Here is a 69,708-nt window from a genome sequence, read left to right on the forward strand (position 1 = left end):
ATAAGTGCAGTCCATAGACATTACATCAGAGAAAGGAAAGGTCATATCTTATTGTTTAACCCCGCCCCCTATCACCCAGGTTAACAGGAAGTACTCAATACTTGAAGTTTTGTAATCTAATAATAGAATAAATGAAGAGACTCTCTCTGCATCCTGACCTGAGATCATCAGGTAGACTTTAGTGTTTTAATAACCTTCACCTCTGATATTGTGATAGTGATACCTGTCAGCACTCTCACTGTCATAACACTCACGCAGCTCTGAACTCTCCTTAGAAACATTAAAGAGGAAGCTACGTTATAGCATGTCACAACCTGCCTTATCAAGAGAGAACAGGTTCTCTGAGCAGCTCCTTCAGCAGCAGACTGAGACACCCACCCTGCAAGAAGGAGCGCCACCACAGGTCAATCATCCTGTCTGCAGTCAGACTGTTGAACAGCAGCACTGAATCCTAACTCATTCAGAAGTAGCTGTGCAGAGACTCTAAACATCTCTTATCACTGTGTGTTTTTAGCAACATGGTGCAGTTTTCCCTGTGCAATAACTAGCAAGTAGAAAGTGTTAATATCTATTAGATTTCATTTTATATTGTTCTCATTGTTTCACCTTTAATTGTTCTATTTTAACTTGTAAGTAAATTGTCGTGCTCTCCTGTCTCTTGTTGAAAACTGCTGGAACAAAACAAATGTCCCCAATGAGGGATCAATAAAGTCTATCTTATCTAATCTTAAACCACTTGAATGAGGGATGGATACAAACTTTAACCAGTGCAGAATTATGTTCAACTCATAAATAAATCCAAACTTGTTTTTAAAAAGGGTTGGTGCTCTTAGAAACATTCCAGCAACAGATGACACACATACCTGTCTATTGTGTGTTTACCTGAAATGATCTCATGCAGCATCTTTTGGGTGAAACCATCTACAGGGAGAGGAGGGGTGGGTGCTTTTATGAGGTTTGGATATAAAGCTCAAATAAAGGACTTTGCTTTGACTTGAAAACTTTATTAGAGATTAGAGGATCAGAATAAAAGATTGTTTTAAATTAAAATAATGACATTTTAAAAAAGTCAAATTTAAACAAACGTGGAGTTGCATGGACTCACCTGCTTGAATGGGCATGATGCAGTTTCCTCATTGAAGTTGAGGAACTTATTTGATGTATCAACATGAAATAAGGAGATCACTGGGAGAAATTACAAATCAGGAGTCCAGTGGGAGACTGCAGCCCTGATCGGGAGTGTTGGCAGGTCTGTTTGAACTCTTTTCATCCTGGTAGGAAGTTAGTTAGAGTCAACAGGAACTACAGGAAGCAATGAGTGACTCCACTGAGACTACATCCATGATTTACAGGTGTTCAGGTGTTTCAGTCTAAAGTTCAGAGCTGCTCTGTTACCCTTAAAATGAGTCTTACCTTTGCTCTCATGTATTTACATTATGTACATGTGGAGTTGATTCATGATACATGTGACACTAATGTCACAGTTTATATCCAGCTGACTTCCTGGTGCAAACTATCCAAAAATTAACTCACCATGAGTCATGCAGCTTGTATGTGCTGGGGTGGAGCCAAGGTCAGCCCCAGACTGATGGAAGCAAATAGTTACCAACATTAAAATGATAAAGCAAATTTGAAAACTAAATTGCATTAACAGAAATGCTTATTATTTTTCCAAATAAGGGTGAATTATGTGACTCATAGCTACAATTAATATTCAATAATCCTATTTTAATTTTAATCTTCAACAATGCTAATTATTTAACACAATCAAAATGAAAAAGAAAATTACATTTAGATTTTAATTTTCAAGAAATCCTCTAAATTATCATAATTCACATTAAAAATTAAAAATTAAAAAGCATCTCCTTCACTTTAAATCCATGTCACAAATCATTTTCAGTGATTTCAAAGTGACAGCTGAATATTCGGCCAGAGTCTCCAATGCACCATGTTTGTAAAATGAATAAGCATTTCTGTTAATGCAGTTTAGTGTTCAAATTAGATTTTCATTTTCATTTTGGTAACTATTTGCTTCCACTGATTTAACCTCTGATTAGAATAATAGTAATTGTGTTCAAAGTAATTCTAACAGATTTAATGTTCACAAATGTTGTTTTTGGTCATCTTTCACTCTAACTGCACGGGGCTGTTAACATAAGGATGATAATAGTGAAGGTAATAACATAAAGAAGGATAGCAGTTATAACAATTGAGGAAAACAGTAAAATAGAAGTAAAAAGTAATATCGAGATTAATAATAACAAAGAAATCACAATACTTGCAAAAGCAATGTTAGTAATAATAATAATTAAAGCCGCAAAAGGCAATGAATGGGCCCTCGCACAACCACCGCCTGATGTGCACCACCGCCTGATGTCCAGCACCGCCTGATGTGCAGCAGGTGTTGCTGTGCTGCACTTTAGAGGCCTAGGCTGAAACTGTGAGCATACTTGTGCAGTTATCAGCATAGTGTACATTGCAGTACTGCATGTCACCAGTAGGTGGTGCTGTGACTTTAATTATGTTCTGAAGGATTGTTCATCACAGATCATTATAGAAAAAGTTTTAATGCACCTCACTAGAAACTGATATAGGTAAAGACATAGAGTGGGGGGTGTGGGTTGGGTGGAAGGGTTTTATACGGGGGGGGGGGGGGGGGGCAGATTGTGGTGCAGTAGTGTGCTACGGCTTTCCTCCCTCCTGCCCGGGTGCTTGGCTTTCTGCCCCTGGTGCTGGGCCCCCTCGGCCCTGGTGGCTCCTTTGGCTCTGTCTTGGGGGCCTGTGGGGGCGGTGTTGTGGAGGTGTTCCTTGGGGGGGCTGCGGGATCTCTCCCCCCTCGCCCCCCTTTCCTCCTGCTGGGTGACCTGGGGGTCGCCCTGGGTGCTCCGGCGGTACCTGTTTGCTTCCGGTCTGGGTCCTTGGCTTGTCCCCTGGCCTGGGTCCCCCGCAGCGGGTTGGGTCCTTCGGTCTGACTGCTCTCGCGGCCCGGGTGCCGGGCCGGACCGCTCAGCTGATCTGACCCAAGTGGTATCATCTGCACCAGTGGTGGTCTTGTTACACAAATAGAACACAGCACGGCGGCAACCCTCTGCGACCCAAGCTTCAGTAATGATTGTGGACACTAAGGGTTGCTTAATCATTAGTATCACCGCACAGAGTTTCTGGAGTCATGGTGAGATGGTCCCTCTCCATCTAAGTGTCTTACGTCTCTCTCCTTCTCTTTCCCTGTCCCTTTGTTTATCTTTGTGTAATCTTTCTTTAACTTTCTCTTATTTATTTATTTGGCCCACCTAGGTGTGCACGCCCTCTTTTACAGAACATGATATTAGCTGTCAATAAAAGATAGGCCAGAGTTCTAAGAGGGATGGTGATGGTCTCATGCACACAGTCACAAGCACAGAAGAAAAATGTTCTCTTTCTTTTCTTTTGCTGCAAGAATAAATTGCATTAATATTTGACAGTTTGTGACAAACATGACACAAACCAGAAATATATATGCAGACAAGAGAAAAAAAAAAAAATAGAAAAAGTTGTGATCACAAGCAGGTAAAAAAATATGTTCTGAGAGTAAATGCCGCTTGTGTCCAATAGGTGGTGCTAATGTTTCATGTTTTTTGGGAGATTGCCAAAAAAACCTCAAAATTTGACAGTGTGCCACGCCCACATTTTTTTGTGGCCTTGTTGGGACTGAATTGGGGGGAAAAAACTAGGACTATTTCACCCGTATTTGTGTGCCATTTTTCATATTCAAAGCTAGGTGGCGCTCTTCCTGTTGAGATTAGGATATGGGTGCAAGAGGCTTTTTTGTGTGTCCATATGCTCTGAATATGTGTATTCATTTTCATGCATGCAGCTAAAAAAAACTCTATGGGGAGGGTTATGTGACCCTTTTTTTTAACCCTTTAGGGGGTGCTGTGGAGCAGATTTTTGAATTTCTTCGATGAGAGTCCCAAAGTATGTTAATGGGATGTGTCAATGGTTGTGGCCAATTTGGTGATATTTTGTGTATTTTAAAGCCCCAAAATCCATTTCCTGTTTGTGGTGAGACATGTGCGTTTGATGCATCCCCTGAATATCTGCCACGCCAACTTTTTTTAGATTTCGCGAATTTCTACTGACAACTTTGACTCTTCAATGTGTAAAATGTGCGTGGTTTGGACTTGATCGGAGAAAACGCCTAAGGGCAAGATCTCTTCAATACGTACCCTTGACAATCAGGTGAAAAACTGAAGAAGAAAAAAGATGGCCGACTTCCTGTTGGGATTTCACCATGACATTAGGAATCTTTTTTCTAGGTCTTGGCCTGATAGATGTGTGAATAAAATAAAATGTCATCCATGTAAGTTGAACTGTGTTGAGGGGGTGCCCAGTTGGAAAGAAGGGGGCGCTATTGAGCGATTTTTGGGACTTTTTACACGGGACCAAAAGAATATTGAAAATGTCGCCAGGCCTGAAGAGTGTGTCAAGTTTGGTAATGAATGAGCATGTTGTTGTGTTTGTGTGTAGGTGGGCGCTCTGCAATGGATCAGTGTGAGGACAGAGAGGAGGGAGCTCCTCCCTCTAAAACCACTCTGTGTGGGGAACATGAAGCTCAGAGGTAAGATGAGGATCTCTACCTGTCCATGACTCTTCTCCATGTCAGAGCTCAGCACTGAATCACTGCAGAGTCATTATTCATACTCAGAGGTGTGTGTGTGTGTGTGTGTGTGTGTGTGTGTGTGTGTGTGTGTGTGTGTGTGTGTGTGTGTGTGTGTGTGTGTGTGTGTGTGTGTGTGTGTGCGTGTGTGTGTGTGTTGCAGCCCAGAGCAGCATGGAACAGACTCTCCTGGACCTGGATCCAGCTGTGTGTCTTTAAAGAGTGACGATTCTATGCAAAAACTGATTGACTTCAAAGATGGACGTCAGTCTGATCGTCTAAGGTAATAATCGATCACAGTGTTTTTATCAGAATCAAACAATAGAAAAGTTTGTAGTAATTTCATCAGCTCTCAAACCTGGAAGATTTTCAGAGTTCATGTTTGTTCATCAGTGTTTGTAATTCTGTCAGAGTCCAACATCAGAGACCAGACTCTCCTGGACCTGGACCCAGCTGTGTGTCCTTAAAGAGTGACGACTCTATGCAAAAACTGATTAATTTCAAAGCTGGAGAGATTTGTGATGATGAAAGGTAAGACTGTCCTGTGTTTGGAGGAGGATCCATAAGACAGACTCTATCAGATGTAACACTGTGTGTCATTACATAAAGTACATGATATTATATTTGTTCCACAGAGTTCAGAGATCAGAGGCTCCCATTGGTCAGTCTGCCCAGCAGCATCAAACACAGCTGGACTCCATATTGATGGTGAGTAAATGTACAAACACAGCTCCTCCTGAGAATCAGAGCACACACTCATTCTGTTTGGATGTTTCTGTTTCCTGATCACACTGCAAACATCATCTCTGCCTGAATTCTCTTCACACTCAGTGTTTGACTGATTGAATGAAGCCTTACATTTCTGAGCTGCACACAGTCAGAGGTCAGAGGTCATGCTGCTCTCACACAGACTCAGACTTTGGCAGCAGAGTTCCCAAAGTGAGTCCAGTTTGAGGTCTAAACAACAGAAACACTTTGCTTCATGTTAAGGACAGCTGCTGCTTTCAGCTTCATTCTAATAAACACATCAGGTCTAAAGTCACTGCAGACTTTTTCTGGATGAAAGCACACCAGGAGATTTCTCCAACAGGAAGTTCATTTCAGAGAAACTTGACTTGTAGAAGACAGGACCATCCACAGACTAAGTCCTGAAGCAGCACCGTGATCCAGTCTCCATGCTGGACTCTGCAGACCAGCAGGCTCTCTGTCTGTCACAGATGATCTGATGTTCTGTTTTGTTCTCCTCCAGCTGCTCCAGGAGAACATCATCAGTTTTGTAAAGACCGAGCTGAAGAAGATCCAGAGAGTTCTGAGTCCAGATTACCCAGAATGCTTAGAGAGTCAGAGGGAGGATGAGGATGAAGAGCAGAGGAGGAGCAGAGAGGCCTTTCTGGAGATCACTCTGCACTTCCTGAGGAGAATGAAGCAGGAGGAGCTGGCTGACTGTCTGCAGAGCAGTAAGAGGATTTGAACACATTGAACATGATGGAGAGAGGAAATGGAGACAACATGGGAGAGGTTTACATTTCAAACTCTGCTGTTAATATGATGCACACATTTGGATCACATCTATGAGCTGTGAGAAACTGTTCACAGCTGATGAAGAGATTTCAGAGAGGAGGAAAATCAAATCCATCCTGATGTCTGAAAGTGTAAATTCATCAGACTGATTGTAGCTTCAGATCATTCATCACATTTCTCTTTGGTTCTTTCAGGAACTGTTGTTCCAGAGTGCAGACGTAAACTGAAGTCCGACCTGAAGGAGAAGTTCCAGTGTGTGTTTGAGGGGATCGCTAAAGCAGGAAACCCAACCCTCCTGAACCAGATCTACACAGAGCTCTACATCACAGAGGGAGGGACTGGAGAGGTCAATGATGAACATGAGGTCAGACAGATTGAAGCAGCATCCAGGACCCCACACAGACCAGAGACCACCATCAGACAAGAAGACATCTTTAAAGGCTCACCTGGAAGAGATCAACCAATCAGAGCAGTGCTGACAAAGGGAGTGGCTGGCATCGGGAAAACAGTCTTAACACAGAAGTTCACTCTGGACTGGGCTGAAGACAAAGACCACCAGGACATCCAGTTCACATTCCCCTTCACTTTCAGAGAGCTGAATGTGCTGAGAGAGAGAAAGTTCAGCTTGGTGGAACTTGTTCATCACTTCTTTACTCAGACCAGAGAAGCAGGACTCTGCAGGTTTGAAGAGTTCCAGGTTGTGTTCATCTTTGACGGTCTGGATGAGTGTCGACTTCCTCTGGACTTCCACAACAATCAGGTCCTGACTGATGCTACAGAGTCCACCTCAGTGGATGTGCTGCTGACAAACCTCATCAAGGGGAACCTGCTCCCCTCTGCTCGCCTCTGGATCACCACAAGACCTGCAGCAGCCAATCAGATCCCTCCTGAGTGTGTTGACATGGTGACAGAGGTCAGAGGGTTCACTGACCCTCAGAAGGAGGAGTACTTCAGGAAGAGATTCAGAGACCAGGAGCAGGCCAGCAGAATCATCTCCCACATCAAGACCTCCCGAAGCCTCCACATCATGTGCCACATCCCGGTCTTCTGCTGGATCACTGCTACAGTTCTGGAGGATGTGCTGAAGACCAGAGAGGAAGGAGAGCTGCCCAGGACCCTGACTGAGATGTACATCCACTTCCTGGTGGTCCAGTCCAAACTGAAGAACATCAAGTACGATGGAGGAGCTGAGACTGATCGACTCTGGAGTCCAGAGAGCAGGAAGATGATCCAGTCTCTGGGAAAACTGGCTTTTGATCAGCTGCAGAAAGGAAACCTGATCTTCTATGAGTCCGACCTGACAGAGTGTGGCATCAAGATCAAGGAAGCCTCAGTGTACTCAGGAGTGTTCACACAGATCTTCAGAGAGGAGAGAGGACTGTACCAGGACCAGGTGTTCTGCTTCATCCACCTGAGTGTTCAGGAGTTTCTGGCTGCTCTTCATGTCCATCTGACCTTCACCAACTCTGGACTCAACCTGATGGAAGAAGAACAACCAACGTCCCTGACCTCTAAACTCTTTAGAGACAAACCTAAACTGACACGTCTCCATCAGAGTGCTGTGGACCAGACTTTACAGAGTCCAAACGGACACCTGGACTTGTTCCTGCGCTTCCTCCTGGGTCTTTCTCTGCAGACCAATCAGACTCTCCTGAGAGGTCTGCCAACTCAGACAGGAAGTAGATCACAGACCAATCAGAAAACAGTCCAGTACATCAAGAAGAAGATCAGTGAGGATCTGTCTGCAGAGAGAAGCATCAACCTGTTCCACTGTCTGAATGAACTGAATGATCGTTCTCTAGTGGAGGAGATCCAGGAGTCCCTGAGATCAGGACGTCTCTCCACAGAGAAACTGTCTCCTGGTCAGTGGTCAGCTCTGGTCTTCATCTTACTGTCATCAGAGAAAGATCTGGACGTGTTTGACCTGAAGAAATACTCTGCTTCAGAGGAGACTCTTCTGAGGCTGCTGCCAGTGATCAAAGCCTCCAACAAAGCTGTGTGAGTTCATGAGTGAGATATTTTATATATAATTAATTCTGCTCATGACAACTGTGAAAACATTTGTTTGGTCTTCTTACATGTTCATCTGCAGGCTGAGTGGATGTAACCTGTCAGAGGGAAGCTGTGAAGCTCTGTCCTCAGTCCTCAGCTCACAGTCCTCCACTCTGAGAGAGCTGGACCTGAGTAACAACAACCTGAAGGATTCAGGAGTAAAGATTTTGTCTGATGGATTGAGAAGTCCTCATTGCAAACTGGAAACTCTCAGGTCAGGTTTTCTGTTTATTCTACTGGACAGAAATCTTTGAGAGTATATTTAAATTGATAGGCTTTTGCTTAATTGTACTGTTTTCCAACTCCAGTCTGACAGGGTGTCTGATCACAGAGAAAGGCTGCGCTTCTCTGGCCTCTACTCTGAGCTCCAACCATTTCCACCTTAGAGAGCTGGACCTGAGTAACAACAACCTGAAGGATTCAGGAGTGAAGATTCTGTCTGATGGATTGGGAAGTCCACACTGTAAACTGGAAACTCTTAGGTCAGGTTTTCTGTTGACTCTGTTGGTCAGCAATATGCAAGAGTATAATTATAATCAGCAGACTTTCTTTAATTCTGCTGTTTTTTTCTTACTCCAGTCTGACAGGGTGTCTGATCACAGAGAAAGGCTGTGCTTCTCTGGCCTCTACTCTGAGCTCCAACCATTTCCACCTTAGAGAGCTGGACCTGAGTAACAACAACCTGAAGGATTCTGGAGTGAAGATTCTGTCTGATGGATTGGGAAGTCCACACTGTAAACTGGAAACTCTTAGGTCAGGTTTTCTGTTGACTCTGTTGGTCAGCAATATGCAAGAGTATAATTATAATCAGCAGACTTTCTTTAATTCTGCTGTTTTTTTCTTACTCCAGTCTGACAGGGTGTCTGATCACAGAGAAAGGCTGTGCTTCTCTGGCCTCTACTCTGAGCTCCAACCATTTCCACCTTAGAGAGCTGGACCTGAGTAACAACAACCTAAAGGATTCAGGAATGAATCTTCTGTCTGCTGGATTCAATAGTCAACACTGGAAACTGGAAACTCTCAGGTCAGGTTTTCTATTGATGCTGCTGGACAGTAATATTTATAAGTATAATTATAATCAGCAGACTTTTGCTTAGTTTAGATATTTTCTCTCTCTCTCCAGATTGTCAGGGTGTCTGATCACAGCGGAAGGCTGCGCTTCTCTGGCCTCAGCTCTTAGCTCCAGCCCCTCCCACCTTAGAGAGCTGGACCTGAGCAATAATGACCTACAGGATTCAGGAGTGAATCTGCTGTCTGCTGGATTCAAAAGTCAACACTGGAAACTGGAAACTCTCAGGTCAGATTTTCTGTTGACTTTGCTCAAAAATAATAGGCATGATTATAATTATAATCAGTCGACCTGAAGTTTTTTTTGTTCACTCCAGACTATCAGGGTGTCTGATCACAGAGGACGGCTGTGCTTCTCTGGCATTAGCTCTGAGCTCCAACCCTTTGCACCTTAGAGAGCTGGACCTGAGCTACAACCATCCAGGAGACTCAGGAGTCAAGCAGCTCTCTGCTCGACTGAAGGATCCGGACAGCAGACTGGATACACTGAGGTATAACATGACAAGAGCTCAAACACTGAATGTGTAAAAGAAAACATTTCACATTAAAAGCATCTTACTTTGATTATTCCTTTGAGAGGAGTGATTGGGACTGAATCAGGCACTCACTCACTAAATGTCAATAAACTGATAAGCTTTCATTATCAGCTGACTGATCAGGTGAACGACAGCTGTCCTGTCTTCTTAAAGTGAAATCTGACAGTTTCTACGTTTAGAGAGAATCATGACGCAGACTGAATCGTCTTTTCTTTCAGCATCATGAGTAAAGGTTGTAGATTTAGATACATGAGGACTCTCTTCATTGTTGACACCATATATCTCCTTAGATGTTCTCTGATATTTCATTTATTGTCTTTAAACATGTCATCATGTAACACACTATCCTTTGTGTTAACCAGTGTTCATTTCGTTAACAAAATGATGACGATAAATGTTCGTCAACGACTCATTTTTTCATGATGAAAACGAGACTATGACGAGTTAAAGATCATCACTGATAATAAAACTCTGATGAACGTATGTTTAGATTTTGTTGACGAGACGAAAACATTAGTGTTAGACCGTGGGACATGTTGAATCCATGTTTCCCCCTGTGCTGTGTGTCTTTAAAGATGGCGTGATGACTTCCTGTGACAGGCTGAGTTCTTATCTGAGGGGCTCAGTGTTAGCTTGGTCTCTACCTGCAGCAGGTGTGCTTTATGAACCAGCTCTCCTCACCTCCATGCATCTGTCTCATCTTCATTGAGGATTTTTACCCCCCGGTGTGCGTTAGTGACAAAGACACAACCGGGGGACGTCTGTTTAATATTTGATGTTTGACGTTGTTGCCGTGGTTACCGTAAAAAGCTCTGCGTCTACAGCTTGATTTAATCCAGTTTGGTGAAACATCAGACACATTTAGTAAGTTTGGATCAACTCCTCGTCATCAAAGATGAAGATGCATTTCAGAGTGAACTGACTGTCTGTCCAGAGCGCCTGTCACTGCAGGTGCATTCAGGGACCGTCGTTAATGTGCAATACAGTCCTTTCATGGCATTTTACTGTGAATCAAGAGAATCTAAATACAGTCACAGTGGTCACATCAAGAATGTGAGAGGCCACATCATCCTGTTGTTATCAAACAAGGTTGAGCTTACGGACATTAAATGGGGAAGCCAGTTTTGCTAAAGGGGCAGAGCTAACTTCCTACTACAACCCATAGCTGGATTCAAGGGACAAAGTTTTTCACAACTCAGCAGATAATCCTCCTCACTCTCTGTCCTCACTCTCTGTCCTTACTCTCTGTCCTTACTCTCTGTCCTTACTCTCTGTCCTCACTCTCTGTCCTCGCTCTCTGTCCTCGCTCTCTGTCCTCACTCTCTGTCCTCGCTCTCTGTCCTAGCTCTCTGTCCTCGCTCTCTGTCCTCACTCTCTGTCCTCACTCTCTGTCCTCACTCTCTGTCCTCACTCTCTGTCCTCACAGTGAGCTCTTGTTTGTTCCTGATCCCATAAAAACAGGTAGAGTCACAGAGATTGGGGAAGTCGTACAGAGATAGAATCAAAGTGTCCCATATATTCCAGATGAATGAATCTCTGCTGGTCCATACGTCACACCAAACGTCACTGGGTGATCTGCATGCTGATTGGCTATTGCACTGCGATGGAGTTGCTGGAGTTCAGATATTTAAACATTGCCGGACCACTACTCACGTCTTTACATTGACATTGAGAAACAAGTCTCTTTTAAAGGAGGAAAATAAAGTCTCCATGTTGGAGGACAGAGCAACAGCCAGCCTTTGCTTTTTGAATCTTTGACTTCTTCTTTTTCTCCGAGTATCTCAACACTGTCAGAAAAAGAGACAGAGTGATGGAGACAGCTGGCTCAGAGGAGTTTCAGCCTGTTTCTCTGTCACAGGGACAAACTGAGGAACACTGCTTCATGTTGAACAGCAGGTAGGACTCATGTTGGACTGAACATCATTCTGACTGTGTTTCTTCCTCCAGGGTGGACCATGGTGGAGAGCAGAGGTTAAAACCTGGACTGAAGAAGTGTAAGTGTGGAATCAGTTTGACTCATGAGGACCAAACAGCAGACTGTCAGCTAACAAAGAATAAAGCCTTCAGGTGTGTCTGATGATAAACTGCTGCTGTGTTGTGTCTTTGTCTCTCCATCAGATGTCTGTGAACTCACTCTGGACTCAAACACAGCAAACAGATACCTCAGACTGTCTGAAGACAACAGGGAGGTGACACGTGTGGGAGAGGATCAGTCATATCCTGATCATCCAGACAGATTTGACTACTGGGAACAGCTGCTGTGTAGAGATGGTCTGACTGGTCTCTGTTACTGGGAGGTCGAGTGGAGAGGAGGGGTTGATATATCAGTGAGTTACAGAGGAATCAGAAGGAAAGGAGACCGTGACTGTGGGTTTGGATGGAATGATCAGTCCTGGAATCTGATCTGCTCCGATGAAGGTTACTCTGTCCGTCACAATAAGAGAAGAACAGACCTCCCTCTCTCCTCGTCCTCTGTCTCTCACAGAGTAGCAGTGTATGTGGACTGTCCTGCTGGCACTCTGTCCTTCTACAGAGTCTCCTCTGACTCTCTGATCCACCTCCACACCTTCAGGACCACCTTCACTGAACCTCTGTATCCTGGGTTTAGGTTGTGGTCTCTTGGTTCCTCAGTGCGTCTGTGTTCTGTGTAGGACGGAGAGTCTCCTCCTCTCTACACAAACACAAACTGAGTATTTGACTGTTTCTGTCACATCAGCATGAACGTCTGTTATCAAAGAGCATGACTCCACGGAAAAGTGTCAGACTGAACTTTAGTTATTCACATCTCTATTGTGAAAAACATCAAGCCTCATTCATCCTTTTTTCTTCTTCAATGTAATCAAAGAAAGTTTGTGAGAACAGTCTGAATCAGATCCATTAAACTGTTCTTCACCTGCAGAGATTTTCCCCCCTGTGTTTAAACTGATAAAGCCATGTCCTCATGAGACTGCAGGGTGGTTTGCACACAAACATCCAAATCAGACAGAAGCTGAGAGGAGAGCAGCAGGGATCTGGTGATGTACTTTGACTAATGATTTTTGTTTGATGGAAATAAAAACACTTATTTGGACGACACTGTTGTGTGGTGTGCTGACAGCATATAACCAGATGTTTACAGCTGTACTTACCTCTAACCAAACAGCATCAGTCCATCAGAGATTAGACAGTATACCTACAGTATACCTACAGGATGAGAGCCCACAGCTCAGCTCTGTACAGCACAGAGTGGAGATGTGGCAGCTCATCTCAGTCAGAATCAGGTGCAAAACTGAATTGGACCTCTAGATGGAGCAGATAGTGGGGCAAATGATGTGTGATTCTTTGTGTTCACGTACTGCCACCTAGAGGCTGATTTGAAGAACTACCTGTGACTAGGAAGTTTAAGAGTGAACTCACCTTACTGTGTTGTTAAGAGGCTGTCTGTGTCCACTACTTTATTAGATAAGTGCAGTCCATAGACATTACATCAGAGAAAGGAAAGGTCATATCTTATTGTTTAACCCCGCCCCCTATCACCCAGGTTAACAGGAAGTACTCAATACTTGAAGTCAGTTGTAGATAAAGTACCTTCAACTTTGTCTGGAGTAGATTCACAGATCAGAACTTTTACTTCTACTCCAGTAACACGTCATCAGAGTCACTGTTCCTTTATTTTAGTGTTTCAGAACTCTGTTCATCCCTGGCAGGAACTTAGTTTGAGTCAACAGCAATTACAGAAAGCAATGGGTGACTACATCCATGATTGATAAGTATAAACTGTACCTTGACACCTTTATGATCCATCTGTTAATGTTTGAAGTGGTTCAGGTGTTTCAGTCTAAAGTTCAGAGCGGCTCTGTTATCCTTAAAGAACACTTCAGTGTGAAGGTGAACACAGAGAGTTTAGACTTCATGTGAAGAATGCTGAAAACCTCCTTCTGTCAGTTCCATGTTTGTTCTCTCTCTGCTTGGTTTCCTGTTTGAAGCTGCTGATTCATTTCACCATCAGAAGGTAACCTAACACACACTGTTCATCATGTTTGTGTGAGTCTGTTTAACTGACCTGAGAACAGTACAGATGGTGGTAGAGATGTGATGTGTTGTTTGTGGCTGCATTGGTAGATAAGTCTGATCTAAAAGTAAATTTAACAGATTTGATGTGAACAAATATTGTTTTAGGTCATCTAGAGGTGAAGTTGTCATGCTCTAACTTGTCTCTGAAAGTCTGAGTGTGAAAACACTGATACATATTACAGCAGAGTAACCACCTGAGGGGTATACTATGAGGCTGGATTTGCAGTTATCTTGGTAACTTCAGGGTTAACTCTGGATTTTCAGTACTATGAAAGTGGTTCCTGTCTTACCTGGGTGAATCACCATGGTTACTCATGCTGAACTCCTAACCTGCTCAGGGGCAGGTTCTATTCAGGATCAGAGATCAGTTTGTAGAAAACTCCGCCCACTGACCAATCAGGTCACTCGATCACAAAGCTCTGTGAGCTGATCGCGAGGGGAGGGGGGAGAGACGGGCGGGACACTTTGTCTACCTGTATGATTTTATATCTAAAATACTGATGACAGTTATTTTCTTTCCTGACATCAAACTTAAACAGAGTCTAAAGCAGGTGATCCAGGGGAATTTGTACATTTAATAGCCTACATTTAATGAAATAAAACTGTGCATGCTTATAACTTTGAATCATGGTTTCATTTTTATTAGTCCTAACCACAGCGCTCAGTTTGATACCGTCAGGACTGCAGCTGAAGTATTAAGTCTAAAACTGTCACACACAACACAAGATTACATCAGAGAGAGAGATCACTGTCAGGGAATTAACAGTTATCATTATCAGATCTAACGCTCACTGAATTAAGATATATAAGATGTCTTTAGTTCATTCACTCTGTCTCATCAGTTCTTCCTTCATGTTTGAAGCTGTGTTGAAGGTCGTCTGGATTATGTGTTTCACTTCATATTTTTCTAATGTCAGTGCAGTGTTTGAAAAATATGTCCATGTGCAGACAGCAGACTGTCCGTGTCTGTGATTGGCCACATGTCCTCCACCCTGTTGGAAGATAGACTCATCATGTTGATAACCAGCTTTGTGTGATAGCTTGGCGTAATCTCCTTTGTTAGGTTCAGTGAGCCGGATCAGGAGGAGATATCTGGGATATGTTGAACTTGCTTTGTAGTATACCCCTCAGCTCTCAGCAGATTGTAAACATTTAACCCCAGAGGAACATTTTACTGCTCAAGGCTTTCTCTTCTAAGTCTCTGGAGACAAAAGTGAGATTCTCACTTCAGCCTCATTCAAGTTTCAAATTGTTCTCATTGGTTTCTTCTAAAATTCACTAGGAGAAATAGTTGAGACCATGACATGAGTCTTATTTGAGACTTAAATGAGAGATCTCATTAATGGCTCATTTTCCTCTTTTTTTTTTAATATATATTTTTGGCCTTTTTGCCTTTATTTGACAGGACAGCTGAAGAGAGACAGGACATGTGGGGAGTAGTGAGCGGGGGAAGACATGCAGGAAATGGTCGACCGGCCGGGAACCGAACCGGCGACCCCTAGTGATGAGGACTGTAGCCTCTGTATGTGGGGCGCTTAGACCGCTAGGCCACCAGCGCCCAAAAGACTCCGACCCTTTAATTGTAATAATCTGGCTAAATCTGGTCGGCCCTTTAGAGGCCCATATTTTAAATAAATGGTCGGTCATACCTGAGATGAAATCTCTATCTTTTGCAGTTTCTCTCAAACACTTTAAATCTTTGTGAAGTGGTTTTGTTCCAAACAGACTTGTAAAGGAAGGACCATACTGTGAAGTCAAAGAAGAGATCATTTCACATCTAAATATCTGATCTTGCAAGTGATTCAAATGTTTTAATGAGAATTGTAAGTTTGTGGACAATTACACTGAAATGTTAATTTTGCAGGGCACTATAAATGTTCATGAAAAGATGAGCTCAGGCTCTTTCTTTGCTCCATCTGAGCTCAACTTGAGACACAAAAACTGAGTCTGACAAAAACAAATGGATGAGGTTAGATTGAGAGAGCTCCCTGATTTCTCCACCTGAGCTCAAAAGGAGTCACAACACTTGAGAAATACCTGAGAATCATTTCAGATTCTGACCAGATCTCCTTTTGAACTGAAAGGGAGACTAAGCTGAGACTTTTTACAACTTTTTTTTTTTGGAGGTAAGAATGAGAAACAGGAGACATAAGCTATAGTCTCATTTTGCTTTCAAACAGATCTCATTGTTGTCTAGGAGACAGAAATGAAACACTTTTGAGATCTCCTCTCTGAATTTCTTTTCCTATGGGTATGATGCAGGAAGGATGGCAGTACCTCACAGAAGTTGCTCTCTCTCTAGTTCTGTATTATTTTATCTTTGTGCTTTTAGGGACCGTAATCCATTCTTGGTGAATTCCCCCCTCAGAAGGGAAGATGCAATGTCAGAGTTTTGTAACTGAACAGTTTTCACATACTGCAACCCCCGCCCCCTTTCACCAAGGGTAAAAGGAAGAACGCACTACATGAAGTCAGTTGTAGATAAAGAGTCACTGTTCCTTTATTTGAGTATCTCAGAACTCTGTTCATCCCTGACAGGAACTTTGTTTGAGGCAACAGCAACTACAGACAGCAATGGGTGACTACACCCATGTTTTATAAGTATAAACTGTACCTTGACACCTCTATGATCCATCTTACAAGGTTTGATTCTGTTAATGTTTGACTGAAGTCATTAATTCTGTTAGTGTTGACTGAAGTGGTTCAGGTGTTTCAGTCTAAAGTTCAGAGCGGCTCTGTTATCCTTAAAGAACACTTCAGTGTGAAGGTGAACACAGAGAGTTTGGACTTGGTGGAGCTGCTTGGTTTCCTGTTTGAAGCTGCTGATTCATTTCACCATCAGAAGGTAACCTAACACACACTGTTCATCATGTTTGTGTGAGTCTGTTTAACTGACCTGAGAACAGTACAGATGGTGGTAGAGATGTGATGTGTTGTTTGTGGCTGCATTGGTAGATAAGTCTTACCTTAACTCTCATGTATTTACATGTGAACATGTGAAGTTGATTCATGATAGATGTGACACTAATGTCACAGTTTATATCCAGCTGACTTCCTGGTGCAAACTAACAAGGAATAAACTCTCTGTGCGTTATGATGCAGCTCGTATGTTCTAGGGTGGAGCCACAGTCAGCCCCAGACTGATTTAACCTCTGATTATTAGAATAGTAATTATGTTAAAAGTAATTTCAACAGATTGTATCTACACAAATATTGTTTTAGGTCATCCAGAGGTGGAGTTGTCATGCTCAAACTTGTCTCTGAAAAGTCTGAGTGTGACAACTCTGATAAATATTACAGCACAGTGACCTCCAGCTCTCAGCAGACAGTAAATATGTCACTAACTGTGTGGGGCTCTTAGAACCAGAGTTTGTGAATCAGATGTTATTTGTATTGAGAATAGAAAAGGGTCTGTTTTGCTCCAAATGAATTTATAACTTCTCATTTAAATGTATTCAAACAACATGGCTGCACAGAGACGCCATTTTCTCCACGGTGCAGTTTGTGCAGTGTTTAACTCCTTATGTATTTTTATGGAGCGCTGTTTGTAAAGTTGTTCACACTGAAATCAACAACATTTCTCCACATTTTGCTCTAACATGTTTTAAAATGTGGTGGGAATTTTAAGATTCACTTTTTATCACATGTAGAGCAATATTTGATGAAAAAGATGAAACATCTCCTTCATTCAGTTTACAGTCAGGATCAAACTGTTCAAACCTGCAGAAGTCATATTAATATTTGCTATCTCACAAGACTATGACAGCATAACAGTCAAATCAATATTATATCTAACAGGATCCAACACAACATTGACTGACCTTCACATAAATACCAACACTCTTTATTAACAGATTGTACAATGATTGATTCAAAACCTTTTGTTTTCATAAAAACTCAGAATTCAGAAATAATTATCTCATGAAGTCAGAAAAACAGGATCCTCTTCTCAACTGATTACACTATGCCTCTGTTTGCCTGGAAGTTTTATTACTTTATGAGTTTAATAACAGGATCAAAGGTCAATCATTTGGTCCCTTATAAACTGAACACATTCAACGACATGTGGGATTATTATCATTCAGTCCAAAGTAGCAACAAGAGTCAATGATTAACTGCTCATAAAGAAATAGAATAAGGTCCAGGAAGAGTTCACTCAAACATTAAAAATACTGCTGGAATATATTTGAAGTTAGAACATTTAGTTTTATAACCAAGGTGAGCACTATATTGAAAATTTGGGTACAAATATAATTTGGTGAATAGAGCTCAGAAATCTACTCACCAGACAGAAAATCTGCTCACATTTGGCTTGTTCTGTTTAACATTATTACAGCATCTTCCAGACAGGACTCAGTCTGATCTCATCTTAATCCACCATGAGCAGAGCACTTTGCAGCATTTAGCAAGTTACAGTGGCAAGGACAAACTTCCTTTAACAGTCAGAAACCTCCAGCAGGACCAGACTCATGTTAGACACACATCTGCTGAGACCGTGTTGGAGAGAGGGATAGAAGGAAAAGATAGAATGAATGTGACACCACCTGGTGGTAGAATATGGAATGACACCGTGTAAGAGAGCAGTGTGTGTCCTGTTGTGTAAATCCTGATGTATGTGTGTTTGTGTGTAGGTGGGCACTCTGCAATGGATCAGTGTGAGGACAGAGAGGAGGGAGCTCCTCCCTCTAAAACCACTCTGTGTGGGGAACATGAAGCTCAGAGGTAAGATGAGGATCTCTACCTGTCCATGACTCTTCTCCATGTCAGAGATCAGCACTGAATCTTTGCGGCATCAAAACTCATACTCACAGCTGTGTGTGTGTGTGTGTGTGTGTGTGTGTGTGTGTGTGTGTGTGTGTGTGTGTATGTGTTGTTTTTTTTGCAGCACAGAGCACCAGCATGGACCAGACTCTCCTGGACCTGGACCCAGCTGTGTGTCCTTAAACAGTGACGACTCTATGGAAAGACCTATTGATTTCAACGATGGACATCAGTCTGATCGTCTAAGGTAATAATCGATCTCAGTGTTTTTCAGAATTAAAACATTAGAAAAGTTTTTAGTAATTTCAGCAGCTCTCAAACCTGGAAGATTTTCAGAGTTCATGTTTGTTCATCAGTGTTTGTGATTCTGTCAGAGTCAAACATCAGAGACCAGACTCTCCTGGACCTGGACCCAGCTGTGTGTCCTTAAACAGTGACGACTCTATGGAAAGACCTATTGATTTCAAAGATGGAGAGATTTGTGATGATGAAAGGTAAGACTGTCCTGTGTTTGGAGGAGGATCCATAAGACAGACTCTATCAGATGTAACACTGTGTGTCATTACATAAAGTACATGATATTATATTTGTTCCACAGAGTTCAGAGATCAGAGGCTCCCATTGGTCAGTCTGCCCAGCAGCATCAAACACAGCTGGACTCCATATTGATGGTGAGTAAATGTACAAACACAGCTCCTCCTGAGAATCAGAGCACACACTCATTCTGTTTGGATGTTTCTGTTTCCTGATCACACTGCAAACATCATCTCTGCCTGAATTCTCTTCACACTCAGTGTTTGACTGATTGAATGAAGCCTTACATTTCTGAGCTGCACACAGTCAGAGGTCAGAGGTCATGCTGCTCTCACACAGACTCAGACTTTGGCAGCAGAGTTCCCAAAGTGAGTCCAGTTTGAGGTCTAAACAACAGAAACACTTTGCTTCATGTTAATGACAGCTGCTGCTTTCAGCTTCATTCTAATAAACACATCAGGTCTAAAGTCACTGCAGACTTTTTCTGGATGAAAGCACACCAGGAGATTTCTCCAACAGGAAGTTCATTTCAGAGAAACTTGACTTGTAGAAGACAGGACCATCCACAGACTAAGTCCTGAAGCAGCATTGTGATCCAGTCTCCATGCTGGACTCTGCAGACCAGCAGGCTCTCTGTCTGTCACAGATGATCTGATGTTCTGTTTTGTTCTCCTCCAGCTGCTCCAGGAGAACATCATCAGTTTTGTAAAGACCGAGCTGAAGGAGATCCACAGAGTTCTGAGTCCAGATTACCCAGAATGCTCAGAGAGTCAGAGGGAGGATGAGGATGAAGAACAGAGGAGGAGCAGAGAGGTCTTTCTGGAGATCACTCTGCACTTCCTGAGGAGAATGAAGCAGGAGGAGCTGGCTGACTGTCTGCAGAGCAGTAAGAGGATTTGAACACATTGAACATGATGGAGAGAGGAAATGGAGACAACATGGGAGAGGTTTACATTTCAAACTCTGCTGTTAATATGATGCACACATTTGGATCACATCTATGAGCTGTGAGAAACTGTTCACAGCTGATGAAGAGATTTCAGAGAGGAGGAGAATCAAATCCATCCTGATGTCTGAAAGTGTAAATTCATCAGACTGATTGTAGCTTCAGATCATTCATCACATTTCTCTTTGGTTCTTTCAGGAACTGTTGCTCCAGAGTGCAGACGTAAACTGAAGTCTGATCTGAAGGAGAAGTTCCAGTGTGTGTTTGAGGGGATCGCTAAAGCAGGAAACCCAACCCTCCTGAACCAGATCTACACAGAGCTCTACATCACAGAGGGAGGGACTGGAGGGGTCAATGATGAACATGAGGTCAGACAGATTGAAGCAGCATCCAGGACCCCACACAGACCAGAGACCACCATCAGACAAGAAGACCTCTTTAAAGGCTCACCTGGAAGAGATCAACCAATCAGAGCAGTGCTGACAAAGGGAGTGGCTGGCATCGGGAAAACAGTCTTAACACAGAAGTTCACTCTGGACTGGGCTGAAGACAAAGACCACCAGGACATCCAGTTCACATTCCCCTTCACTTTCAGAGAGCTGAATGTGCTGAGAGAGAGAAAGTTCAACTTGGTGGAACTTGTTCATCACTTCTTTACTCAGACCAGAGAAGCAGGACTCTGCAGGTTTGAAGAGTTCCAGGTTGTGTTCATCTTTGACGGTCTGGATGAGTGTCGACTTCCTCTGGACTTCAGCAACAATCAGATCCTGACTGATGCTACAGAGTCCACCTCAGTGGATGTGCTCCTGACAAACCTCATCAGAGGGAACCTGCTCCCCTCTGCTCGCCTCTGGATCACCACACGACCTGCAGCAGCCAATCAGATCCCTCCTGAGTGTGTTGACATGGTGACAGAGGTCAGAGGGTTCACTGACCCTCAGAAGGAGGAGTACTTCAGGAAGAGGTTCAGAGACCAGGAACAGGCCAGCAGAATCATCTCCCACATCAAGACCTCCCGAAGCCTCCACATCATGTGCCACATCCCGGTCTTCTGCTGGATCACTGCTACAGTTCTGGAGGATGTGCTGAAGACCAGAGAGGAAGAAGAGCTGCCCAGGACCCTGACTCAGATGTACATCCACTTCCTGGTGGTCCAGTCCAAACTGAAGAACATCAAGTATGATGGAGGATCTGAGACAGATCCACTCTGGAGTCCAGAGAGCAGGAAGATGATCCAGTCTCTGGGAAAACTGGCTTTTGATCAGCTGCAGAAAGGAAACCTGATCTTCTATGAGTCCGACCTGACAGAGTGTGGCATCAAGATCAAGGAAGCCTCAGTGTACTCAGGAGTGTTCACACAGATCTTCAGAGAGGAGAGAGGACTGTACCAGGACCAGGTGTTCTGCTTCATCCACCTGAGCGTTCAGGAGTTTCTGGCTGCTCTTCATGTCCATCTGACCTTCACCAACTCTGGACTCAACCTGATGGAAGAAAAACAACCAACGTCCCTGATCTCTAAACTCTTTAGAGACAAACCTAAACTAAAACCTCTCCATCAGAGTGCTGTGGACCAGGCCTTACAGAGTCCAAACGGACACCTGGACTTATTCTTGCGCTTCCTCCTGGGTCTTTCACTGCAGACCAATCAGACTCTCCTGAGAGGTCTGCTGACACAGACAGGAAGTAGCTCACAGACCAATCAGGAAACAGTCCAGTACATCAAGGAGAAGATCAGTGAGGATCTGTCTGCAGAGAGAAGCATCAACCTGTTCCACTGTCTGAATGAACTGAATGATCGTTCTCTAGTGAAGGAGATCCAGGAGTCCCTGAGATCAGGACGTCTCTCCACAGAGAAACTGTCTCCTGCTCAGTGGTCAGCTCTGGTCTTCGTCTTACTGTCCTCAGAGAAAGATCTGGACGTGTTTGACCTGAAGAAATACTCTGCTTCAGAGGAGGCTCTTCTGAGGCTGCTGCCAGTGATCAAAGCCTCCAACAAAGCTGTGTGAGTTCATGAGTGAGACATTTTATACATAATTAATTCTGCTCATGACAACTGTGAAAACATTTGTTTGGTCCTCTTACTTTTTATTTTACAGGCTGAGTGGATGTAACCTGTCAGAGAGAAGCTGTGAAGCTCTGTCCTCAGTCCTCAGCTCACAGTCCTCCAGTCTGAGAGAGCTGGACCTGAGTAACAACAACCTGAAGGATTCAGGAGTGAATCTGCTGTCTGTTGGATTGAGAAGTCTAAACTGCAAACTTGAAACTCTCAGGTCAGGTTTTTGTTTGATTCTGATGGGGATTCATATATGAGAATATAATTATGATCAGCTTAGATGTGCTGTATTTTTTTCTAACTCCAGACTGTCAGGGTGTCTGATCAGAGAGGAAGGATGTACTTCTCTGGGCTCAGCTCTGAGCTCCAACCCATCCCACCTTAGAGAGCTGGACCTGAGCAACAATGACCTGAAGGATTCAGGAGTGAATCTGCTGTCTGCTGGATTGAGAAGTCCACACTGCAAACTGGAAACTCTCAGGTCAGGTTTTCTGTTGATTCTGTTGGTCAGTAATATGTATGAGTACAATTATAAAATCAGTAGACCTTTGCTCAGTTTCATGGTGTTTTTTTCTAACTCCAGGCTGTCAGGGTGTCTGATCACAGAGGAAGGCTGTGCTTCTCTGGCCTCAGCTCTGAGCTCAAACCCCTACCACCTTAGAGAGCTGGACCTGAGCTACAACCATCCAGGAGACTCAAGAGTCAAGCTGTCTGCTGCATTGAAGGATCGCCACAGCAGACTGGATACACTGAGGTATAACATAAGAGCTCAAACACTGAGCATTCACATTAAAAGCATCTTACTCTGATTATTAATTTTAAGAGGAGTGATTGGGACTGAATCAGGCACTCACTCACTAAATGACAAACTATAAGCTTTCATTATCAGCTGATTGATCAGGTGAACTACAGCTGCCCTGTCTTCTTAAAATTACATCTGATTTCTGGCAGTTACTACGTTAAGAGAGAATTATGACGTAGACTGAAACTGTTTGTCTTTCAGCATCGTGAGTAAAGATTTTGAATTTAGATACATGAAGATTCTCTTCAGTTTTGAGGTTAAGCAGGAATTGTTTTTGCTGATTTCAAAGAGGACATGAGAAGCAGAATCTGGACTTTATGGATCCAAAGTCCTTCAGCCATTGAAACAGCTCAAAGTAACACTTGTTACAGACTCTGTGCAGAGCTCCAAACAAGCTGAGGGGCTGTTGGAGGAGATGAACTGACTTTGGTCCACTTTCTGTACATCAGAACATCACTCTGACTGTGTTTCTTCCTCCAGGGTGGACCATGGTGGAGAGCAGAGGTTAAAACCTGGACTGAAGAAGTGTAAGTGTGGAATCAGTTTGACTCATGAGGACCAAACAGCAGACTGTCAGCTAACAAAGAATAAAGCCTTCAGGTGTGTCTGATGATAAACTGCTGCTGTGTTGTGTCTTTGTCTCTCCACCAGATGTCTGTGAACTCACTCTGGACTCAAACACAGCAAACAGATACCTCAGACTGTCTGAAGACAACAGGGAGGTGACATGTGTGATAGAGGATCAGTCATATCCTGATCATCCAGACAGATTTGAATATTCTCCTCAGCTGCTGTGTAGAGATGGTCTGACTGGTCGCTGTTACTGGGAGGTCGAGTGGAGAGGATGGGTTCATATATCAGTGAGTTACAGAGGAATCAGAAGGAAAGGACGCTTCAATGACTGTGTGTTTGGATGGAATGATCAGTCCTGGAGTCTGATCTGCTCTGATGAAGGTTACTCTGTACTTCACAATCACAGAGAGATAGTCCTCCCTCTCTCCTCGTCCTCTGTCTCTGACAGAGTAGCAGTGTATGTGGACTGTCCTGCTGGCACTCTGTCCTTCTACAGAGTCTCCTCTGACTCTCTGATCCACCTCCACACCTTCAGGACCACCTTCACTGAACCTCTGTATCCTGGGTTTGGGTTGTCGTTTACTTTTTCCTCAGTGCGTCTGTGTTCTGTGTAGGACGGAGAGTCTCCTCCTCTCTACACAAACACAAACTGAGTATTTGACTGTTTCTGTCACATCAGCATGAACGTCTGTTATCAAAGAGCATGACTCCACGGAAAAGTGTCAGACTGAACTTTAGTTATTCACATCTCTATTGTGAAAAACATCAAGCCTCATTCATCCTTTTTTCTTCTTCAATGTAATCAAAGAAAGTTTGTGAGAACAGTCTGAATCAGATCCATTAAACTGTTCTTCACCTGCAGAGATTTTCCCCCCTGTGTTTAAACTGATGAAGCCATGTCCTCATGAGACTGCAGGGTGGTTTGCACACAAACATCCAAATCAGACAGAAGCTGAGAGGAGAGCAGCAGGGATCTGGTGATGTACTTTGACTAATGATTTTTGTTTGGACACAACAAGACAGTAAGGACACAACAAGACAGTAAGGACACAACAAGACAGTAAGGACACAACAAGACAGTAAGGACACAACAAGACAGTAAGGACACAACAAGACAGTTAGGACACAACAAGATAGTAAGGACACAACAAGACAGTAAGGACACAACAAGACAGTAAGGACACAACAAGACAGTAAGGACACAACAAGACAGTAAGGACACAACAAGACAGTAAGGACACATCAAGACAGTAAGGACACAACAAGACAGTTAGGACAATAAATATATAAGCCTAAACACAAATAAGGAAATCAAAGTATATGAACTCAAGATTTGCTCCTTTTATTTTAGCTTTCTGAAGTTATGCGCTTTATTTGAACAAACACGATTTAAAAAATGTATTTATTTGATCTTATTTTGAAATGCAGCCCTACTTTTATTTTGTTAATGAGAGAACATTATATCTGCAGTCACACATTTATGTTGAAATATTGTTTTTTCAAATGTTTTGACAAGAGTTGACAGTCAGGTATTGATTACATGCTGATATATCACACTAAATAGTTACACATTATGATCTTTCTGACCTTTGCTTCAAGAAATGTTCCCTAACTGGACCTCTTTAAATTGGAGTTTAATACCCCTGGTATATAAGAAGGTATATATTCACTTACAAAGGGCAGATAGGACTGGGGTGATGTGGTCTCTGGAGTGGGAGTGAGTGAGGAGGCGTGAGAGGCACCCTACTGCAGGCAAGATGGCGCCGCCACAACATCCACACCGGAAGTCCATACCGGAAGTGATTCTTTAACCCCCTCTCTACCCAATGCCGGATGCTTCGAACTGGAAGTTTCTTCTTCGTGTAGCGTATTGATTGCATTAGTCTGTCGCTGCTAAATCAATTAGCAGAAAGCTAATTGTGATAGAGAGAGTGAGTGAGAGAGATCCCGCTGTGTATGAAGAACAGAATAATGTAGAGTGTTAGTGTGTGTGGGGGGAGGGGATGAGAAGGAAAAGACTGTAAGTAAGAGGGAAAATACACTCAAGCTGTACACAGAGATCTATATTCACCAGAAAAACAACAGAGGCTCCCCAGAAATGTGTACTGTACATCTATCATCAGTGGCTGACAGTGGTGCCTCAAGTTGAAATATTTTAGTCCTAATATTTTATGTTGATTTGGAGTTTGTAATAGCAAAAGTGCATTGTTCATTTTCAAGTACAACATTATCAATACAAAAGGGTTAAGACATCATACATATAACATTAAAAAAACATAAAATAAAGTATAATTCTACATTTCAAGTAGGGGTTGGATGGTTGCAGTTTTTCTAGTCATTCTAATTGAAGGTTCCAACTTCAATGTTTTCATGGACGCCAAATAAAGTGATCTTGTTAAGACATTGGTGTACATGCATCAAGCATTCAATCTGAATAAAACTGTTTGACAAGCTCAGAGTGTTTACGCCCATCTAATGTCTCAAAATAGAAGGAGAAACCATTCCCTCCGTTTGTTCTTGTGGTTAATGAACACCCCTGTCACTGTGTCATTGTAACGTGTTACAAATTATGTTAAAAAAGAAACAGTCACCACACACCTCTACATTTTCCTCCTCCACTCGCCCCTGCACCATAGATAACATTCTGCTCTTCTCTCGTGACTGTGGATCTACTCTGGATCTGTATTTCATTCATTCATTAATCTATACATGTGATCACATAGGCAGACAGCATGCAAGGTAATTTGGAACAAACACTACAGCAAACTGTACTGAGGTACAGTCAGGCTAACACAACATAAAATAGCATATGACCCAGACAAAACAAGAGAGGCATATGCAGATGTCATCACGGCAGCATCATAATCAGCTTTAAGTATTTCAACACACACTCGGAACAAAAGGCTGTGCATGGCTGAGACGTTAACACTATAACTTAGTGATTCGTGCAGGCTTCTAAGTAACTTGAATTCTCAACAGCCTATACACTTTTGGAGTCAATCAACTAGTCAATAATACTGATACGATTAAAATGTAAGTGCAAAAAAGTTCATAGAATTACGCGTAAACCTACGTGTTTTTGAAGGCTTTTATTTTGCGTTCACGTTCCTGTTTTTCAAGGCTTTTATTTTTTTGAAGGCTTTTATTTTTGTAACTTCCGGTATGGCCTTCCGGTGCGGGTGTTATTGCAACGTTTTTAGCTTTGTAACTTCCGGTATGGACTTCCGGTATGGATTTCCGGTGTGGATGTTGTGGCGGCGCCATCTTGCCTGCAGTAGGGTACTCTTGGGAGGCGTGCAGCTGAGTTTTGAATGTATTGTAATTTGTTGAGGAGGGTGTTGGGTGAACCGTTGATCTGATTCCATCTGTCTCTAAAGAAGAAGTAACTTGCACCAAACATATCCAGTCAATAATTCATTTTCTGTTCATTTGTTTCAAGTAAATGATTTTTTATTGCGCACTGTAAATGTTTCTGCGCCTCTATTAGTGGTATTACGTCACCACCCTCAGCCTGTTTCTCGCTGCCTCAGTGCGCCCCCTGTCGGTCACTTGCAGGTACTTCTGTCCTTTACTTCACAGGACTGATGGATGCACTTGTTAATGCACTAATTAAAGCACCTGACACCCAGGGGCGACGCCAGGGATTCTGGGAAGATATCTCAGTGGGTCCCATGACCACAGCCAACCCTACAGAATATAACTGCTGCTATAATACTGCTTTATTTATATTAAACACAAATATATGCTTAAAACTCTCCTGGTTAACTGACTCAAATCTAAGATACATTTAATTTTTACAATTTCTCCAAGTGTAATTGCACAATATTGACCTTCAGACTGTCCACCTCTTTAAACAAGGTTTAATATTTTAGTGTTTTGTTGTCTTATTTATGTATTTTATTTTGGTGAGTTTAATTTCCTGTGTTGAGTTTTAACATCTTATTTTACCTCCAGTGTTTCCTCAGTTAGTTCAGCAACTTCTTTTTAATTTTTCACTAATTTTGTGCTTCTTTATTATTATTATTATATTTTCATATATCATGTTCTTAACCTTACATATGGATTGTGGGGTGGGTTTTGGGGTCAGGCTGGGGCTGGGATTGAGCTGGGGGGATGGGAGGGGGGGGGTTTGTTATTTTTTTGTACTTTTAATATTTTCTATTTTATTATTTTTATGTACAGCACTTTATGTTACGATATCAATGTATGAAAAGCACTTAACAAATAAAGTCTGATTGAGAAAGTCTGAAATAATATTAATATAATAATAAAATACTGAAGACCAGCATCTGAAACCAAAAATAAATATGTGGGCTGTGCTTTATTAAGACTTTCTAAAGTTGCATAATGTTTTTCAAATGTTCAGTAGTTTCAGGTTTATGTGTAGTACCAACATTTGGACACTAGATGGCAGTGTTTGTCCCATTCAGCTGAAGGCCTCACAGGGACAAATGAGACTTCCACAGTGTGGAAGTCTCATTTGTCCCTGTGAGGCCTTCAGCTGAATGCTTCAGTGTTTGTTTCACTGACCGGCCCTCAAAGAGACGCCTTCTTGCAGTGACATTATGGGAATGAATCCAAATCAAGCCGTGAACTCTCTTCATGTGTGCCTCCAGCTTTTATCAGTTTGGTGTGAGTGCATCTTCCTCCTGTTTGAAAGCATTCCCCTCAGTTTTGTGCTTTGTAGTTTAAAGCATGTGGTTGTCTTTATTTTACTCAAAGATATTTAGGAGACAAAACTGTTCTTCTCATTGGACGTCATGGAAGTGTTGCTGTGTAACATAAAACTAAAGGTTACTAGGATATTGCAGAAGAAGTAGAAGTGATTCTACTGGGGCAATATTTGAGGGACTGAGTTGAAGTGCTGTTACAAAATCTCTACTGTGACAGGGGCAGACGCTCTCTGCAACAGCCCGAACGACCTCCATGAGAAGAATTGAGCTGCAAATGCAGAAACGATGCATCCTTTTTCCTCAGCTCACTGCAACTGTCTCACAACATGAATTAGCTTCATTTACAATTTCTGTTTGATCTGTTAGATATATTTCAGAACAGCCAGTATGAACCCAATCAGAAAATATAAATACGGTCACACAACATCTTCAAAACATATTCATTCTGCAAAATTAATCTAAAGTGAAGAAAACTGGTAGAAACAAGTAAAGACAGAAACAGTGAACATTTCCCTGTGACTGAGAGAAGGCCTTGTTCCTCCCATATTTAACCACCCAACCACACTTACTCAGTCCATGGTGCATGTCCAAGCAGCGTGCTACTATAGCTGAGTGATTATTGCATTTTTAAATATTATTTTATTTTTAATGAACATTCTCAAAACTTTGATTTAACATTTTCTGCCATGTAGATAATGACACAGAGTGTTTTTGTGCACCTTTAACCCTGTATTGAATGTAAATATGTTTACATGGTTCCACTTACCTGTTGTAGCTGTAGACTGTAAATAGCTTAATGATTAACTAGCTAGCTAGCTAACAACTCAAAAACACCAGTCAACAGACAAAACACAGTTAACTTAAAGGTGTGCAATAATCCCTTAGATCCCACGGGTCAGTTAGAATGATCCACTGCAGAATGACTGTTTTCTAGTTCAGTGAAAATCATGAACAGATAAAAGACAGTTTAATATCCTCCCGGCTCTTCTACTCAACGTAGCGTTTCTATTCCTGAAACACCTAGGACTGCAGAAAAAATCATCGGTGTGGACCTGGCCCCCATCCAGGACTTGTACCGGTCCCGGGCCAGGAAACGGGCAGGCAGCATCACCGCTGACCCCTCACACCCTGGACACAGATTCTTCAAACTCCTCCCCTCCGGCAGGCGCTACAGATCACTGTGCGCCAAAACAACCCGCCATAAGAACAGTTTCTTCCCCAGGCTGTCACTCTGATGAACACTAAACCATAACAGTGTCAGACCTGTTGGATCAATACTCTCTGTAAATACACAATGCAACAATTCTCCAAGCAGAATTCTATATTTCTATTTGTTGTATTATTTAACTACTATTGTTTTAATGTAAAACTACCTCTGCTACTCACCACTGCACTTTATCATATTATTTTAGCCTGTACATATTAGTCATGCCTATTTGTTGTTCTTTTGTATTTATAGCTGATGTTATTGTTATTATTATATTTTTATTTGTATGTCTTATTCTTATGCCTTGTACAAAGAGAGCACAGTTTACCAAAGTCAAATTCCTTGTGTGTTCAAGCATACCTGGCCAATAAAGCTGATTCTGATTCTGACCTACGCAAGAACAGCAGCTGTCAATCAAAGTCAAACAGGAAGTATAACACAGTTTTTTTTTACCTCTAATAACTAAGGAAAAAGAACCTTTCAGAAAAAGAGGCCTTGAACAGAAAGCAGTCAAATAATAACTACATATCACCACAGCACAAAGAAATGAGACACATATGTAGGTCGTGTATTTATTCTTTAAAGTTTGACCAGGTGACAGAGTTTCTGACCTTTACTACAGCCAGTCACCAGGGGGCGCTGTGTTTGTGGCCGCACTCGGTCTCATTAACTACAATGGCAGAAAATAGAACCAGAGTTTTGAGGATGTTCATTTACAATAAAATGACATATTTAAAAATAAAATATTTACAGTGTAACTGGTTGTGTTTATCTGCTGGACTATGGAGAGGTGTCTCTGTGTCCTGGTGTTTATGATGGAGGAAGGATGGCACTACCTCAGAGAAGCTGCTCTCTCTCTGGTTCTATATTATTATATATTATATTATCTTTGTGCTTTTAGGGACCGTAACCCATCCTTGGTGAATTCCCCCCTCAGAAGGTAAGATGTAATGTCAGTGTTTTGTACTCACCTTACTGTGTTGTTAAGAGGCTGTCTGTGTCCACTACTTTATTAGATAAGTGCAGTCCATAGACATTACATCAGAGAAAGGAAAGGTCATATCTTATTGTTTAACCCCGCCCCCTATCACCCAGGTTAACAGGAAGTACTCAATACTTGAAGTTTTGTAATCTAATAATAGAATAAATGAAGAGACTCTCTCTGCATCCTGACCTGAGATCATCAGGTAGACTTTAGTGTTTTAATAACCTTCACCTCTGATATTGTGATAGTGATACCTGTCAGCACTCTCACTGTCATAACACTCACGCAGCTCTGAACTCTCCTTAGAAACATTAAAGAGGAAGCTACGTTATAGCATGTCACAACCTGCCTTATCAAGAGAGAACAGGTTCTCTGAGCAGCTCCTTCAGCAGCAGACTGAGACACCCACCCTGCAAGAAGGAGCGCCACCACAGGTCAATCATCCCGTCTGCAGTCAGACTGTTGAACAGCAGCACTGAATCCTAACTCATTCAGAAGTAGCTGTGCAGATACTCTAAACATCTCTTATCACTGTGTGTTTTTAGCAACATGGTGCAGTTTTCCCTGTGCAATAACTAGTAAGTAGAAAGTGTTAATATCTATTAGATTTCATTTTATATTGTTCTCATTGTTTCACCTTTAATTGTTCTATTTTAACTTGTAAGTAAATTGTCGTGCTCTCCTGTCTCTTGTTGAAAACTGCTGGAACAAAAAAAATGTCCCCAATGAGGGATCAATAAAGTCTATCTTATCTAATCTTAAACCACTTGAATGAGGGATGGATACAAACTTTAACCAGTGCAGAATTATGTTCAACTCATAAATAAATCCAAACTTGTTTTTAAAAAGGGTTGGTGCTCTTATAAACACTCCAGCAACAGATGACACACTCATGTGCCTCGAGTGTGTGTGTGTGTTTGTGTGTGTGTGTGTGAGTGTGTGTGTGTGTGTGTGTGTGTGGGAGCGTGTGTGTGTGTGAGCGTGTGTGTGTGTTTACCAGAAATGTTCTTAAGCAGGGTATTTTGGGTGAAACCATCTACAGGGAGAGGAGGGGTGGGTGCTTTTATGAGGTTTGGATATAAAGCTCAAATAAAGGACTTTGCTTTGACTTGAAGAGTTTATTAGAGATTAGAGGATCAGAATAAAAGATTGTATTCAATTAAAATAATGACATTTTTAAAAAGTCAAATTTAAACAAACGTGGAGTTGCATGGACTCACCTGCTTGAATGGGCATGCTGCAGTTTCCTCATTGAAGTTGAGGAACTTATTTGATGTATCAACATGAAATAAGGAGATCACTGGGAGAAACTACAAATCAGGAGTCCAGTGGGAGACTGCAGCCCTGATCGGGAGTGTTGGCAGGTCAGTTTGAACTCTTTTCATCCTGGTAGGAAGTTAGTTAGAGTCAACAGGAACTACAGGAAGCAATGAGTGACTCCACTGAGACTACACCCGCGTGTTTTACAGGTGTTCTGGTGTTTCAGTCTAAAGATCAGAGCTGCTCTGTTCTGTTGATTCATGATACATGTGACACTAATGTCACAGTTTATATCCAGCTGACTTCCTGGTGCAAACTATCAAAAATAAACTCTCTGTGCGTCATGACGCAGCTCGTAGGAGCTGGGGTCAAAGCTGTAAACTGCAGTCTCCTCGCTCCTCGGTCAAACCGAAAGTACTTACTGACGCGCCATTTTAACTTGCGTCCCAAAGCTCTAAACCATATGTGTCAAACTCAAGGCCCGCGGGCCAAATCCGGACCGCGGGGGCATTATCTTTGGCCCGCGAGATGATATCAAATTATTTATAGAGCTGGCCCGACGGCATTTTGCACGCACCACTAAAACTACAAGTCCCACAATGCACTGCATGTCAATCGAGGGCCCGCACGCGAGAGCCGTTACCCGACTCCGCTCATCATCAGCCTTATGAAGCTGACCTGCAGTCAACTTTCAGATATCCCTCTCCCCCTAAAAATGGCTAAACTAAAGGTGGACTTTGAAAACAGGGGGGTTCAAGACAGGTGGGAGGCAGAGTGTATGCATGTGCGTAACAGAGGAACTTTTGGGATTAAGATCAATGCATGGCACAACTACGGGGAAAGATCTCTTTGAAGAGGTATCCAGATGTGTAAATGAAATGAGGCTGCCTTTGGATAAACCTGTGGGACTGACGATGGATGGAGCGCCCGCAAAGTGCAGGCAAGAGAGTGGATTAGTGGGCAGGATCCGGGAGAAGATGTGGGAGGAAAACAGTGCAAGTGAGCTGACAGTTTATTACTGCATCATACATCAGGAATCACTGTGTGGCAAAGCCTTGAAAATAGACCATGTGATGAGCACCATAACACGAGCAGTTAACTTCATAAGAGCCATAGGTTTAAATCAGGGCCAGTTCAAGTCTTTATGGAGGAGTTGGGTTCAGAATATGGGGACTTGCTCCATCACACAGAGGTGCGATGGCTGAGTCAAGGAAAAGTGCTGTAAAGGTGTTTCGAGTGGTGTGAGGAGATCTGTCAGTTCATGGAGAGCAAAGGGAAAGACACTACAGAGCTCCACGATACAAAGTTTCTGTGTGACATCACGAGCCATCTCAACGCGCTCAACCTGCAGCTTCAGGGGCGGGGCCGTGTGATCACAGACATGTACGCAGCAGTGAGGGCTTTTAAAACCAAGCTGCGCCTGTGGGACACACAGATGCTGCAGTGAGGGCTTTGAAAACCAGATGCTGTAAGAAAACTTGAGCCATTTTCCGTGCTGCCAAACTACCTGTGTGAACAACTGTTCTCTTTGATGAAGTTAAACTAAACATCTCACAGGAGTCGTCTTACTGATGAACACCTTCACTCAATCCTGAGGATTTCCTCAGCTCAGAGCCTGACCCCAAACATTGATGAACTTGCATCCAAGATGAGATGCTGAGTATCTGGCTTAGACTAGTGTGCATCACAGAGCAGCAGACTGAGCTTTAATATGTTTCCTTTTTGCACTTTTTCTCACTACCACAGGGCATTTTTGGTTTTTCTTTGCAGATTTTTTTTGCTAATGTTGTTGGCCTGTAGAAAAATATTTTCATAAGAAATGAGTAAAGCTCATTCATTAGATAAGCTGCAGATTGAGCAATAAGAAATTAATGCAACATATTTTTCATTTTTTTAAATGTTCATAGCAATAACTTAAGCTTTGCTAATTCAATGTTCAATGATCAATAAAGTCTATCTTATCTAATCTTAAACCACTTGAATGAGGGATGGATACAAACTTTAACCAGTGCAGAATTATGTTCAACTCATAAATAAATCCAAACTTGTTTTTAAAAAGGGTTGGTGCTCTTATGAACATTCCAGCAACAGATGACACACTCATGTGCCTCACGTGAGTGTGTGTGTCTGTGTCTGTGTGTGTGTGTTTACCTGAAATGATCTCATGCAGCATCTTTTGGGTGAAACCATCTACAGGGAGAGGAGGGGTGGGTGCTTTTATGAGGTTTGGATATAAAGCTCAAATAAAGGACTTTGCTTTGACTTGAAAACTTTATTAGAGATTAGAGGATCAGAATAAAAGATTGTATTCAATTAAAATAATGATATTTTTAAAAAGTCAAATTTAAACAAACGTGGAGTTGCATGGACTCACCTGCTTGAATGGGCATGATGCAGTTTCCTCATTGAAGTTGAGGAACTTATTTGATGTATCAACATGAAATAAGGAGATCACTGGGAGAAATTACAAATCAGGAGTCCAGTGGGAGACTGCAGCCCTGATCAGGAGTGTTGGCAGGTCAGTTTGAACTCTTTTCATCCTGGTAGGAAGTTAGTTAGAGTCAACAGGAACTACAGGAAGCAATGAGTGACTCCACTGAGACTACATCCATGATTTACAGGTGTTCAGGTGTTTCAGTCTAAAGTTCAGAGCTGCTCTGTTCTGTTGATTCATGATACATGTGACACTAATGTCACAGTTTATATCCAGCTGACTTCCTGGTGCAAACTATCAAAAATAAACTCTCTGTGCGTCATGACGCAGCTCGTAGGAGCTGGGGTTGAGCCAAGGGGTTCATCTCAAAGCTGTAAACTGCAGTCTCCTCGCTCCTCGGCCAAACCGAAAGTACTTACTGACGCGCCATTTTAACTTGTGTCGCAAAGCTCTAAACGCTGCTGGAGGAGAGAGGAGAGAGGAGAGAGGAGAGAGGAGAGAGGAGCGAGGAGAGAGGAGAGAGGAGAGAGGAGCGAGGAGCGAGGAGAGAGGAGACTGATCGGAGGAGGGATAATCGAGGAAACACGAGAGCAGACTTTGGTGAAGTCTTTTCTCTGACAAACTCGCCCCCTTATCGAATATCACTCACTGATTGGACGCTGCAGAGGCTCGGACTGAACCGAAACTTACCATCAGCTGAGTTTAAAAACAGAGAAAAGACGGACCTTAAAACAGTCTCTAAGGGTGCCCTGAGACAGACCTTAAAACAGTCACTAAGGGTGCCCTGAAACAGACCTTAAAACAGTCACTTAGGGTGCCCTGAAACAGACCTTAAAACAGTCACTAAGGGTGCCCTGAAACGGACCTTAAAACAGTCACTAAGGGTGCCCTGAAACAGACCTTAAAACAGTCACTAAGGGTGCCCTGAAACAGACCTTAAAACAGTCACTAATGGTGTCCTGAAACAGACCTTAAAACAGTCACTAAGGGTGCCCTGAAACAGACCTTAAAACAGTCACAAAGGGTGCCCTGAAACAGACCTTAAAACAGTCTCTAAGGGTGCCCTGAAACAGACCTTAAAACAGTCACTAAGGGTGCCCTGAAACAGACCTTAAAACAGTCACTAAGGGTGCCCTGAAACAGACCTTAAAACAGTCTCTAAGGGTGCCCTGAAACAGACCTTAAAACAGTCTCTAAGGGTGCCCTGAGACAGACCTTAAAACAGTCACTAAGGGTGCCCTGAAACAGACCATAAAACAGTCACTAAGGGTGCCCTGAAACAGACCTTAAAACAGTCACTAAGGGTGCCCTGAAACAGACCTTAAAACAGTCTCTAAGGGTGCCCTGAAACAGACCTTAAAACAGTCTCTAAGGGTGCCCTGAAACAGACCTTAAAACAGTCTCTAAGGGTGCCCTGAAACAGACCTTAAAACAGTCACTAAGGGTGCCCTGAAACAGACCATAAAACAGTCACTAAGGGTGCCCTGAAACAGACCTTAAAACAGTCTCTAAGGGTGCCCTGAAACAGACCTTAAAACAGTCTCTAAGGGTGCCCTGAGACAGACCTTAAAACAGTCACTAAGGGTGCCCTGAAACAGACCTTAAAACAGTCACTAAGGGTGCCCTGAAACAGACCTTAAAACAGTCACTAAGGGTGCCCTGAAACAGACCTTAAAACAGTCTCTAAGGGTGCCCTGAAACAGACCTTAAAACAGTCTCTAAGGGTGCCCTGAAACAGACCTTAAAACAGTCTCTAAGGGTGTCCTGAAACAGACCATAAAACAGTCACTAAGGGTGCCCTGAAACAGACCTTAAAACAGTGACTAAGGGTGCCCTGAAACAGACCTTAAAACAGTCACTAAGGGTGCCCTGAAACAGACCTTAAAACAGTCTATAAGGGTGCCCTGAAACAGACCTTAAAACAGTCTCTAAGGGTGGCCTGAAACAGACCTTAAAACAGTCACTAAGGGTGCCCTGAAACAGACCTTAAAACAGTCTCTAAGGGTGCCCTGAAACAGACCTTAAAACAGTCTCTAAGGGTGCCCTGAAACAGACCTTAAAACAGTGACTAAGGGTGCCCTGAAACAGACCTTAAAACAGTCACTAAGGGTGCCCTGAAACAGACCTTAAAACAGTCTCTAAGGGTGCCCTGAAACAGACCTTAAAACCGTCACTAAGGGTGCCCTGAAACAGACCTTAAAACAGTCTCTAAGGGTGCCCTGAAACAGACCTTAAAACAGTCTCTAAGGGTGCCCTGAAACAGACCTTAAAACAGTCACTAAGGGTTCCCTGAAACAGACCTTAAAACAGTCTCTAAGGGTGCCCTGAAACAGACCTTAAAACAGTCACTAAGGGTGCCCTGAAACAGACCTTAAAACAGTCTCTAAGGGTGCCCTGAAACAGACCTTAAAACAGTCAGTAAGGGTGCCCTGAAACAGACCTTAAAACAGTCACTAAGGGTGCCCTGAAACAGACCTTAAAACAGTCACTAAGGGTGCCCTGAAACAGACCTTAAAACAGTCACTAAGGGTGCCCTGAAACAGACCTTAAAACAGTCTCTAAGGGTGCCCTGAAACAGACCTTAAAACAGTCTCTAAGGGTGCCCTGAAACAGACCTTAAAACAGTCACTAAGGGTTCCCTGAAACAGACCTTAAAACAGTCTCTAAGGGTGCCCTGAAACAGACCTTAAAACAGTCTCTAAGGGTGCCCTGAGACAGACCTTGAAACAGTCACTAAGGGTGCCCTGAAACAGACCTTAAAACAGTCTCTAAGGGTGCCCTGAAACAGACCTTAAAACAGTCAGTAAGGGTGCCCTGAAACAGACCTTAAAACAGTCACTAAGGGTGCCCTGAAACAGACCTTAAAACAGTCACTAAGGGTGCCCTGAAACAGACCTTAAAACAGTCACTAAGGGTGCCCTGAGACAGACCTTAAAACAGTCACTAAGGGTGCCCTGAGACAGACCATAAACACACGTTGGTTTCTAAACAGTCTGTTTTTGATGAGCTGAGATTAAAAAGTGTTTGATGTGAGTTTTAAACATAAAATCATAAATTCAATATAACAGAGGGTGGATTATGTTATATCTGATTGTTTTTGTCAGAGTCACTGTCTAATGAAATAGAGTAATAGAGTCTAATATCATAGATAGACAAACTTTACTGTCAGACTTCTCTTCATGAAGAAAACGAGAACAAACGGGGAAACTAACAGGAGGAGTAACTGATCATTAATATATATTCTGTTAGTAAAAACACTTGTTATATTTCCTGTCAGGTTAATAAAGTTTCATATGAGGCTGATCATTAATGAACACGGGGTTTGAAAAGAGTTGCATGGTTTCTTTTTTCCCTTAAAGTAATAAATAATTTAATAATGAGGCATTTTACCGGTGAGCAATATTAATAATAATAATAATAATAATAATAATATTAATAATAATAATAATAATAATAATAATAATAATACAAAGATACTATTCATCATAAAATAAAAGCTAAAATTGAAATTAAATACAAATTAAATAATAAAGTAAAAATAATGATAATAATAAATAAATAAATACATATAATAATAATAATAATAATAATAATAATAATAATAATAATAATAATAATTATGATGATAACTTATAATATACACACACATAGACATTAGTACACATATACCAACAAACATAATCTATTGTAATGATTGATTGGACCTATAATAGGTGGCATGGTGGAGACAGGTTCTATTCCTGATTGTTGAGAAGAAGTGGACAAGGACAAACTTCCTTTAACAGGCAGAAACCTCCAGCAGGACCAGACTCAGTCCTGTTGTAATGAATGAGCATGTTGTTGTGTTTGTGTGTAGGTGGGCGCTCTGCAATGGATCAGTGTGAGGACAGAGAGGAGGGAGCTCCTCCCTCTAAAACCACTCTGTGTGGGGAACATGAAGCTCAGAGGTAAGATGAGGATCTCTACCTGTCCATGACTCTTCTCCATGTCAGAGATCAGCATTGAACCACTGCAGAGTCATTATTCATTCTCACAGCTGTGTGTGTGTGTGTGTGTGTGTGTGTGTGTGTGTGTGTGTGTGTGTGTGTGTGTGTGTGTGTGTGTGTGTGTGTGTGTGTGTGTGTGTGTGTGTGTGTGTGTGTGTGTGTGTGTGTGTGTGTTGCAGCCCAAAGCAGAAGAATGGACCAGACTCACCTGGACCCAGCTGTGTGTCTTATAAGAGTGACGACTCTATGGACAGACTTATTCATTTCAAAGATGGACGTCAGTCTGATCATCTAAGGTAATAATTGATCTCAGAGTTCTTATCAGAATTAAAGCATTAAAAAAGTTTGTAGTAAATGTCAGCAGCACTCAAACCTGGAAGATTTTCAGAGTTCATGTTTGTTCATCAGTGTTTGTGATTCTGTTAGAGTTCTACATCAGAGACCAGACTCTCCTGGACCTGGACCCAGCTGTGTGTCCTTAAAGAGTGACGACTCTATGGACAGACTGATTCATTTCAAAGCTGGAGAGATTTGTGATGATGAAAGGTAAGACTGTCCTGTGTTTGGAGGAGGATCCATAAGACAGACTCTATCAGATGTAACACTGTGTGTCATTACATAAAGTACATGATATTATATTTGTTCCTCAGAGTTCAGAGATCAGAGGCTCCCATTGGTCAGTCTGCCCAGCAGCATCAAACACAGCTGGACTCCATATTGATGGTGAGTAAATGTACAAACACAGCTCCTCCTGAGAATCAGAGCACACACTCATTCTGTTTGGATGTTTCTGTTTCCTGATCACACTGCAAACATCATCTCTGCCTGAATTCTCTTCACACTCAGTGTTTGACTGATTGAATGAAGCCTTACATTTCTGAGCTGCACACAGTCAGAGGTCAGAGGTCATGCTGCTCTCACACAGACTCAGACTTTGGCAGCAGAGTTCCCAAAGTGAGTCCAGTTTGAGGTCTAAACAACAGAAACACTTTGCTTCATGTTAATGACAGCTGCTGCTTTCAGCTTCATTCTAATAAACACATCAGGTCTAAAGTCACTGCAGACTTTTTCTGGATGAAAGCACACCAGGAGATTTCTCCAACAGGAAGTTCATTTCAGAGAAACTTGACTTGTAGAAGACAGGACCATCCACAGACTAAGTCCTGAAGCAGCATTGTGATCCAGTCTCCATGCTGGACTCTGCAGACCAGCAGGCTCTCTGTCTGTCACAGATGATCTGATGTTCTGTTTTGTTCTCCTCCAGCTGCTCCAGGAGAACATCATCCGTTTTGTAAAGACAGAGCTGAAGAAGATCCACAGAGTTCTGAGTCCAGATTACCCAGAATGCTCAGAGAGTCAGAGGGAGGATGAGGATGAAGAGCAGAGGAGGAGCAGAGAGGTCTTTCTGGAGATCACTCTGCACTTCCTGAGGAGAATGAAGCAGGAGGAGCTGGCTGACTGTCTGCAGAGCAGTAAGAGGATTTGAACACATTGAACATGATGGAGAGAGGAAATGGAGACAACATGGGAGAGGTTTACATTTCAAACTCTGCTGTTAATATGATGCACACATTTGGATCACATCTATGAGCTGTGAGAAACTGTTCACAGCTGATGAAGAGATTTCAGAGAGGAGGAAAATCAAATCCATCCTGATGTCTGAAAGTGTAAATTCATCAGACTGATTGTAGCTTCAGATCATTCATCACATTTCTCTTTGGTTCTTTCAGGAACTGTTGCTGCAGAGTGCAGACGTAAACTGAAGTCTGACCTGAAGGAGAAGTTCCAGTGTGTGTTTGAGGGGATCGCTAAAGCAGGAAACCCAACCCTCCTGAACCAGATCTACACAGAGCTCTACATCACAGAGGGAGGGACTGGAGAGGTCAATGATGAACATGAGGTCAGACAGATTGAAGCAGCATCCAGGACCCCACACAGACCAGAGACCACCATCAGACAAGAAGACATCTTTAAAGGCTCACCTGGAAGAGATCAACCAATCAGAGCAGTGCTGACAAAGGGAGTGGCTGGCATCGGGAAAACAGTCTTAACACAGAAGTTCACTCTGGACTGGGCTGAAGACAAAGACCACCAGGACATCCAGTTCACATTCCCCTTCACTTTCAGAGAGCTGAATGTGCTGAGAGAGAGAAAGTTCAGCTTGGTGGAACTTGTTCATCACTTCTTTACTCAGACCAGAGAAGCAGGACTCTGCAGGTTTGAAGAGTTCCAGGTTGTGTTCATCTTTGACGGTCTGGATGAGTGTCGACTTCCTCTGGACTTCCACAAGAATCAGATCCTGACTGATGTTACAGAGTCCACCTCAGTGGATGTGCTCCTGACAAACCTCATCAGAGGGAACCTGCTCCCCTCTGCTCGCCTCTGGATCACCACACGACCTGCAGCAGCCAATCAGATCCCTCCTGAGTGTGTTGACATGGTGACAGAGGTCAGAGGGTTCACTGACCCTCAGAAGGAGGAGTACTTCAGGAAGAGATTCAGAGACCAGGAGCAGGCAAACAGAATCATCTCCCACATCAAGACCTCCCGAAGCCTCCACATCATGTGCCACATCCCGGTCTTCTGCTGGATCACTGCTACAGTTCTGGAGGATGTGCTGAAGACCAGAGAGGGAGGAGAGCTGCCCAGGACCCTTAGTCAGATGTACATCCACTTCCTGGTGGTCCAGTCCAAACTGAAGAGCATCAAGTACGATGGAGGATCTGAGACTGATCCACTCTGGAGTCCAGAGAGCAGGAAGATGATCAAGTCTCTGGGAAAACTGGCTTTTGATCAGCTGCAGAAAGGAAACCTGATCTTCTATGAGTCCGACCTGACAGAGTGTGGCATCAAGATCAAGGAAGCCTCAGTGTACTCAGGAGTGTTCACACAGATCTTCAGAGAGGAGAGAGGACTGTACCAGGACCAGGTGTTCTGCTTCATCCACCTGAGCGTTCAGGAGTTTCTGGCTGCTCTTCATGTCCATCTGACCTTCACCAAGTCTGGACTCAACCTGATGGAAGAAGAACAACCAACGTCCATGACCTCTAGAATCTTTGGAGACAAACCTGAACTGAAAGGTCTCCATCAGAGTGCTGTGGACCAGGCCTTACAGAGTCCAAACGGACACCTGGACTTGTTCCTGCGCTTCCTCCTGGGTCTTTCACTGCAGACCAATCAGACTCTCCTGAGAGGTCTGCTGACACAAACAGGAAGTAGCAAACAGACCAATCAGGGAACAGTCCAGTACATCAAGAAGAAGATCAGTGAGGATCTGTCTGCAGAGAGAAGCATCAACCTGTTCCACTGTCTGAATGAACTGAATGATCGTTCTCTAGTGGAGGAGATCCAGGAGTCCCTGAGATCAGGACGTCTCTCCACAGAGAAACTGTCTCCTGGTCAGTGGTCAGCTCTGGTCTTCGTCTTACTGTCCTCAGAGAAAGATTTGGACGTGTTTGACCTGAAGAAATACTCTGCTTCAGAGGAGGCTCTTCTGAGGCTGCTGCCAGTGATCAAAGCCTCCAACAAAGCTGTGTGAGTTCATGAGTGAGACATTTTATATATAATTAATTCTGCTCATGACAACTGTGAAAACATTTGTTTGGTTTTCTTGCATTTTCTTCTGCAGGCTGAGTGGATGTAACCTGTCAGAGAGAAGCTGTGAAGCTCTGTCCTCAGTCCTCAGCTCCCAGTCCTCCAGTCTGAGAGAGCTGGACCTGAGTAACAACAACCTGAAGGATTCAGGAGTGAAGATTCTGTCTGATGGATTGGGAAATCCTCACTGTAAACTGGAAACTCTCAGGTCAGATTTTCTGTTGACTCTGTTGGTCAGCAATATGTAAGAGTATAACTATAATCAGCAGACTTTCTTTATTTTTGCTGTTTTTTTCTTACTCCAGTCTGTCAGGGTGTCTGATCACAGAGAAAGGCTACGCTTCTTTGGCCTCTACTCTGAGCTCCAACCATTTCCACCTTAGAGAGCTGGACCTGAGTAACAACAACCTGAAGGATTCAGGAGTAAAGATTTTGTCTGATGGATTGGGAAGTCCTCACTGCAAACTGGAAACTCTCAGGTCAGGTTTTCGGTTTGTTCTACTGGACAGAAATATTTCAGTATATTTAGAATTGATAGACTTTTGCTCAATTTTACTGTTTTTCAACTCCAGTCTGACAGGGTGTCTGATCACAGAGAAAGGCTGCGCTTCTCTGGCATCTACTCTGAGCTCCAACCATTTCCACCTTAGAGAGCTGGACCTGAGTAACAACAACCTGAAGGATTCAGGAATGAATCTTCTTTCTGCTGGATTCAATAGTCAACACTGGAAACTGGAAACTCTTAGGTCAGGTTTTCTATTGATGCTACTGGACAGTAATATGTATGAATACAATCATAATCAGCAGACTGTTGCTTATTTATCTATTTGTATTCTCTCTCCAGACTGTCAGGGTGTCTGATCACAGAGGAAGGCTGCGCTTCTCTGGCCTCAGTTCTGAGCTCTAACCCCTCCCACCTTAGAGAGCTGGACCTGAGCAATAATGACCTAAAGGATTTAGGAGTGAATATGCTGTCTGCTGGATTCAAAAGTCAACACTGGAAACTGGAAACTCTCAGGTCAGGTTTTCTATTGATGCTGCTGGACAGTAATATTTACAAGTATAATTATAATCAGCAGACTTTTGCTTAGTTTAGATTTTCTCTCTCTCCAGACTGTCAGGGTGTCTGATCACCGAGGAAGGCTGCGCTTCTCTGGCTTCAGCTCTGAGCTCCAGCCCCTCCCACCTTAGAGAGCTGGACCTGAGCAATAATGACCTACAGGATTCAGGAGTGGATCTGCTGTCTGCTGGATTCAAAAGTCAACACTGGAAACTGGAAACCCTCAGGTCAGATTTTCTGTTGACTTTGCTCAAAAATAATACGCATGATTATAATTATAATCAGTAGACCTGAAGTTTTTTTTATTCTCTCCAGATTGTCAGGGTGTCTGATCACAGAGGACGGCTGTGCTTCTCTGGCATTCGCTCTGAGCTCCAGCCCCTCCCACCTTAGAGAGCTGGACCTGAGCTACAACCATCCAGGAGACTCAGGTGTCGAGCAGCTCTCTGCTGGACTGAAGGATCCAGACAGCAGACTGGATACACTGAGGTATAACATGACAAGAGCTCAAACACTGAATGTGTAAAAGAAAACATTTCACATTAAAAGCATCTTACTTTGATTATTCCTTTGAGAGGAGTGATTGGGACTGAATCAGGCACTCACTCACTAAATGTCAATAAACTGATAAGCTTTCATTATCAGCTGACTGATCAGGTGAACGACAGCTGTCCTGTCTTCTTAAAGTGAAATCTGACAGTTTCTACGTTTAGAGAGAATCATGACGCAGACTGAATCGTCTTTTCTTTCAGCATCATGAGTAAAGGTTGTAGATTTAGATACATGAGGACTCTCTTCATTGTTGACACCATATATCTCCTTAGATGTTCTCTGATATTTCATTTATTGTCTTTAAACATGTCATCATGTAACACACTATCCTATGTGTTAACCAGTGTTCATTTCGTTAACAAAATGATGACGATAAATGTTCGTCAACGACTCATTTTTTCATGATGAAAACGAGACTATGACGAGTTAAAGATCATCACTGATTTAATGTGTAGTTTAATTATGAAACCAAATCCAAATTCAAATCTCCAACCTTTGCCTTTGCTTTTTGAATCTCTGACTTCTTCTTTTTCTCTGAGTATCTCAACACTGTCAGAAAAAGAGACAGAGTGATGGAGACAGCTGGCTCAGAGGAGTTTCAGCCTGTTTCTCTGTCACAGGGACAAACTGAGGAACACTGCTTCATGTTGAACAGCAGGTAGGACTCATGTTGGACTGAACATCACTCTGACTGTGTTTCTTCCTCCAGGGTGGACCATGGTGGAGAGCAGTGGTTAAAACCTGGAGTGAAGAAGTGTAAGTGTGGAATCAGTTTGACTCATGAGGACCAAACAGCAGACTGTCAGCTAACAAAGAATAAAGCCTTCAGGTGTGTCTGATGATAAACTGCTGCTGTGTTGTGTCTTTGTCTCTCCATCAGATGTCTGTGAACTCACTCTGGACTCAAACACAGCAAACAGATACCTCAGACTGTCTGAAGACAACAGGGAGGTGACATATGTGATAGAGGATCAGCCATATCCTGATCATCCAGACAGATTTGACTACTGGACTCAGCTGCTGTGTAGAGATGGTCTGACTGGTCGCTGTTACTGGGAGGTCAAGTGGAGAGGACGGGTTCATATATCAGTGAGTTACAGAGGAATCAGCAGGAAAGGAAACAGTAAAGACTGTGTGTTTGGATTTAATGATCAGTCCTGGAGTCTTAAATGTTCTCACAAAGGTTACTCTGTCCGTCACAATAAGAGAGAAACAGCCCTCCCTCTCTCCTCGTCCTCTGACTCTCACAGAGTAGCAGTGTATGTGGACTGTCCTGCTGGCACTCTGTCCTTCTACAGAGTCTCCTCTGACTCTCTGATCCACCTCCACACCTTCAGGACCACCTTCACTGAACCTCTGTATCCTGGGTTTAGGTTGTGGCCTGGTTCCTCAGTGCGTCTGTGTTCTGTGTAGGACGGAGAGTCTCCTCCTCTCTACACAAACACAAACTGAGTATTTGACTGTTTCTGTCACATCAGCATGAACGTCTGTTATCAAAGAGCATGACTCCACGGAAAAGTGTCAGACTGAACTTTAGTTATTCACATCTCTATTGTGAAAAACATCAAGCCTCATTCATCCTTTTTTCTTCTTCAATGTAATCAAAGAAAGTTTGTGAGAACAGTCTGAATCAGATCCATTAAACTGTTCTTCACCTGCAGAGATTTTCCCCCCTGTGTTTAAACTGATGAAGCCATGTCCTCATGAGACTGCAGGGTGGTTTGCACACAAACATCCAAATCAGACAGAAGCTGAGAGGAGAGCAGCAGGGATCTGGTGATGTACTTTGACTAATGATTTTTGTTTGATGGAAATAAAAACACTTATTTGGACGACACTGTTGTGTGGTGTGCTGACAGCATATAACCAGATGTTTACAGCTGTACTTACCTCTAACCAAACAGCATCAGTCCATCAGAGATTAGACAGTATACCTACAGTATACCTACAGGATGAGAGCCCACAGCTCAGCTCTGTACAGCACAGAGTGGAGATGTGGCAGCTCATCTCAGTCATAATCAGGTGCAAAACTGAATTCGACCTCTAGATGGAGCAGATAGTGGGGCAAATGATGTGTGATTCTTTGTGTTCACGTACTGCCACCTAGAGGCTGATTTGAAGAACTACCTGTGACTAGGAAGTTTAAGAGTGAACTCACCTTACTGTGTTGTTAAGAGGCTGTCTGTGTCCACTACTTTATTAGATAAGTGCAGTCCATAGACATTACATCAGAGAAAGGAAAGATCATATCTTATTGTTTAACCCCGCCCCCTATCACCCAGGTTAACAGGAAGTACTCAATACTTGAAGTTTTGTAATATAATAATAGAATAAATGAAGAGACTCTCTCTGCATCCTGACCTGAGATCATCAGGTAGACTTTAGTGTTTTAATAACCTTCACCTCTGATATTGTGATAGTGATACCTGTCAGCACTCTCACTGTCATAACACTCACGCAGCTCTGAACTCTCCTTAGAAACATTAAAGAGGAAGCTACGTTATAGCATGTCACAACCTGCCTTATCAAGAGAGAACAGGTTCTCTGAGCAGCTCCTTCAGCAGCAGACTGAGACACCCACCCTGCAAGAAGGAGCGCCACCACAGGTCAATCATCCCGTCTGCAGTCAGACTGTTGAACAGCAGCACTGAATCCTAACTCATTCAGAAGTAGCTGTGCAGATACTCTAAACATCTCTTATCACTGTGTGTTTTTAGCAACATGGTGCAGTTTTCCCTGTGCAATAACTAGCAAGTAGAAAGTGTTAATATCTATTAGATTTCATTTTATATTGTTCTCATTGTTTCACCTTTAATTGTTCTATTTTAACTTGTAAGTAAATTGTCGTGCTCTCCTGTCTCTTGTTGAAAACTGCTGGAACAAAAAAAATGTCCCCAATGAGGGATCAATAAAGTCTATCTTATCTAATCTTAAACCACTTGAATGAGGGATGGATACAAACTTTAACCAGTGCAGAATTATGTTCAACTCATAAATAAATCCAAACTTGTTTTTAAAAAGGGTTGGTGCTCTTAGAAACATTCCAGCAACAGATGACACACCTACCTGTCTATTGTGTGTTTACCTGAAATGATCTCATGCAGCATCTTTTGGGTGAAACCATCTACAGGGAGAGGAGGGGTGGGTGCTTTTTTGAGGTTTGGATATAAAGCTCAAATAAAGGACTTTGCTTTGACTTGAAAACTTTATTAGAGATTAGAAGATCAGAATAAAAGATTGTTTTAAATTAAAATAATGATATTTTTAAAAAGTCAAATTTAAACAAACGTGGAGTTGCATGGACTCACCTGCTTGAATGGGCATGATGCAGTTTCCTCATTGAAGTTGAGGAACATATTTGATGGTATCAACATGAAATAAGGAGATCACTGGGAGAAACTACAAATCAGGAGTCCAGTGGGAGACTGCAGCCCTGATCAGGAGTGTTGGCAGGTCAGTTTGAACTCTTTTCATCCTGGTAGGAAGTTAGTTAGAGTCAACAGGAACTACAGGAAGCAATGAGTGACTCCACTGAGACTACATCCATGATTTACAGGTGTTCAGGTGTTTCAGTCTAAAGTTCAGAGCTGCTCTGTTACCCTTAAAATGAGTCTTACCTTTGCTCTCATGTATTTACATTATGTACATGTGGAGTTGATTCAGCTGACTTCCTGGTGCAAACTATCCAAACATAAACTCACCATGAGTCATGCAGCTTGTATGTGCTGGGGTGGAGCCAAGGTCAGCCCCAGACTGATGGAAGCAAATAGTTACCAACATTAAAATGATAAAGCTAACTTGAAAACTAAATTGCATTAACAGAAATGCTTATTATTTTTACAAATAAGGTTGAATCATGTGACTCATAACTACAATTAATATTCAATAATCCTATTTGCATTTTAATTTTAATCTTCAACAATGCTAATTATTTTACACAATCAAAATGAAAAAGAAAATGACATTTGCTTTTTAAGAAATCAAGAAATCCTCTAAATTATCATAATTCACATTAAAAATAAAAAGTTAAAAAGTATCTCCTTCACTTTAAATCCATGTCACAAATCATTTTCAGTGATTTCAAAGTGACAGCTGAATATTCGGCCAGAGTCTCCAATGCACCATGTTTGTAAAATGAATAAGCATTTCTGTTAATGCAGTTTAGTGTTCAAATTAGATTTTCATTTTCATTTTGGTAACTATTTGCTTCCACTGATTTAACCTCTGATTAGAATAATAGTAATTGTGTTCAAAGTAATTCTAACAGATTTAATGTTCACAAATGTTGTTTTTGGTCATCTTTCACTCTAACTGCACGGGGCTGTTAACATAAGGATGATAATAGTGAAGGTAATAACATAAAGAAGGATAGCAGTTATAACAATTGAGGAAAACAGTAAAATAGAAGTAAAAAGTAATATCGAGATTAATAATAACAAAGAAATCACAATACTTGCAAAAGCAATGTTAGTAATAATAATAATTAAAGCCGCAAAAGGCAATGAATGGGCCCTCGCACAACCACCGCCTGATGTGCAGCACCGCCTGATGTGCAGCAGGTGTTGCTGTGCTGCACTTTAGAGGCCTAGGCTGAAACTGTGAGCATACTTGTGCAGTTATCAGCATAGTGTACATTGCAGTACTGCATGTCACCAGTAGGTGGTGCTGTGACTTTAATTATGTTCTGAAGGATTGTTCATCACAGATCATTATAGAAAAAGTTTTAATGCACCTCACTAAAAACTGATATAGGTAAAGACATAGAGTGGGGGGTGTGGGTGGGGTGGAAGGGTTGTATACGGGGGGGGGGGGGGGGGGCAGATTGTGGTGCAGTAGTGTGCTACGGCTTTCCTCCCTCCTGCCCGGGTGCTTGGCTTTCTGCCCCTGGTGCTGGGCCCCCTCGGCCCTGGTGGCTCCTTTGGCTCTGTCTTGGGGGCCTGTGGGGGCGGTGTTGTGGAGGTGTTCCTTGGGGGGGCTGCGGGATCTCTCCCCCCTCGCCCCCCTTTCCTCCTGCTGGGTGACCTGGGGGTCGCCCTGGGTGCTCCGGCGGTACCTGTTTGCTTCCGGTCTGGGTCCTTGGCTTGTCCCCTGCCCTGGGTCTCCCGCAGCGGGTTGGGTCCTTCGGTCTGACTGCTCTCGCGGCCTGGGTGCCGGGCCGGACCGCTCAGCTGATCTGACCCAAGTGGTTTCATCTGCACCAGTGGTGGTCTTGTTACACAAATAGAACACAGCACGGCGGCAACCCTCTGCGACCCAAGCTTCAGTAATGATTGTGGACACTAAGGGTTGCTTAATCATTAGTATCACCGCACAGAGTTTCTGGAGTCATGGTGAGATGGTCCCTCTCCATCTAAGTGTCTTACGTCTCTCTCCTTCTCTTTCCCTGTCCCTTTGTATATCTTTGTGTAATCTTTCTTTTACTTTCTCTTATTTATTTATTTGGTCCACCTAGGTGTGCACGCCCTCTTTTACAGAACATGATATTAGCTATCAATAAAAGATAGGCCAGAGTTCTAAGAGGGATGGTGATGGTCTCATGCACACAGTCACAAGCACAGAAGAAAAAGGTTCTCTTTCTTTTCTTTTGCTGCAAGAATAAATTGCATTAATATTTGACAGTTTGTGACAAACATGACACAAACCAGAAATATATATGCAGACAAGAGAAAAAAAAAAAAAAAAAAAAAAATAGAAAAAGTTGTGATCACAAGCAGGTAAAACAATATGTTCTGAGAGTAAATACCGCTTGTGTCCAATAGGTGGTGCTAATGTTTCATGTTTTTTGGGAGATTGCCAAAAAACCCTCAAAATTTGACAGTGTGCCACGCCCACATTTTTTTGTGGCCTTGTTGGGACTGAATTGGGGGGAAAAAACTAGGACTATTTCACCCGTATTTGTGTGCCATTTTTCATATTCAAAGCTAGGTGGCGCTCTTCCTGTTGAGATTAGGATATGGGTGCAAGAGGCTTTTTTGTGTGTCCATATGCTCTGAATATGTGTATTCATTTTCATGCATGCAGCTAAAAAAAACTCTATGGGGAGGGTTTTTTGACCCTTTTTTTAACCCTTTAGGGGGCGCTGTGGAGCAGATTTTTGAATTTCTTCGATGAGAGTCCCAAAGTATGTTAATGGGATGTGTCAATGGTTGTGGCCAATTTGGTGATATTTTGTGTATTTTAAAGCCCCAAAATCCATTTCCTGTTTGTGGTGAGACATGTGCGTTTGATGCATCCCCTGAATATCTGCCACGCCAACATTTTTTAGATTTCGCGAATTTCTACTGATAACTTTGACTCTTCAATGTGTAAAATGTGCGTGGTTTGGACTTGATCGGAGAAAAGGCCTAAGGGCAAGATCTCTTCAATACGTACCCTTGACAATCAGGTGAAAAACTGAAGAAGAAAAAAGATGGCCGACTTCCTGTTGGGATTTCACCATGACATTAGGAATCTTTTTTCTAGGTCTTGTCCTGATAGATATGTGAATAAAATAAAATGTCATCCATGTAAGTTGAACTGTGTTGAAGGGGTGCCCAGTTGGAAAGAAGGGGGCGCTATTGAGCGATTTTTGGGACTTTTTACACGGGACCAAAAGAATATTGAAAATGTCGCCAGGCCTGAAGAGTGTGTCAAGTTTGGTGAGTTTTCAGGCCTGTTGAAGGCTCCAAAAAGGCAATTTACTTTACTAGGTAGAAAAAAAGAAAGAAAGAAAGAAAGAAAGAAAGAAATAGTATATTGGTAGTAATTATGATGATAACTTATAATATACACACACATAGACATTAGTAAACATATACCAACAAACATAATCTATTGTAATGATTGATTGGACCTATAATAGGTGGCATGGTGGAGACGGGTTCTATTCCTGATTGTTGAGAAGAAGTGGACAAGGACAAACTTCCTTTAACAGGCAGAAACCTCCAGCAGGACCAGACTCAGTCCTGTTGTAATGAATGAGCATGTTGTTGTGTTTGTGTGTAGGTGGGCGCTCTGCAATGGATCAGTGTGAGGACAGAGAGGAGGGAGCTCCTCCCTCTAAAACCACTCTGTGTGGGGAACATGAAGCTCAGAGGTAAGATGAGGATCTCTACCTGTCCATGACTCTTCTCCATGTCAGAGCTTACTCACAGCTGTGTGTGTGTGTGTGTGTGTGTGTGTGTGTGTGTGTGTGTGTGTGTGTGTGTGTGTGTGTGTGTGTGTGTGTGTGTGTGTGTGTGTGTGTGTGTGTGTGTTGCATCCCAGATTAGCAGCATGGGAGAGATACGAGTGGAAATGGACCAAGCTAATGAATGACCGATCTAGGGTCATACCTAATGATTTCAAATATGGACGTCGGTTTGATCATCTAAGGTAATAATCGATCACACCGATTTTATCAGAATCAAACATTAGAAAACTTTGTAGTAATTTCAGCAGCACTCAAACCTGGAAGATTTTCTGAGTTCATGTTTGTTCATCAGTGTTTGTGATTCTGTCAGAGACAACCTTCAGAGACCAGACTCCACTGGACCTGGACCCAGCTGTGTGTCTTACAAGAGTGACGACTCTATGTACAGACCTATTCATTTCAAAGATGGACGTCTGTCTGATCGTCGACGGTAATAATTGATCACACTGATTTTATCAGAATTGAAGCATTAGAAAAGTTTGTATTAAGTAAGTAAACTTTATTTTTATCAAGTTTTTCACAGACAAATGTCACAAAGTGCTTTCCAAAGACAAGACATGCAGAAAGAAAGATAAAACTGATAGGCAACATAAAAAGTACAGAGGGTACATGATCCTTAAAAGCATTTAAAGTTCTACGAGAATCAACTAAAAGCTTTCCTGAATAAATGGGTTTTTAATGTAGACTGAAAAACATCTACAGATTCTGCAGAGCGCAGGGATATCGGCAGGGTGTTCCAGAGCCTAGGGGCTACAGCCTGGAAGGCTCTGTCACCACGAGTGCTGAGGTGCGTTCATGGAACAGTTAAAAGGTGTAACATGTTGGACCTGCGTGGGCGAGGTGGCTGGTAGGGGTGAATGAGTTCTGACAAGTATTCTGGAGTCTGACCGTGTAAGGATCTGTAAGTAAGTGTGAGGATTTTGTACTGGATTCTATAAGGGACGGGGAGCCAGTGAGGGGATTTAACTACCGGGTCTATGTGAGACCGTTTGTTTGACCGTGTTAGTACTCTGGCTGCTGCATTCTGTATTGACTGGAGGCGACTGAGGGCAGACATGCTGAGAGATGAAAACAGAGAATTACAGTAGTCGATGCATGATGAAATGAATGCATGAATTAACATCTCCAGGTCCAGGGTTGAAACAAAGTGTCTTAATTTACTGATGTTCCTTAAATGAAAATAACATGACCGGGTGAGCTGTTTAACGTGGCTGTCAAAGGATGAAGATTGGTGAAATGTGACTCCTAAATTTCCTCCTATTAAATTTCAGCAGCACTCAAACCTGGAAGATTTTCAGAGTTCATGTTTGTTCATCAGTGTTTGTGATTCTGTCAGAGTCCAACACGGGAGACCAGACTCTCCTGGACCTGGACCCAGCTGTGTGTCCTTAAAGAGTGACCGATCTAAGGGTCTAGACATTAATTTCAAAGCTGGAGAGATTTGTGATGATGAAAGGTAAGACTGTCCTGTGTTTGGAGGAGGATCCATAAGACAGACTCTATCAGATGTAACACTGTGTGTCATTACATAAAGTACATGATATTATATTTGTTCCACAGAGTTCAGAGATCAGAGGCTCCCATTGGTCAGTCTGCCCAGCAGCATCAAACACAGCTGGACTCCATATTGATGGTGAGTAAATGTACAAACACAGCTCCTCCTGAGAATCAGAGCACACACTCATTCTGTTTGGATGTTTCTGTTTCCTGATCACACTGCAAACATCATCTCTGCCTGAATTCTCTTCACACTCAGTGTTTGACTGATTGAATGAAGCCTTACATTTCTGAGCTGCACACAGTCAGAGGTCAGAGGTCATGCTGCTCTCACACAGACTCAGACTTTGGTAGCAGAGTTCCCAAAGTGAGTCCAGTTTGAGGTCTAAACAACAGAAACACTTTGCTTCATGTTAATGACAGCTGCTGCTTTCAGCTTCATTCTAATAAACACATCAGGTCTAAAGTCACTGCAGACTTTTTCTGGATGAAAGCACACCAGGAGATTTCTCCAACAGGAAGTTCATTTCAGAGAAACTTGACTTGTAGAAGACAGGACCATCCACAGACTAAGTCCTGAAGCAGCACCGTGATCCAGTCTCCATGCTGGACTCTGCAGACCAGCAGGCTCTCTGTCTGTCACAGATGATCTGATGTTCTGTTTTGTTCTCCTCCAGCTGCTCCAGGAGAACATCATCCGTTTTGTAAAGACCGAGCTGAAGGAGATCCAGAGAGTTCTGAGTCCAGATTACCAAGGATGCTATAAGAGTCAGAGGGATGATGAGGATGAAGAGCAGAGGAGGAGCAGAGAGGCCTTTCTGGAGATCACTCTGCACTTCCTGAGGAGAATGAAGCAGGAGGAGCTGGCTGACTGTCTGCAGAGCAGTAAGAGGATTTGAACACATTGAACATGATGGAGAGAGGAAATGGAGACAACATGGGAGAGGTTTACATTTCAAACTCTGCTGTTAATATGATGCACACATTTGGATCACATCTATGAGCTGTGAGAAACTGTTCACAGCTGATGAAGAGATTTCAGAGAGGAAGAGAATCAAATCCATCCTGATGTCTGAAAGTGTAAATTCATCAGACTGATTGTAGCTTCAGATCATTCATCACATTTCTCTTTGGTTCTTTCAGGATCTGTTCCAGAGTGCAGACGTAAACTGAAGTCTGACCTGAAGGAGAAGTTCCAGTGTGTGTTTGAGGGGATCGCTAAAGCAGGAAACCCAACCCTCCTGAACCAGATCTACACAGAGCTCTACATCACAGAGGGAGGGACTGGAGAGGTCAATGATGAACATGAGGTCAGACAGATTGAAGCAGCATCCAGGACCCCACACAGACCAGAGACCACCATCAGACAAGAAGACATCTTTAAAGGCTCACCTGGAAGAGATCAACCAATCAGAGCAGTGCTGACAAAGGGAGTGGCTGGCATCGGGAAAACAGTCTTAACACAGAAGTTCACTCTGGACTGGGCTGAAGACAAAGACCACCAGGACATCCAGTTCACATTCCCCTTCACTTTCAGAGAGCTGAATGTGCTGAGAGAGAGAAAGTTCAGCTTGGTGGACTTGTTCATCACTTCTTTACTCAGACCAGAGAAGCAGGACTCTGCAGGTTTGAAGAGTTCCAGGTTGTGTTCATCTTTGACGGTCTGGATGAGTGTCGACTTCCTCTGGACTTCCGTAACAATCAGATCCTGACTGATGTTAGAAAGTCAACCTCAGTGGATGTGCTGCTGACAAACCTCATCAGGGGGAACCTGCTCCCCTCTGCTCGCCTCTGGATCACCACAAGACCTGCAGCAGCCAATCAGATCCCTCCTGAGTGTGTTGACATGGTGACAGAGGTCAGAGGGTTCACTGACACTCAGAAGGAGGAGTACTTCAGAAAGAGGTTCAGAGACCAGGAGCAGGCCAGCAGAATCATCTCCCACATCAAGACCTCCCAAAGCCTCCACATCATGTGCCACATCCCGGTCTTCTGCTGGATCACTGCTACAGTTCTGGAGGATGTGCTGAAGACCAGAAAGAGAGGAGAGCTGCCCAGGACCCTGACTGAGATGTACATCCACTTCCTGGTGGTCCAGTCCAAACTGAAGAACATCAAGTATGATGGAGGATTTGAGACTGATCCACTCTGGAGTCCAGAGAGCAGGAAGATGATCCAGTCTCTGGGAAAACTGGCTTTTGATGAGCTGCAGAAAGGAAACCTGATCTTCTATGAGTCCGACCTGACAGAGTGTGGCATCAAGATCAAGGAAGCCTCATTGTACTCAGGAGTGTTCACACAGATCTTTAGAGAGGAGAGAGGACTGTACCAGGAGCAGGTGTTCTGCTTCATCCACCTGAGCGTTCAGGAGTTTCTGGCTGCTCTTCATGTCCATCTGACCTTCACCAAGTCTGGACTCAACCTGATGGAAGAAGAACAACCAACGTCCCTGATCTCGAAAATCTTTAGAGACAAACCTGAACTGAAATGTCTCCATCAGAGTGCTGTGGACCAGGCCTTACAGAGTCCAAACGGACACCTGGACTTGTTTCTGCGCTTCCTCCTGGGTCTTTCACTGCAGACCAATCAGACTCTCCTAAGAGGTCTGCTGACACAGACAGGAAGTAGATCACAGACCAATCAGAAAACAGTCCAGTACATCAAGAAGAAGATCAGTGAGGATCTGTCTGCAGAGAGAAGCATCAACCTGTTCCACTGTCTGAATGAACTGAATGACCGTTCTCTAGTGGAGGAGATCCAGGAGTCCCTGAGATCAGGACGTCTCTCCACAGAGAAACTGTCTCCTGGTCAGTGGTCAGCTCTGGTCTTCATCTTACTGTCATCAGAGAAAGATCTGGACGTGTTTGACCTGAAGAAATACTCTGCTTCAGAGGAGGCTCTTCTGAGGCTGCTGCCAGTGATCAAAGCCTCCAACAAAGCTGTGTGAGTTCATGAGTGAGACATTTTATATATAATCAATTCTGCTCATGATAACTGTGAAAGCATTTGTTTGGTCTTCTTGCATTTTCCTCTGCAGGCTGAGTGGATGTAACCTGTCAGAGGGAAGCTGTAAAGCTCTGTCCTCAGTCCTCAGCTCACAGTCCTCCAGTCTGAGAGAGCTGGACCTGAGTAACAACGACCTGCAGGATTCAGGAGTGACACAGCTGACTGTTGGATTGAGAAGTCTAAACTGCAAACTGGAGACTTTAAGGTCAGGTTTTCTCTTGATTCTGCTAGAAGGTAATATAAATACAATTTTAATCAGTAAACTTATGCAAAGTTATGCCTTTTTTATTCGGACTCCAGTCTATCAGGATGTCTGATCAGAGAAGAAGGCTGTGTTTCTCTGGCCTCTACTCTGAGCTCCAACCATTTCCACCTTAGAGAGCTGGACCTGAGCAATAATGACCTACAGGATTCAGGAGTGAATCTGCTGTCTGCTGGATTCAAAAGTCAACACTGTAAACTGGAAACTCTTAGGTCAGGTTTTCTATTGATGCTGCTGGACAGTAATATTTATAAGTATAATTAGAATCAGCAGACTTTTGCTTATTTTTTTTTGTTTAATTCTCTCTCCAGACTGTCAGGGTGTCTGATCACAGAGAAAGGCTGTGCTTCTCTGGCCTCTACTCTGAGCTCTAACCCCTCCCACCTTAAAGAGCTGGACCTGAGTAACAACAACCTGAAGGATTCTGGAGTGAAGATTCTATCTGCTGGATTCAAAAGTCAACACTGGAAACTGGAAACTCTTAGGTCAGGTTTTCTATTGATGCTTCTGGACAGTAATATTTATAAGTATGATTATAATCAGCAGACTTTTGCTTATTTTGTTTTTTTTTTAATTCTCTCTCCAGACTGTCAGGGTGTCTGATCACAGAGAAAGGCTGTGCTTCTCTGGGCTCAGCTTTGAGCTCCAACCCCTCCCACCTTAGAGAGCTGGACCTGAGGAACAACAACCTGAAGGATTCAGGAGTGAAGATTCTATCTGCTGGATTCAAAAGTCAACACTGTAAACTGGAAACTCTTAGGTCAGGTTTCTATTGATGCTGCTGGACAGTAATATTTATAAGTATAATTATAATAATCAGACTTTTGCTTAGTTTAGATTTTTTTCTCTCTCTCCAGACTGTCAGGGTGTCTGATCACCGAGGAAGGCTGTGCTTCTCTGGGCTCAGCTTTAAGCTCCAACCCCTCCCACCTTAGAGAGCTGGACCTGAGCTACAACCATCCAGGAGACTCAGGCGTCGAGCTGCTCTCTGCTGGACAGAAGGATCCGGACAGCAGACTGGATACACTGAGGTATAACATGACAAGAGCTCAAACACTGAATGTGTAAAGAAAACATTTCACATTAAAAGCATCTTACTTTGATTATTCCTTTGAGAGGAGTGATTGGGACTGAATCAGGCACTCACTCACTAAATGTTAATCAACTGATAAGCTTCATTATCAGCTGACTGATCAGATGAACGACAGCTGTCCTGTCTTCTTAAAGTGAAATCTGACAGTTTCTACGTTTAGAGAGAATCATGACGCAGACTGAATCGTCTTTCTTTCAGCATCATGAGTAAAGGTTGTAGATTTAGATACATGAGGACTCTCTTCATTGTTGACACCATATATCTCCTTAGATGTTCTCTGATATTTCATTTATTGTCTTTAAACATGTCATCATGTAACACACTATCCTTGTGTTAACCAGTGTTCATTTCGTTAACAAAATGATGACGATAAATGTTCGTCAACGACTCATTTTTTCATGATGAAAACGAGACTATGACGAGTTAAAGATCATCACTGATAATAAAACTCTGATGAATGTATGTTTAGATTTTGTTGACGAAATGAAAACATTAGTGGTCGACCGTGCGGACATGTTGAATCCATGTTTCCCCCTGTGCTGTGCGTCTTTAAAGATGGCGTGATGACTTCCTGTGACAGGCTGAGTTCTTATCTGAGGGGCTCAGTGTTAGCTTGGTCTCTACCTGCAGCAGGTGTGCTTTATGAACCAGCTCTCCTCACCTCCATGCATCTGTCTCATCTTCATTGAGGATTTTTACCCCCCGGTGTGCGTTAGTGACAAGGCACAACCGGGGGACGTCTGTTTAATATTTGATGTTTGACGTTGTTGCCTTGGTTACCGTAAAAAGCTTGGCGTCTACAGCTTGATTTAATCAGTTTGGTGAAACATCAGACACATTTAGTAAGTTTGGATCAACTCCTCGTCATCAAAGATGAAGATGCATTTCAGAGTGCCGTGAACTGACTGTCTGTCCAGTGCGCCTGTCACTGCAGGTGCATTCAGGGACCGTCGTAAATGTGCAATACAGTCCTTTCATGGCATTTTACTGTGAGTCAAGAGAATCTAAATACAGTCACAGTGGTCACATCAAGAATGCGAGAGGCCACATCATCCTGTTGTTATCAAACAAGGTTGAGCTTACGGACATTAAATGGGGAAGCCGGTTTTGCTAAAGGGGCAGAGCTAACTTCCTACTACAACCCATAGCTGGATTCAAGGGACAAAGTTTTTCACAACTCAGCAGATAATCCTCCTCACTCTCTGTCCTCACTCTCTGTCCTCACTCTCTGTCCTCACTCTCTGTCCTCACTCTCTGTCCTCCTCTGTCCTCACTTCTGTCCTCACTCTCTGTCTCTCTCTGTCCTCATGTGTCTCTCTCTGTCCTCATGTGTCACTCTCTGTCCTCATGTGTCTCACTCTCTGTCCTCCCTCTGTCCTCCCTCTCTGTCCTCACTCTCGTCCTCACTCTCTGATTCCTCACTCTCTGTCCCACTCTGTCCTCGCTCTCTGTCCTCGCTCTCTGTCCTCGCTCTCTGTCCTCGCTCTCTGTCCTCCCTCTCTGACCTCCTCTCTGACCTCCTCTCTGACCTCCTCTCTGTCCTCCTCTCTGACCTCCTCTCTGTCCTCCTCTCTGTCCTCACTCTCTGTCTCACTCTCTGTCTCACTCTCTGTCCTCACTCTCTGTCCTCGCTCTCTGTCCTCGCTCTCTGTCCTCACTCTCTGTCCTCGCTCTCTGTCCTCGCTCTCTGTCCTCACTCTCTGTCCTCGCTCTCTGTCCTCGCTCTCTGTCCTCGCTCTCTGTCCTCACTCTCTGTCCTCCCTCTGTCCTCACTCTCTGTCCTCACTCTCTGTCTCTGTCCTCACTCTCTGTCCTCACTCTCTGTTCTCCCTCTCTGTCCTCGCTCTCTGTCCTCACTCTCTGTCCTCACTCTCTGTCCTCACTCTCTGTCCTCCCTCTCTGTCCTCACTCTCTGTCCTCGCTCTCTGTCCTCCCTCTCTGTCCTCACTCTCTGTCCTCCCTCTCTGTCCTCGCTCTCTGTCCTCGCTCTCTGTCCTCACTCTCTGTCCTCATGTGTCTCACTCTCTGTCCTCACTCTCTGTCCTCATGTGTCTCACTCTCTGTCTTCATGTGTCTCACTCTCTGTCCTCATGTGTCTCACTCTCTGTCCTCACTCTCTGTCCTCGCTCTCTGTCCTCGCTCTCTGTCCTCGCTCTCTGTCCTCCTCTCTGTCCTCGCTCTCTGTCCTCACTCTCTGTCTTCGCTCTCTGTCCTCGCTCTCTGTCTTCGCTCTCTGTCTTCGCTCTCTGTCCTCGCTCTCTGTCCTCGCTCTCTGTCCTCGCTCTCTGTCCTCGCTCTCTGTCCTCGCTCTCTGTCCTCCCTCTCTGTCTTCACTCTCTGTCCTCACTCTCTGTCTTTGCTCTCTGTCTTCGCTCTCTGTCCTCGCTCTCTGTCCTCACTCTCTGTTCTCCCTCTCTGTCCTCGCTCTCTGTCCTCGCTCTCTGTCCTCGCTCTCTGTCCTCGCTCTCTGTCCTCGCTCTCTGTCCTCGCTCTCTGTCCTCACTCTCTGTCCTCACTCTCTGTCCTCGCTCTCTGTCTTCGCTCTCTGTCTTCGCTCTCTGTCCTCGCTCTCTGTCCTCGCTCTCTGTCCTCGCTCTCTCCTCGCTCTCTGTCCTCGCTCTCTGTCCTCGCTCTCTGTCCTCACTCTCTGTCTTCACTCTCTGTCCTCGCTCTCTGTCCTCGCTCTCTGTCCTCTCTCTCTGTCCTATAGATACAGATATTTAAACATTTACCAGCAATACAACACTGAAAACACTGACACGGTAACACAGAAAATCACGTTTAAAATTAGAAATCAATCAATTAATAAATAATATGATCAACGGGAGTCAGCGCATCAATGCCAACCTGCTGCATGGAGAAAGAGGGGGAGGGAGAGAGACTTTATGTGTAGTGCTGCCGTAATGCATCAGACCAACACGCCTGGACTTTCTTTTTCTCAAAGTGCAGTTTTTAATAATCTGGTTTACATTCACATGGACATTATAGAGCACTTCATGATCTAATAAGAGCTAAAGTTTATGTCATGCAAGAAAGACGATTTGAATGAAGAAACAAGTCTCTTTTTAAAGGAGGAAAATAAAGTCTCCATGTTGGAGGACAGAGCAACAGCCAGCCTTTGCTTTTTGAATCTTTGACTTCTTCTTTTTCTCCGAGTATCTCAACACTGTCAGAAAAAGAGACAGAGTGATGGAGACAGCTGGCTCAGAGGAGTTTCAGCCTGTTTCTCTGTCACAGGGACAAACTGAGGAACACTGCTTCATGTTGAACAGCAGGTAGGACTCATGTTGGACTGAACATCACTCTGACTGTGTTTCTTCCTCCAGGGTGGACCATGGTGGAGAGCAGAGGTTAAAACCTGGACTGAAGAAGTGTAAGTGTGGAATCAGTTTGACTCATGAGGACCAAACAGCAGACTGTCAGCTAACAAAGAATAAAGCCTTCAGGTGTGTCTGATGATAAACTGCTGCTGTGTTGTGTCTTTGTCCTCTCCATCAGATGTCTGTGAACTCACTCTGGACTCAAACACAGCAAACAGATACCTCAGACTGTCTGAAGACAACAGGGAGGTGACACGTGTGAGAGAGGATCAGTCATATCCTGATCATCCAGACAGATTTGACCGCTGGTCTCAGCTGCTGTGTAGAGATGGTCTGACTGGTCGCTGTTACTGGAGTCGTGTGTAGAGGATGGTTAATATATCAGTGAGTTACAGAGGAATCAGAAGGAAAGGAGAAAGTAAAGACTGTCTGTTTGGATCTAATGTCATTCCTGGAGTCTGTGCTGCTCTGATAAGGTTACTCTGTCCGTCACAATAAGAGAAGAACAGCCCTCCCTCTCTCCTCGTTCTCTGTCTCTCACAGAGTAGCAGTGTATGTTGGACTGTCCTGCTGGCACTCTGTCCTGCTGACAGAGTCTCCTCTGACTCTCTGATCCACCTCCACACCTTCAGGACCACCTTCACTGAACCTCTGTATCCTGGGTTTGGGTTGTCGAATCCTGGTTCCTCAGTGTGTCTGTGTTCTGTGTAGGACGGAGAGTCTCCTCCTCTCTACACAAACACAAACTGAGTAGTTGACTGTTCTGTCACATCAGCATGAACGTCTGTTATCAAAGAAGCATGACTCCACGGAAAAGTGTCGGACTGAACTTTAGTTATTCACATCTCTATTGTGAAAAACATCCAAGCCTCATTCATCCTTTTTTCTTCTTCAATGTAATCAAAGAAAGTTTGTGAGAACAGTCTGAATCAGATCCATTAACTGTTCTTCACCTGCAGAGATTTTCCCCCCTGTGTTTAAACTGATGAAGCCATGTCCTCATGAGACTGCAGGGTGGTTTGCCACAACATCCAAATCAGACAGAAGCTGAGAGGAGAGCAGCAGGGATCTGGTGATGTACTTTGACTAATGATTTTTGTTTGATGGAAATAAAAACACTTATTTGGACGACACTGTTGTGTGGTGTGCTGACAGCATATAACCAGATGTTTCCAGCTGTACTTACCTCTAACCAAACAGCATCAGTCCATCAGAGATTAGACAGTATACCTACAGTATACCTACAGGATGAGAGCCCACAGCTCAGCTCTGTACAGCACAGAGTGGAGATGTGGCAGCTCATCTCAGTCATAATCAGGTGCAAAACTGAATTCGACCTCTAGATGGAGCAGATAGTGGGGCAAATGATGTGTGATTCTTTGTGTTCACGTACTGCCACCTAGAGGCTGATTTGAAGAACTACCTGTGACTAGGAAGTTTAAGAGTGAACTCACCTTACTGTGTTGTTAAGAGGCTGTCTGTGTCCACTACTTTATTAGATAAGTGCAGTCCATAGACATTACATCAGAGAAAGGAAGGTCATATCTTATTGTTTAACCCCGCCCCCTACCACCCAGGTTAACAGGAAGTACTCAATACTTGAAGTTTTGTAATCTAATAATAGAATAAATGAAGAGACTCTCTCTGCATCCTGACCTGAGATCATCAGGTAGACTTTAGTGTTTTAATAACCTTCACAGAGTTCCCACACGTCCTGGAAAACCTGGAAAACCTGGAAAACAGTTGACCAGTCCTAGTCCTGGAAAATGATTCCAACATGGCTGCGTGCGACCTGACCCTATTAACAAACCACATCCCCATTCATTGAAAGTTGAGCGCACGCTGTGCTGGAAAAGACAGCGACACTGCGCAACGTTTTTCACATCTTTCTCCCTCACTTGGCCATAATCATGCGTCACAAGAAAACGGGGTATATTGTTTCTGTTTTATGGTACATGAACCTGTAGAGTGCTCTTTTAATTCAAAGAGTCTTATATTTAAGTTATAGTGTGACCAGTGGAGTCGGGCAGAGAGCTTGGGGGTCTGTGCCTCACAACTTTCTCTGCAGGCTGAGAGCTCAGTTACCGTACTCTAGCTCAGTTGTTCTCAAAGTGGGGTCCTGGGACCCCTGGGGGTCCGTACCATAGCGTGGGGGTCCGTGAAATAATTTGAATACATTTCTAATAAATTATAAAATTGTGCTGTGTCATTAAAAACAGCATATACACCATTGTTCTGATACATTTGGTGGCTGAAGGGATATGTGAGTCTTGCTACTGTTATTTTCTGAAAGTGTTTCAGATCAATTACTTGAAAAGTCTAAATGCTGTCCATGTTGAGTCCACAAGGAATGAAAATGACCCTCTGTTTTAAAGAATACAAGTGGGATTTACTTGATCAAATTGAAGTGTTATCTGTTTATCACTATGGTACAGGTCTGAAGGATTTACATTGATACGTTTTACAATACAAATAGTTCCAAGGGGAACTAAGAGTGCAAATGGTAGTAAGCATGTTCTTTAGTGATGGGAAGTTCGGCTCTTTTCAGAGAGCCGGCTCTTTAACTCGGCTCCCAAAGAAGAGCCGACTCTTTCGACTCCCGAACGGCTCTTAATTTAGGATCTTTTGTAGCCGAATGTTTTACCTTAACTTTACAAAAACTAATGGTTTGTGTTGAAAACCCTTTAACAGTGTTTTTATGAGAAGACTTACAACTGACCAATTTGTGCATTTATTCTGTTAAAACCATTCTAACCCTGATCCTAGGATTAGGGTTGAGATTAGGGTTAGGATTAGGATTAGGGTTAGGATTAGGTTAGGATTAGGGTTAGGGTTGGGATTAGGGTTAGGGTTAGGTTAGGGTTAGGGTTAGGGTTGTGATTAGGGTTAGGGTTAGGGTTGTGATTAGGGTTAGGGTTAGGGTTAGGATTAGGGTTAGGGTTAGGGTTGTGATTAGGGTTAGGGTTAGGGTTAGGGTTGTGATTAGGGTTAGGGTTAGGGTTTGATTAGGGTTAGGGTTGTGATTAGGGTTAGGGTTAGGGTTAGGGTTAGGGTTGTGATTAGGGTTAGGGTTAGGATTAGGGTTAGGGTTGTGATTAGGGTTAGGGTTAGGATTAGGGTTAGGGTTAGGGTTTGATTAGGGTTAGGGTTAGGGTTGTGATTAGGTTAGGGTTAGGGTTAGATTAGGGTTGTGATTAGGTTTAGGGTTAGGGTTGTGATTAGGGTTAGGGTTAGGGTTAGGGTTGTGATTAGGGTTAGGGTTAGGGTGAGATTAGGGTTAGGTTTAGATTAGGGTTAGGGTTAGATTAGGGTTAGGGTTAGGGTTAGGGTTGTGATTAGGGTTAGGGTTAGGGTTGTGATTAGGGTTAGGGTTAGGGTTAGGGTTAGGGATGTGATTAGGTTAGGGTTAGGGTTAGGGTTAGGATTAGGGTTAGGGTTGTGATTAGGGTTAGGGTTAGGGTTAGGGTTAGGGTTAGGGTTAGGGTTTGATTAGGGTTAGGGTTAGGGTTAGGATTAGGGTTAGGGTTAGGGTTAGGGTTAGGGTTGTGATTAGGGTTAGGGTTAGGGTTAGGGTTAGGGTTGTGATTAGGGTTAGGGTTAGGGTTAGGGTTAGGATTAGGGTTAGGGTTGTGTTAGGGTTAGGGTTGTGATTAGGGATTGGGTTAGGGTTAGGGTTAGGGTTAGGATTAGGGTTAGGGTTAGGGTTAGGGTGTGATTAGGGTTAGGGTTAGGGTTAGGTTTTGGGTTAGGGTTTGGGTTGGGTTAGGGTTAGGGTTAGGGTTGATTAGGGTTAGGGTTAGGGTTAGGGTTAGGGTTAGGGTTAGGGTTAGGGTTGTGATTAGGGTTAGGATTAGGGTTAGGGTTGTGATTAGGGTTAGGGTTGGTTAGGGTTGTGATTAGGGTTAGGGTTAGGGTTAGGGTTGTGATTAGGGTTAGGGTTAGGGTTGAGATTAGGGTTAGGGTTAGGGTTAGGGTTAGGATTAGGGTTAGGGTTGTGATTAGGGTTAGGGTTAGGGTTAGGGTTAGGATTAGGGTTGGGTTAGGGTTAGGGTTAGGATTAGGGTTAGGGTTAGGGTTAGGGTTGTGATTAGGTAGGGTTAGGTTAGGGTTAGGTTGTGATTAGGGTTAGGGTTAGGGTTGGGATTAGGGTTAGGGTTAGGGTTAGGATTAGGGTTAGGGTTAGGGTTAGGATTAGGGTTAGGGTTAGGGTTAGGTTGTGATTAGGGTTAGGGTTGTGATTAGGGTTAGGGTTAGGGTTAGGGTTGTGATTAGGGTGTGGGTTAGGGTTAGGGTAGGATTAGGGTTAGGGTTGTGATTAGGGTTAGGGTTAGGGTTCGGATTAGGGTTAGGGTAAAGGTTGAGATTAGGGTTAGGGTTAGGGTTCAGATTAGGGTTAGGGTTAGGGTTAGGATTAGGGTTAGGGTTAGGGTTAGGGTTGTGATTAGGTTAGGGTTAGGGTTAGGATTAGGGTTAGGGTTAGGGTTGTGATTAGGGTTAGGGTTGGGTTAGGGTTAGGTTAGGGTTAGGGTTGTGATTAGGGTTAGGGTTCGGATTAGGGTTAGGGTTAGGTTGTGATTAGGGTTAGGGTTAGAGTTAGGATTAGGGTTAGGGTTAGGGTTAGGGTTAGGGTTGTGATTAGGGTTAGGGTTCGGATTAGGGTTAGGGTTAGGGTTGTGATTAGGGTTAGGGTTAGGGATAGTATTAGGTTAGGGTTAGGGTTAGGGTTAGGTTAGGGTTAGGGTTGTGATTAGGGTTTGGGTTAGGGTTGTGATTAGGTTAGGGTTAGGGTTAGGGTTAGGGTAAGGGTTGGATTAGGTTTAGGGTTAGGGTTGTGATTAGGGTTAGGGTTAGGGTTAGGGTTGTGATTAGGGTTAGGGTTAGGGTTGAGATTAGGGTTAGGTTTATGATTAGGGTTAGGGTTAGGATTAGGGTTAGGGTTAGGGTTAGGGTTGTGATTAGGGTTGGGTTAGGGTTGTGTTAGGTAGGGTTAGGGTTAGGGTTAGGGATGTGATTAGGGTTAGGTTAGGGTTAGGGTTAGGATTAGGGTTAGGGTTGTGATTAGGTTAGGGTTAGGGTTAGGGTTAGGGTTAGGGTTAGGGTTGTGATTAGGGTTAGGGTTAGGGTTAGGATTAGGGTTAGGGTTAGGGTTAGGGTTAGGGTTTGTTAGGGTTAGGGTTAGGGTTAGGGTTAGGGTTGTGATTAGGTTAGGGTTAGGGTTAGGGTTAGGATTAGGGTTAGGGTTAGTGTTAGGGTTAGGGTTGTGATTAGGGATTGGGTTAGGGTTAGGGTTAGGGTTAGGATTAGGGTTAGGGTTAGGGTTAGGGTTGTGATTAGGGTTAGGGTTAGGGTTAAGGTTGTGATTTGGGTTTGGTTTTGGGTTGTGATTAGGGTTAGGGTTAGGGTTGAGATTAGGGTTAGGGTTAGGGTTAGGGTTGAGATTAGGGTTAGGGTTAGGGTTAGGGTTGTGATTAGGGTTAGGATTAGGGTTAGGGTTGTGATTAGGGTTAGGGTTAGGGTTAGGGTTGTGATTAGGGTTAGGGTTAGGGTTAGGGTTGTGATTAGGGTTAGGGTTAGGGTTGAGATTAGGGTTAGGGTTGGGTTAGGTTGTGATTAGGGTTAGGATTAGGGTTAGGGTTGTGATTAGGGTTAGGGTTAGGGTTAGGGTTAGGATTAGGGTTAGGGTTAGGGTTAGGGTTAGGATTAGGGTTAGGGTTAGGGTTAGGGTTGTGATTAGGGTTAGGGTTAGGGTTAGGGTTGTGATTGGGTTAGGGTTAGGGTTGAGATTAGGGTTAGGGTTAGGGTTCGGATTAGGGTTAGGGTTATGGGTTAGGATTAGGGTTAGGGTTAGGGTTAGGGTTGTATTAGGGTTAGGGTTGTGATTAGGGTTAGGGTTAGGGTTAGGGTGGATTAGGGTTGGGTTAGGGTTAGGGTAAGGATTAGGGTTAGGTTGTGATTAGGGTTAGGGTTAGGTTCGGATTAGGTTAGGGTAAAGGTTGAGATTAGGGTTAGGGTTAGGGTTCAGATTAGGGTTAGGGTTAGGGTTAGGATTAGGGTTGGGTTAGGGTTAGGGTTGTGATTAGGGTTAGGGTTAGGGTTAGGATTAGGGTTAGGGTTAGGGTTGTGATAGGGTTAGGGTTAGGGTTAGGGTTAGGGTTAGGGTTAGGGTTGTGATTAGGGTTAGGGTTCGGATTAGGGTTAGGGTTAGGGTTGTGATTAGGGTTAGGTTAGAGTTAGGATTAGGGTTAGGGTTAGGGTTAGGGTTAGGGTTGATTAGGGTTAGGGTTCGGATTAGGGTTAGGGTTAGGGTTGTGATTAGGGTTAGGGTTAGGGATAGGATTAGGGTTAGGGTTAGGGTTAGGGTTAGGGTTAGGGTTAGGGTTGTGATTAGGGTTTGGGTTAGGGTTAGGGTTAGGGTTAGGGGGTTAGGGTTAGGGTTAGGGTTGTGATTAGGATAGGGTTAGGGTTAGGGTTGTGATTAGGGTTAGGGTTAGGGTTGTGATTAGGGTTTGGGTTAGGATTAGGGTTAGGGTTAGGGTTGTGATTAGGGTTAGGGTTAGGGTTAGGGTTGTGATTAGGGTTAGGGTTAGGATTAGGGTTAGGGTTAGGGTTAGGGTTAGGGTTGTGATTAGGGTTATGGTTAGGGTTAGGGTTAGGGTTAGGGTTAGGATTAGGGTTAGGGTTAGGGTTAGGGTTAGGATTAGGGTTAGGGTTAGGGTTAGGGTTGTGATTAGGGTTAGGGTTAGGGTTAGGGTTAGGGTTAGGATTAGGGTTAGGGTTAGGGTTAGGGTTAGATTAGGTTAGGTTAGGGTTGGGTTGTGATTAGGGTTAGGGTTAGGGTTAGGGTTAGGGTTAGGGTTGTGATTAGGGTTAGGGTTAGGGTTAGGGTTAGGGTTGTGATTAGGGTTAGGGTTGAGATTAGGGTTAGGGTTAGGATTAGGGTTAGGGTTAGGATTAGGGTTAGGGTTAGGGTTAGGATTAGGGTTAGGGTTGTGATTAGGGATAGGGTTAGGGTTAGGGTTAGGGTTGTGATTAGGGTTGGGTTGGGATTAGGGTTAGGGTTAGGATTAGGGTTAGGGTTAGGGTTGTGATGAGGGTTAGGGTTGTGATTAGGGTTAGGGTTGTGATTAGGGTTAGGGTTAGGGTTAGGGTTAGGATAAGGATTAGGGTTAGGGTTGTGATTAGGGTTAGGGTTAGGGTTCGGATTAGGGTTAGGGTTAGGGTTAGGGTTAGGGTTCGGATTAGGGTTAAGGTTAGGGTTAGGGTTGTGATTAGGATTAGGTTAGGGTTAGGGTTAGGGTTAGAACCGAACTAAACTTAAGCAAACAGAACCAGAACCAAAGTCATGCAAACCCAACCAGAACCGAACCAGAACCCAACCAGAACCGAACCGAAATCGAACCAGAACCAAACCGAACCATACCATAACCGAACCAGAACTGAACCGAACCGTACCAGAACCAGAATCGAACCAGAACCGTACCAGAACCGAACCGAACTGAACCAAACCGTACCAAACCAGAACCAAACCAGAACCAAACCAGAACCGGACCCAAACCGAACCAGAATCGAACCAGAACCGTACCAAACCAGAACCGAACCAGAACCGTACCAGAACTGAACCAGAACCGAAGCAGAACCGAACCAGAACTGCACCAGAACCGTACCAAACCAGAACCGAACCAGAACCGGACCAGACCGGACCAGAACCGGACCAGAACCGAACCAGAACCGACCAGAACTGTACCGAACCGAACCAGAACCAACCAGAACCGTACCAAACCAGAACCGAACACCCAACCAGAACCGAACCAGAACAAAACCGAACCAGAAACGTTCCAGAACCGAACCAAACCAGAACCGAACTCAAGCAAACAGAACCAGAACCAAACTGGAGCAAACATTATTAATGTCCTCAGCTTGGATGGTCTGATCCAGTTTCTCCTCTCAGTGAGTATTTGCCGCGGTCTTTAAAAGAAGGAACAGATGAAGCCACGATACACAGCCTCCCCTCCATCACCTGGATCCTATATCCTCACATGTGATTGGCCGCATGGCCGCCATGCTGACCAATCAAAAAAGTCCTGCTGTGAGCAGAGCTGGGGCTGAGCACTGAGAGAGCTAAGCAGGGAAAGGAACTAACTGGGAGCCGGCTCTCTCTGGATGTGAGCCGGCTCTTCTGATCCACTATAAAGCATGGACTCTCAGAGCCGCAGCTTTTGATCATGACACATCACTAATGTGTTTAATCTGTGTTACAATTATGAGGGGGTCCTTGGACTATGTTCTCACCTGTAAGGGTCCCTGGCTCCAAAAAGTTTGAGAACCCCTGCTCTAGCTAGTAGGAGTGCAAACTCCTGATAGTGAAAACAAAGGGAACAAAAAGAGCGACACAGCTGCACAGAAACTCCACGTTGTAGACATCGCTGATCATAATAGACATCGCCATGCAGGAAGACAGTTTACATTATTTTAAATCTCTGAGAGATCTTCAAATACAGAGTGTGTCTTTACACTGGTGCTGTTTTTTCAGAGTTTACAGTAACTCAAATAAAAAAACCTGACATTTGCTTTGTTTTATATCGACCACTTAGCAGGATGAATATCAGGATGAAGCAGGTATATTTTGAGTTTGAGTTGAGTTGAGAAAAATGTGTGGCCATTTTTGTCATTCAGTTCTATTTAGGTCATTAATGCACTGATCCTCTGATCATTATTATTATTTAATTATTTCAGTAAGGCAGCTTCCTGATTCCTTTGCTGGCTCTTTTGTTTTTTTTTAGCTCATTTTATATTTTTGAGAAAAGAGAAAGCTGAGATGTTGCCCATCATTGTTACTTGGTTGCACTAATAAAGTGAAGTGCTGTACATCTGTGGTTGCATTATTCTATTATCAATTTGCAGCATTGATAGCCATAGACTACATGTCTTTCAATGTAGACTTCCACTGAGAGGAACATATTAGACTATTCAGGAACTAAATTAGGAACTAAATTTAGACTGTCATACCAGCTTGATCATCACTGAAAATGATCTCTGGAAAAGAGTGGAACCCTGCTTCACCTCTGATATTGTGATAGTGATACCTGTCAGCACTCTCACTGTCATAACACTCACGCAGCTCTGAACTCTCCTTAGAAACATTAAAGAGGAAGCTACGTTATAGCATGTCACAACCTGCCTTATCAAGAGAGAACAGGTTCTCTGAGCAGCTCCTTCAGCAGCAGACTGAGACACCCACCCTGCAAGAAGGAGCGCCACCACAGGTCAATCATCCCGTCTGCAGTCAGACTGTTGAACAGCAGCACTGAATCCTAACTCATTCAGAAGTAGCTGTGCAGATACTCTAAACATCTCTTATCACTGTGTGTTTTTAGCAACATGGTGCAGTTTTCCCTGTGCAATAACTAGCAAGTAGAAAGTGTTAATATCTATTAGATTTCATTTTATATTGTTCTCATTGTTTCACCTTTAATTGTTCTATTTAACTTGTAAGTAAATTGTCGTGCTCTCCTGTCTCTTGTTGAAAACTGCTGGAACAAAAAAATGTCCCCAATGAGGGATCAATAAAGTCTATCTTATCTAATGTTAAACCACTTGAATGAGGGATGGATACAAACTTTAACCAGTGCAGAATTATGTTCAACTCATAAATAAATCCAAACTTGTTTTTAAAAAGGGTTGGTGCTCTTATAAACATTCCAGCAACAGATGACACACCACCTACCTGTCTATTGTGTTTACCTGAAATGATCTCATGCAGCATCTTTGGTGAAACCATCTACAGGGAGAGGAGGGGTGGATGCTTTTATGAGGTTTGGATATAAAGCTCAAATAAAGGACTTTGCTTTGACTTGAAGAGTTTATTAGAGATTAGAGGATCAGAATAAAAGATTGTATTAAATTAAAAAAATGACATTTTTAAAAAGTCAAATTTAAACAAACGTGGAGTTGCATGGACCCACCTGCTTGAATGGGCATGATGCAGTTTCCTCATTGAAGTTGAGGAACTTATTTGATGGTATCAGCATGAAATAAGGAGATCACTGGGAGAAATTACAAATCAGGAGTCCAGT

General features: G+C 43.3%; 6 protein-coding genes and 1 long non-coding RNA gene across 7 annotated transcripts in view; all 7 read left to right on the forward strand.

Moving 5' to 3' along the window:
• The window catches only part of LOC117826805 (NACHT, LRR and PYD domains-containing protein 3-like), a 264,765-nt gene extending 263,911 nt beyond the window's left edge, over window positions 1-854 (forward strand). The window contains exon 12 of the mRNA XM_034703157.1: window positions 1-854. This exon is cut by the window's left edge and continues 1,083 nt beyond it. The gene's annotated coding sequence lies outside the window, so the exon portion shown is untranslated.
• Window positions 855-1,137: 283 nt separating this feature from the next.
• Window positions 1,138-4,842, forward strand: LOC117826827. The gene is made up of 3 exons (XR_004634098.1): window positions 1,138-1,249; window positions 4,507-4,597; window positions 4,800-4,842. It is a non-coding gene; the product is annotated as an uncharacterized LOC117826827 (long non-coding RNA).
• A 338-nt stretch (window positions 4,843-5,180) lies between these two features.
• Window positions 5,181-12,888, forward strand: LOC117826825 (NACHT, LRR and PYD domains-containing protein 12-like). Its single transcript, XM_034703180.1, has 10 exons — window positions 5,181-5,344; window positions 5,886-6,093; window positions 6,352-8,155; window positions 8,250-8,423; window positions 8,518-8,691; window positions 8,789-8,962; window positions 9,333-9,506; window positions 9,595-9,768; window positions 11,761-11,807; window positions 11,932-12,888. Exons 1-10 carry the CDS (start codon window positions 5,249-5,251, stop codon window positions 12,462-12,464), a joined length of 3,558 nt encoding a protein of 1,185 aa, XP_034559071.1. The 5' UTR covers window positions 5,181-5,248; the 3' UTR covers window positions 12,465-12,888.
• Window positions 12,889-13,634: 746 nt separating this feature from the next.
• On the forward strand, window positions 13,635-24,396 carry LOC117826707 (NLR family CARD domain-containing protein 3-like). Its single transcript, XM_034702964.1, has 10 exons — window positions 13,635-13,804; window positions 18,498-18,588; window positions 18,752-18,874; window positions 19,127-19,298; window positions 19,840-20,047; window positions 20,306-22,109; window positions 22,204-22,377; window positions 22,744-22,914; window positions 23,443-23,489; window positions 23,614-24,396. The coding sequence occupies exons 2-10, from the start codon at window positions 18,512-18,514 to the stop codon at window positions 24,147-24,149; spliced, it is 3,312 nt and encodes a 1,103-aa protein (XP_034558855.1). The 5' UTR covers window positions 13,635-13,804; window positions 18,498-18,511; the 3' UTR covers window positions 24,150-24,396.
• A 7,307-nt stretch (window positions 24,397-31,703) lies between these two features.
• LOC117826807 (protein NLRC3-like) lies at window positions 31,704-45,123 on the forward strand. Its single transcript, XM_034703159.1, has 11 exons — window positions 31,704-31,764; window positions 37,951-38,041; window positions 38,260-38,376; window positions 38,507-38,626; window positions 38,731-38,803; window positions 39,345-39,552; window positions 39,826-41,614; window positions 41,709-41,882; window positions 43,050-43,223; window positions 43,996-44,042; window positions 44,167-45,123. The coding sequence occupies exons 2-11, from the start codon at window positions 37,965-37,967 to the stop codon at window positions 44,697-44,699; spliced, it is 3,312 nt and encodes a 1,103-aa protein (XP_034559050.1). The 5' UTR covers window positions 31,704-31,764; window positions 37,951-37,964; the 3' UTR covers window positions 44,700-45,123.
• A 1,542-nt stretch (window positions 45,124-46,665) lies between these two features.
• On the forward strand, window positions 46,666-54,901 carry LOC117826808 (protein NLRC3-like). Its single transcript, XM_034703160.1, is given in 9 exon segments — window positions 46,666-46,739; window positions 50,271-50,361; window positions 50,532-50,639; window positions 50,750-50,887; window positions 51,794-51,913; window positions 52,018-52,090; window positions 52,632-52,839; window positions 53,098-53,502; window positions 53,505-54,901. Coding segments are annotated over 8 exon segments (2,526 nt in total). The 5' UTR covers window positions 46,666-46,739; window positions 50,271-50,284.
• Window positions 54,902-54,941: 40 nt separating this feature from the next.
• LOC117826708 (ribonuclease inhibitor-like) lies at window positions 54,942-60,406 on the forward strand. The gene is made up of 6 exons (XM_034702965.1): window positions 54,942-55,165; window positions 55,534-55,707; window positions 55,809-55,982; window positions 56,080-56,253; window positions 59,642-59,688; window positions 59,814-60,406. The coding sequence occupies exons 1-6, from the start codon at window positions 54,942-54,944 to the stop codon at window positions 59,999-60,001; spliced, it is 981 nt and encodes a 326-aa protein (XP_034558856.1). The 3' UTR covers window positions 60,002-60,406.
• The last annotated feature ends 9,302 nt before the right edge of the window (window positions 60,407-69,708 follow it).

The sequence above is a fragment of the Notolabrus celidotus genome, chromosome 15 (genome assembly GCF_009762535.1).
Source record: "Notolabrus celidotus isolate fNotCel1 chromosome 15, fNotCel1.pri, whole genome shotgun sequence".
In the NCBI taxonomy this organism is placed as follows: domain Eukaryota; kingdom Metazoa; phylum Chordata; class Actinopteri; order Labriformes; family Labridae; genus Notolabrus; species Notolabrus celidotus.

Coding starts and splice junctions, on each gene's coding strand:
- LOC117826825 (XM_034703180.1), top strand. CDS start 5,249: ATGATATTATATTTGTTCCACAGAGTTCAGAGATCAGAGGCTCCCATT. Junction 6,094..6,351: donor GGCTGACTGTCTGCAGAGCA/GTAAGAGGATTT, acceptor TGGTTCTTTCAG/GAACTGTTGTTCCAGAGTGC. Junction 9,507..9,594: donor TGGAAACTGGAAACTCTCAG/GTCAGATTTTCT, acceptor TGTTCACTCCAG/ACTATCAGGGTGTCTGATCA.
- LOC117826707 (XM_034702964.1), top strand. CDS start 18,512: ATGGATCAGTGTGAGGACAGAGAGGAGGGAGCTCCTCCCTCTAAAACC. Junction 19,299..19,839: donor AGCTGGACTCCATATTGATG/GTGAGTAAATGT, acceptor GTTCTCCTCCAG/CTGCTCCAGGAGAACATCAT. Junction 20,048..20,305: donor GGCTGACTGTCTGCAGAGCA/GTAAGAGGATTT, acceptor TGGTTCTTTCAG/GAACTGTTGCTCCAGAGTGC.
- LOC117826807 (XM_034703159.1), top strand. CDS start 37,965: ATGGATCAGTGTGAGGACAGAGAGGAGGGAGCTCCTCCCTCTAAAACC. Junction 38,627..38,730: donor GAGATTTGTGATGATGAAAG/GTAAGACTGTCC, acceptor TTTGTTCCTCAG/AGTTCAGAGATCAGAGGCTC. Junction 38,804..39,344: donor AGCTGGACTCCATATTGATG/GTGAGTAAATGT, acceptor GTTCTCCTCCAG/CTGCTCCAGGAGAACATCAT.
- LOC117826708 (XM_034702965.1), top strand. CDS start 54,942: ATGATAACTGTGAAAGCATTTGTTTGGTCTTCTTGCATTTTCCTCTGC. Junction 55,708..55,808: donor TGGAAACTGGAAACTCTTAG/GTCAGGTTTTCT, acceptor TTCTCTCTCCAG/ACTGTCAGGGTGTCTGATCA. Junction 59,689..59,813: donor AAAACCTGGACTGAAGAAGT/GTAAGTGTGGAA, acceptor CCTCTCCATCAG/ATGTCTGTGAACTCACTCTG.